The sequence below is a fragment of the Otolemur garnettii genome, unplaced genomic scaffold (genome assembly GCF_000181295.1).
Source record: "Otolemur garnettii isolate 467f Iridium unplaced genomic scaffold, OtoGar3 scaffold00026, whole genome shotgun sequence".
NCBI lineage: Eukaryota > Metazoa > Chordata > Mammalia > Primates > Galagidae > Otolemur > Otolemur garnettii.
Genome location: NW_003852421.1, coordinates 15658308 through 15730396, shown reverse-complemented (window position 1 = coordinate 15730396; position 72089 = coordinate 15658308). Strand labels below are relative to the sequence as shown.

The 72089-nt window shown below is 38.7% G+C and overlaps 1 pseudogene; it reads right to left on the bottom strand.

The window, feature by feature from the left end:
- Positions 1 to 66181: 66181 nt before the first annotated feature.
- LOC100941868 lies at positions 66182 to 67151 on the bottom strand (annotated as a pseudogene).
- Positions 67152 to 72089: the final 4938 nt, after the last annotated feature.

Sequence of the window (72089 nt, the reverse complement as noted above, 5' to 3'; positions counted from 1 at the left end):
TCTCTCCCAATTCCCTTTTCTTTTTCTTCTCTTGCCTGGCTTTTCACTTTGGAAACTATTGATTTCAAAAATGCATCTGTAGTTGTTTATTTTATGTGAGTCTGATTTTATGGGTTTGTGGAGCTCCTGAAATTAAATTAATTTCAAATGAGTTTTAATTACTAATGCTTTGGGCCATTGCCCTTAACAATGTCAACATAGCAATCAGAGTTAGCTTCGTTTGTGTCTTTTGGGCTCATAGTAAACAGAACAGCTTTATAACTAGAAAAACAAACAACTAATATAAAACTACTGCTATATTTGAATGCCTGAATTTACGTCTCTTTCAAAAATAGTTACTTTTGATCCAAGAAACAGAATTTTAAGTGTACCATAAAAAGATTTTGTTTGTCAATAATATCCTGTTATTTTTCAAAGGTGGAGAGAATCCTATTCTTAATATTGTGCTGTGTAAATGCAAAAGCAAAGGTTGCCTTGTGACCTGAAGGTTTGAATTCTGTTCTTAGCATGTCACAGAGAGCTTTGTATGTGATGTTAGAGAAATCAGCCTACTTCTCAATACAGTGTCCTCTTGTAAATTAAGGGTAATCAACTCCTAGTTCAAAAGTGAAGGGATAATGAGATAATGTTCAAAATGGCTTTTAAGTTTCTACCTATAGAGGTTGAAGGTGAAAAAAGAACATTGCAACATCTGTGGCTATCCCCCTCCCAGGAGGGAAGGCTACTTATGTTGTTCCCAGTGGAATGTTCTGTTCAATCAGGGGCCATCACTTGAGTGGTTGATAATAATAAGCCTAGATTGACTGCAGATAAAAATGGGAAAGGTTGATTAAGTCATTCGGTCCCTTGACAATTTTGCAAACCATACGATTCTTTAGAAGCATCCGTCTTTAACTATGCTATTCATACAAGGACTAGCCACATAACCAAGGCTCTGGATTCCATACCTTGCAGATCTCTGATTATTTCCATTCTCCCAAAATTAATATAAAATTTCCTTTATCTAAATTTATTATTAATGATTCCCAAATGGTCTCTAACACCTCCTGTATCCCTCTCAGTTGAAACAAGCTAAAGTACCAGAGTAGTAGAAATGTCCACCCATGGTTGCCAGTTGGTTAATTTGTTGATCAGTTAAATGTGTTGTATGGTGTGAAAGAAACATGCATCTTTCTAAACAAAATATTGAATCTATACTATAGTCTCCACCTTGTTCCCAGACATATTAGTGTAGAAGATAATTAGTATAGAAAGGAAACAGTGATCTAAAACAAAAACCTCCAAATAGAAACTCCCTGGGACAAATTCAGAAAGAACAAAGTAAGTTTTTGCTTCTAGATTCTCTCTAAAATTTACTCACTACTTGTATTTAAAGCACTTCCCAGTAATCCTATTTCAAGCACACGATGTACCTAAATGTGCAGTGCCACGTAAAGATTCAAGGCATTATTTGTTTAAAATCTTTCTGTTTATGTTTGCTTCCTTTTTTAGTTTTTTCTTTTTTCAAGCAATTATTAAGAACAGTATTTTCTATTTAGTGCTATGGTTTCCAAAGTGCTTATGCTTACTCTCTATAATATCTGCTTATTTTTCTGAAAAGATTTTAAAAATATGTAATTGCCTCAACTTTACATCGGATGTCTTCTACCATTTATTACTTGTTGGATTTATGCCTATCTGAAAATTTAAAAAGCAGGCGATGTTGAAGAACACCCCCGAATCTCAGATTCTGGGATAAGGCATAAACGCTGCCATAAGCAGCCATGTACATGTGTGCACACACACACATATGAATGCTCAGCTTCATCTGTGCCTTGGCTGGTGTTCTCAGCCACGAATTCTTTTTCCTTCAAATCCCCCTGGATAACTTACATTATATGTGATTTGTCTCAATGGTTGCTCACCATCGAGGACTTTGCTATAAAGGCAAAGAGCCTGGATAAAAGAAGATTGAAGCAGAGGAAGAAAAAATACTTTGAAGAAGAAAACACAGTTGGATAAAAGAGGGAGAGGCTAATGACACCTTTTCCAAGTTATACGGCCACTTCTAAACCATGTGCTTTCCTCTTTTATATGTAATTTAAGTTCCAGTGGATTCATAATACTTCAGAGTACAACTTTATCCTGTTCTGAATGATGCTATATATAGACTACTATTGCAAAAAATAAAAATGGATAATTTGTTTTGTCAAGTAAATAGGAACAACAGAATGGACCACAGGGAACCTTAGAAAGGAAGCCAGGGAGAGGGGGACTTAGAAAGTGAAATGAAGCTGTTTGATTGGGACATGAACTGAGCAGTATTGAGCAGAATGCTTGTGATTCCTAAACCACAGAACTTTAGAGAGTAAGCAACCCAGGTTCACCTTTAATCTTCACTCATGTGCCTTAGACAATTGTATGCACATAAAGGAGCCTCCACTAAAAATTTGTTCACCATCATATCTTATCATTGTTGCATCCCTCATTCTTCATTCCAGCCACAGCCACCTCTTATCAGTTCCCCAAATGTTCAAGGCTTCCTCTTGCCTCAAGGCCTTTGTGAATGTTAAACATTCACCAGGAACAGCGCTAACCTCGACCATGTTTGGTCTACCACAATAGCTGGTTCTACAGATGTGAGGGTGCCACGCCCTAATCCTGTGCTATCAGGGCCACTCAAGTAGGACGTTGGCACAGGCTGTCAAGAGAGCACAGAGCGGCTCAGCGCCTGTAGCTCAGGGGCTAAGGTGCCAGACACATACACCAGAGCTGGTGGGTTCGAACCCACCCTGGGCCTGCCAAACAACAATGACCACCACAACCAAAAGAATAGCTGGGCATTGTGGCGGGCGCCTGTAGTCTCAGCTACTTGGGAGGCTGAGGCAAGAGAATCGCTTAAGCCCAAGAGTTGGATGTTGCCATGAACTGTGATGCACAGCACTCTACTGAGAGCAACATAGTAAAACTGTCTCAAAAGAAAAAAAGAGTACAGAGCAATGGGATGGCATGCCTTCAAGGAAAGAATCTTGGAAGTAGCTAAAAAGGACGCAGAGGAAGAGAAGGCGTCAGAGACAGAAGGGAACATGGAAGGGAGTATTAGCTTAGGGCAGTGTCTTAGGAGACAAGGAAAGAAGAGTTAAGAAAGCAGATCCTACCAGTACTGCATGAGTATTGTGCCAAGCACAGTTCCTGCAGCTAGAGAGCTAGACTTTTCCCATCCGTTTGTTCATTTATTTGCTCATCACTTCTTTCTAGCATTCTACAAATACACATGTGCAGCTACTGAGTACCAGGTACTAGGAACGCAGAAATCAACAACATGGTCTTTGTTCCTACAGTATCATAAAGCTTACATGCTAGAGGAAGAGGAAGGAGGTGAGGAGAGATAAGAAACAAATTAACAGCAAATACAGAAGATAATGTTGGGTGGTAATAAATGTTATGGAAAAGACGCAAGTTAAAAGAATAGAAGGATAAGATGGTATTGCTTTGGGTGGGGCAGGCAGGAAAACCCCCTCTGATGGGGGAGCATTTCAGGAAGGATATAGTGTGACGTGTGGTGTTAGCAATTGGATTGACGATGATGGTGGTGGTAAAGACTTGAAGGGGAGTGTGTCAGGCTGCCAAGAGAGGAGAGCAGTATAAGAAGGAGAAAAAGATCAACAGCTCAAATGCAGCAGAGATGTCAAAATAAGATTAGGACAGGAAAGTGTTTATTGGAGTGTTAGATTCGACAATTAAGGAGGTTGGTGACCCTAAAAAGAGCAGTTGCAGTGTGACTTGCTTGGAAGGAAAATCAACTGCAAAAGATTAAAGCATAAGAGAGAAGTGCGATGTGGCTACAGGATGATGTCTTGACAACGGGCAATGAACTAAAAGGTGTGCAGAAAGTAGTCAGATGCAGAAAAATATAAAACCAGAATTTTGTTTCTTCCTTTTTTTCCATCAAACCTGGGAACGATCAACATTTGGGGCCAAATAATTCTTGGTTGTGGGGGCAGGCAAGGGGGCTGCTCTGTGCATTGTGGGACAAAAGCAGTACCCCTGGACTCTACCCCCTAGATGCCAGGGTCACCCCTCCACCCAGCATGACCTTCCAAAATGACATTGACAGTGCTAAGTGTCCCCTGAAGGCAAAATCACCCCCAGTTGGGAATGACTGCTTTAGGATGAGCTGACCTGGATATGTTTGAAATGATGGAGAAAGGGCCAGTGGAGAGAGAAAGAGAAAAGAGATTAAAAACAGAGGGTCTCAATGAGCCTGGAAGTTCATCCTGCAAGTGAGAAAAAGCAGACTTATGGGGACTGCTAATAAATGCTGTATTTTGTGAGTTGAGGAAGAAATTTTATTATTCTAAATTAAGAAGGGGCATTCAAGCTGAAAATTAAAAGAAAAAATATATTTGTTGTAACAATTTGGAAACCAGCATGCAAACTCTCAAGGAAACGCAATATTATTAAAAAAGAGAAACCATTAGTTATCTTCTTACATATTAGTACAATTAAGCCAAATGAGCAAGGAGTTCAGAGTTGGAGAGCAGATCACGTGATCCCCAAACTGCCCCTTAGTCTGGGAAGTCCTTAATTTGGGAGCGAAGACAGATGTTTCTAATGTGACTCAAGTATTTTTACCACTTTCTCATAGGCATGTACTGAGATTATTCCTTTCTGTCTCCCGGTGATGTCAGTGTCTTGTTTACACAGGATGAGCCCGCCTAAGTCAAAGCGAGCCCTAAGTCATGTGGTGTACGATAAAAATACACAGGCAGCCTTCTCCTTAGATAGAATACAGTTGCAATCTCTGTGGGAATAGACTTGGTTTCTGGGTTGACTATGTAAAGTTTAGATGTGGGGGAATGTTCTAGAATAACAGCAAGTTGAGAAAAATCATGATGATTACCTTCACAAACACTTTATAATTTCTCACATTGTCATTTCAGGTATGGCACATGAAAAATAAATTGTGTCTCCTGTAAAAGGAGAATAAATGTGAACATGCTTCTTGGCAATTAAGTTCTTTTTTCCCTGCATTAAAATCAAGTGTTAATCCACACCTGAAAAGGCAACTAGTGTTTACTGCGAACCTATCTAGATGGTGCTTATATTTCATGCTTACGGTGTTTTTAAGGCTCATGACAACCCAGTGAGCCAAGTATTATTCCCATGCAAGGGAGGAAAACTAGTGATCACAAAATCATACTGCCAAACTCAACAACATAGAAAACAGCTGTTTTATGTCCACAGTTTATCTTTGGACGTTCCCTCTGTAGTGATTTATACCCATCTCTGATGAGATCGTGACTTCTTTTTAACAGTAAACACACAAACCTAACCACTTTTGGATAGGATAATCGAGTTTATTTTGTTCCGCCACTCCCTGTTCTGTAGAGTTGAGTTAACAGACCTGACTTGGGCTGCTCACTTCACGCCTGGCTGACCTTTCTACCGACACACTAAGGCAATCATCCACAGAGGGTACAGCCAGATGTCACAAAGCTGTAATTTTCTTTGAGATTTGAAATGAGGACTTGAGTCCGACCATTGGCCTCCATACTGATAGTTAAGATATTTTAACTTGCAAGCAAGTTTATTGTGTTCAAGATTTATTGGAATTTATTAAATCCCCCCCCAAAATAAACCTGCAGACAATCATTAATTTTTTGTAAGTGACGACACTACAAGGGCTCTTCTTTGGATGAGTAGTTCTGGTCTAATTTACACATTTTTAAAACTTTCATAATAACTGTTATTAGGTGCTATAGCTATATATTTACATTATTACATGGAGCAGCAGATATACATATCTTTGGATCTTCCCTGTTCCCTATCTCTGTGTATCTGTTACTCTAAGTATTCTGTTCGTTTGACTCTTAAGAACCCCAGCAACCCAAACAACTTGCTAAGTATATCTAGTCCCAGAAAAAAAGAATGATAAACTTCACTTCTTTCAAACAGTAAAAAGGGATACACCAAAGTGATTAAAAATATATAGATATCTGCGGATGTCTATATATCTGCAGGGCGTTTAGTGTAAAAGCATCCCATGTGTCTCTAACCAGCATCTCACTCAACCAAACAAGGGCTCTATCCCTAACGTGCCTGTAGGCGAAATGATTCCCAAAGCGTAGTTGGGTGGGCCAGTGGGGAAAGATGGACAGGTGGCCTCTGTGGCTAAGAGGTGGTCAGTGAGAGAGACAAATCCCTTCCCCCACTCCCATGGCCATGTGTGCCACTCTTCCTCTATACAAAGACAATTTGCTTTTCATGTAGTAATGAAGAACAATGTTTAACAGACAAAGGAGCTTCTAGTTTATTATTGTGCTGTCTTTGAGTAGAGCTAGATGCTGGGAAAAATGGTAATTCACAGTGTGAATGCTTCTTTTCCAGCCGTACGGGTTATGGCTGAGCATGTACATTGTATATTGCAGATGGTACAATAGTGAACACTGTGAGAACGAGGAAAGGATGAATGACGACCTTTTTTTTTCTTGCTAGCCAAGGAACCAGGAATTCCTTTACAATGATTTTTATTTGTGTGTGTGCGTATGTGTGCGCGCTTGCCCACATAGGCTATTCCCTAGCCATGAGCACGGCTGGATTCCGAGAAATAATTTTAGGTTTTAGGATTTTTAAATGAATGTATAAAATCTACCAGGACGCTTTTAGAACACCTGTGTACTTCTGCTTTTTTCCTCCAGTAAACTGATACAAGGCACAGGTGGTGCCTCATTAACTTATTTCATGCAAATAAACACATATTGCATGATTCCTTCTCCTTAACTATATAATCACTGAAATGTTGAAATGTGATGGTGCTGATTAAAGCAACAAACTTTGGGAGGGGAGAATTTAGCCTCTTTTGTCAGTTCTCTTATGCTGAAGGGATTTACAGTACATGTAAATCTGATTTAAATGGAAAAGTGATGGGAATGTGTCTTTCCTATTTTCTCTACTTAGTCTTTTCTCTATGTCATAGGACACTCAGTGATAAAGACTTGAAAAAAAAAAAGAAAAAGACTGAATTTCTCATGGAGATGGAGAAATTGGAAGCCCAGATGAGGGACCATCTCAGATAAGCAAGTTTATGTATTTTGATGTAGTTTTCAGATATTCTTATCAATGATTTCCAGAAAGTGACATTGATTTGCTTTGGAAACAATGATGGAAAAACAGTGAATGTGTATAGGAATGCTTTTAGAGTTCTAAAATCATACTGGAAAATGTCCGGGCATTCCAACACAACTGTAAACAGTACCAGGCTGTATTTATGGGGGTGGCAAGTCTGTTTTTAACAGGCTTTTGCGATATTATTTCTGTGTTTTTAATTTATTGAATTAAAGCCAGATTTATTCAATTAAGATAATACCCTTCAAGGTTAACTGCCATTCGCTGTTCATTTAGGCACGCTATTGTACAGTTATGTAAATTTCATGAACAGAGACACTACTTGAGTGTCTTAATTACAAGCAAAAAGTGTCATTTAAATATGAATTAAGTGAATAGTTGCTGGTATTTCCTGTTTTTGCATTTTCTGGCTTCTTAAAATCCAAGGGGTACCCAGTGATCCATATATACTGTGTCTGTCTTAAGATTTTTCTTTTTCCTATGAAAGAAAAACCACCCCCACTAATAACTATTGTAAAAAGAAGTAAGGAAATGCGTAAAAATGCCATGCCTGTGACATTGATCAGTATGCAGGGCCATTTCTGAATAACAAGGTGCCAATTTTTCCCATTTGGCCACTGATAGTCATTTTCATATTGTCACCGAAATTTAAAAATTTTTCCTGTTTATACCAGAAGAAATAATGTGTTACGTGTGCCTTTTCCTTAAATTCACTCTACATGTGAGTTCCTATTTTAAGAAATATCCTCTTTTAAAATTACCCGTTGATAACATATCTAAACATAAGATTTTCAGACTTCAACGCTGGAATATGCACCCCCCCCCCTTTTTTTAACCATTCCTTTATCTTCGTCCAAAGAAACATTTCTTCTCAATTCATTTAGAACTGTCACAACTCTCCTCGTGTTCAGCAAATGTGACCCCCTGACCCGCTACTGTGAAATAACTCCCGGTGCATCTCGGACTTACAGACCGATATTGTTTTTGTTTGTTTCTATATTTTTTGGACGGTTCTTGCGTGTCTATAAAAATGACCTAGAAAAAAAAAAGTGACCTAGAGACAAATATGGCATTAATCATGAAGGAAGGGAAGCGTCCACCCTTAGTTAATGAAAACCACACCTCAGTTCTGCGGAGTCAGTTCCCAGCGCCTATCTTCAGCCTGGGAAGATATTCCCAGCGCCCCCCCAGGTAGCTCCTGTCTGCTCCCCCAGGAGTGTGAGAAGTTCACTATTCGCTCAGTCTTTGCATCATCCTTTCCAACATGTTCCCACTGATACATTAAAGGAATTAATTGCTCATAATGATCTCACCATCTGTTAACAGAGGTTCATACCTACAGGCTGGTGGCATGCGGTGGTTCTATTCAGGGATCAATAGGCAATGCCGGGCGAACGCTTTCCCACATTGCCTGCCTTTGCGTGCTGAAAGGGGGAGGAGGGCTCCGTGCCGGCCATCTGCTCCTCGTCTTTCTGTGGGAGACCTTGATGCGGTCCAGCACAGCTCTGATCTGACTCCAGTCCGATTGGAATGTGGCTGATCTGAGAGCCTCTCAAAGCTGTGAAAGTGAGTCAAAAGGAGGTGCCCATTGTCCGGCATGGCTGAAAGAAAATGATCACTTTAAAATTCATAACTCCCAGGTGCCTGCCATCTATTCATGGGAAAAACCCTCTGAACTTCTCTTCATTAGAGAGAGGGGAGCCTCGCTAAAAAGAGAGAAAAGGAAGTCGTTTGTGGGAATGCGCAGGGGATTTTCAGGCTAAACAAATGAGGAATTTGGAATTTTTCACTTGTATTAAAAGGGCTGTGTAAGGAAGGAGGAGCCCTTATTATTATTATTATTTTAAAGAGAGCAGAGGCTTTCCTGGGGCACTGTAGCAACGAATAAGGAACATTTTCATTTGTCTGGGGAGGATTCAAAGATCTCTCTTGTCTGTTTTACTTTTATGACCTGAAGCTGAGAAAAATTTCCTATGTGATTCTACGACAGCATCCTTCCTCAATTGCCATTCCTCTGCCACGTGGGTACAGTGTGGATAGGAATTTAGGGAAGAATGAGAGTGTGGGAAATTCCTGACTATAGTGTAGGTATCCATGGGCACAGGGAACTCAAACCTGTTAGGTGTCTTTAGGAGAAGTTTATTGGGTGGGGTTACCTGCATCCACCGAAGTAATCTGTCTGGAGTAAAATTCCTTCTCTGCCTTGAACAACAAAAGAGCCATTAGGAACTAGTAACGACGCAAAAGGAAACTCTCTGTGCCTAGGCAGTTTAAGATTCAGCTGAGTCCCAGAGCTGTGGGAATCACTGGCCTGGTGGATCTTGTCTGGGGATTGTTGTAGGCAAATTGGTATTGCCCCGGCATCACACAGGATTCAGAGGATTTATGGATTAATGGATGGAGAGCCAAACAAAAGTGCAAATAGAGAGACCCATGTTCTGTCTCTTGAAAATCTTTTATCTCACAGAGGATGACACTTAAGATCCAAAAAGGTTCAGTGACCTGCTTGAAACCACACCGAGTTTGTTATGGAATCTGGGTCATACCCTCCACTTAAGAGCAGTTTTCTCTCCAACACTTCATACTTCTGCTCTTAATGGCATGGGACTTAAAATTATTTTGACTCAGCTTTCCATAATTACAATATAAATTAGTATTGCCAACCTAAAGAATGTAGTTGTTTCTTTTAAAATACATTCTGAATGGTAAAGAAGATTATAAATACTAATATTCACTGCAAACACGTACAAAATAGAATATCGATCAAGTAAGGCACTAACATGTGGCAGAAATTATCGTAATGGATGCTAGAACCCACTGGTGAAATGTGATGGTAAAGTTTAGCTCTCTTGGGTATCAATAACCCAGTAAAGGAGGAAGGAAGAAAGATAAAAATTGGTGGTGATGAACACAGTCGGAAGTCCTCCCTTTGACAAGTAAGGGATCAAATGGAGTGGATGGTAGAAAGGAGACAGAAGAATCTAGAAATAATCCAAACTTCTTGAAATGAGAGAAGTTACACGTCACAAAATCAGTGTTACTAGTTTTTCTTAACAGAGCAGATGTCACCACCTTAACCTTTTATATTTTCCAGAAATTTTGATTTAGTCTATTGAGAACCTTAGTTTTATGTGACTTACTTTCTGTGTGAGCCTATCTTTAATTTTCAGTTCAGTGGATGGGTGCATGAAATTCTTTAGATTGAATTATGACACTTGTAGTTATAGTAGATTTAAGTGGGGAAAAAATCAAGGTCAATTGTAGATTTATGCATGAATTCAATTTGATTCTGAAATTATAAAATGGTTTGAGCATAGTTTATGTAGTTAGAAATGGTGAAATATGGATAGGAAAAAAAACAAAACAAACAATTTTGAACAGTAGAAATGGATTGAGAACTGGGATGAAGATGGACAGCAGCTAAAAGGAAACGGCTAACACTTTCTTAAGTATTTCAGACTCAGCCTAGAGCTCAAGGGGAAACCCAGGGATTTGTTCAGGGAAAAAGTAGAAAGTATAGGTAAGTCCAAAGAGGAAATTAACTAAAAGTTACCCATAATCCCTCTCCCAGGGATAACTATTGCTAACTTTTTAGAGTATATATTAAATAACAACAAAACCAGGTCGTCCTATCCATATAATCTTGTATAGCATTTAAGTTGCTTTTTATTCAATGATAGATTGTGAACTTCCTTCTTTTCAATAAATATGCATAGAAAACTGTTTATTTTTTTCGTTGTTGCAGTTTTTGGCAGGGGCTGGGTTTGAACCCACCACCTTCAGGATATGGGGCCAGTGCTCTTCTCCTTTGAGCCACAAGTACCACCCATAGAAAACTACTTTTTGTGGATTCAGACATGGTTTAGAAACTATCTGAATACTTGTTGAAGGTTCTGGGTGTCTCAACTCTTTTCAAGAGTTAGAACTACATACAGATTTCATAGTAAAACTAACACAATTTATGCTGAGAAAATATCATTAGTTAGAAAATTAGCTAAAACTTTAGTTATTTTTTTTCTCTTTCACTGACATGTTGGCCTCTTCCTCCTAATTAATACTCCTCCCTCATAGTTGAAAGCTTACAATAGGCTATAATCTCAATTATTAGACTAGGAGGAATATAGTTGATGAGAGCTTACCTTTTACTTTTTTTTTTTTTATTGTTGGGGATTCATTGAGGGTACAAAGAACCAGGTTACACTGATAGCATTTGTAAGGTAAAGTCCCTATTATAATTGTGTCCCATGAGAGGGATTCGAGGGTTCACTTCTGTGGTTCATCTTGCAAGGGTACAAGTGAATCTTTCTATGAGTAGAATATGAATGTTTTGACATAATAACTAAGAAAGTTACATGAAGGCTATGTTAACCAGTTTGATGGAAGTGTCTTGGATTGTGTATGAAAACACCACACTGTACCCCCAAAGTGCATCAATGTACACAGTTACCATTCAATAAAAAAAAAAAAAAAAAAAAAAATTGTGTCCCACCCTAAAAAGGTGTGTCACACACCATGACCCCCACCCCCTCCCTGCTTCCCTCTCTCTGCTCTTCCTTTCCCCTATCCCCTGTGTACTAGGTCATTAATTGTCCTCATATCAGAATTAAGTATATGAGATTCTAGCTTCTCCATTCTTGTGATGCTTTACTAAGAATAATGTGTTCTACTTCCATCAAGGTTAATACAAAAGATGTAAAGTCTCTTTTTCAGTGGCTGAATAGTATTCTATGGTATACATACACCACAGCTTGTTGATCCATTCCTGGGTTGGTGGGCATTTAGGCTGTTTCCATATTTTGGCAATTGTAATTTTTTTTTTTTTGAGATAGAACCTCACTTTTGCCCTCAGTAGAGTGCTGTGATATAATAGCTCACAGCAACCTCATACTCTTGGGCTCAAGCAGTTCTCTTGCCACAGCCTCCCAAGTAGCTGGTTGGGACTACAGGTACCTGCCACAATGCCCAGCTATTTTTAGAGATGGGGTCTCACTCTTGCTCAGACTGGTCTTGAACCTGTGAGCTCAGGCAATCCACCTACCTCAGCCTCCCAAAGTGCTAGGATTATAGACATGAGCCATTGCGCCCAGCCTGAAGAGAGCGAGAGACACAAGCCTAGCTTGGTGGCATGCAGGTATAGTTCCAGCTACTTGGGAGGCTCACTTGAGCCCAGGAGTTTGAGTCCAGCCTAAACAATATAGGAAGATTCCCTGTCTTTAAAGAAAAGAGAGAAAGACATACAAAAGTACTTAAGTCAAACAATAACAATGACACCAGCCATACACTTAAAAATAACACCAATAACAAAACTCTAAACCAACAAACCAACAACAGCAACAAAAAATGGCAGTGAAGTACAGCCCATAATTCCAAAGCAGTTTGTTTCTTTAAGAGATGTAGGTGAAGGAAATGCAGTTGGTGGGCCCACAGGGACAGTCTGATAACTGTCTGTGTTAAGGATGGTAAGTCCCCAAATTTTGACTTCAAAAAAGACTCAAACTTTCAGGGTGTTCTAACTCCTAGAGCAATGTATATATGAATGTGTTTACATCAATTTTAGTTTTAATTTCTATTTTTCTGTCGAATGCCATATAAAACCTGATCACCAGATCACCCAATCCTGTCTTTGTTTTTTAGGGTTTCCTCCCTCCACACACTGTTATTAGGACCCCAAATGCCCATGTTTTCTATATGTGAATGCATTTTTTTTTTCCTTTCATGGGTCCTGTAGGGAAATTTCCTCCTAATTATTCAGTTTTTCAAAATAGAACTTTCTTTTCAACTTGCCATTGCTGTTGTAATCACTTTGCATTTGTTCAATCATCTGATTCAAGTTTGCTCCCAATTCTGTGTTCAAAATTAATCAATAGGGACGACGTTAAAAGCACACAGCAAAAGCAAATAAACTAATTCTCCTCCCATCCTTCAAGTCTCACAAGCACAGAGCTCATAGGGTTCACAGGTCTCTGGGTTTTATTCTTTTCCCCTTCTCTTTTCTTTCTTTTTTGAAAAACTGGTGCATGGAAAGTAAAACTTTATTGGGGGCGAGAGTTCAATGACTATTTTTCCCTTGAACAAATTAATCTTGTATAACCTGCATTATAAAGGCTATTTTTAAAAAGAGGAGGAAATAATCATTGGGGTCTTATTTGGAACTCTTGTAGGTTTGAGTTCACATTTGCACCAGCCAGAGATTTTCAATTAGCAGTGCCTTAGAAAACAGGGACCCCTGCCTTTGTCAGTGTCCTGTGGAAGAAGAAGAGCAAATAGATTGGAAATGGTCTTATGGCTCAGGCTCCTGGGAAAATGTAACAGGTGTTACAGCCCAGCTGGGTGTGAGATTTATGAAAAAAGCCCACTCAGACTTTACCCATAGAATTCTGTTTTCTAGCCAGGGCTTCAAGTAGGAAGAAACTAATGACTTCATTACCATCTCAATTCTGGGAAATGCCTGGTCCAGACCTGACTCATTAAAGGAAAGGTATAGCACTCTGGGTGACCTTACAAGATCAAAATGTTATTTAGAGCAATTCCATTAGTCAGGGCCATAAACCTGAAAGAACACACCCTTTCGGAATAACACTTTGGCCATAACATGAGAAAACAAAAACAAAAACAAAATAAGCCCGTACCAAAAAAAGGAGAAAGAAAGGGCAAAGCCCCCATATTTTATAATCATCGTGCTTCACTGTTTCCTTCCTTCTCTCTAAAAAGCTTCCACTTCCAACACTTCTTCAGCTCGCTCTGTGTTGTGACACATTGCATGTTCTTGTCACTGTCCCATTTCCAATGGATATAATTGAGGTGGGGGTGGGGGTGCGAGGTGAAGCCAGGCATGATGTCAAATTTCCAAGCAGCAGAAGGTGAAATAAATCTCTTCTGTACTGATAGAACTTAATAGTACTAAGAGTAGTAGTACTTAACTGGTATCAATTAACAGTATATATTTAAATAGATAATTGCTTCTTTTATTCATCTGCAATGGGAAAAACGTGGTTCATGGGCGTCTGTCTCCTGTCCTATTTATCCCCGCAAACAATCCTCGCAGCCATTGCATTGCTTTGCGGTGCTACTCCCCTAAAAGGGAACTTGGCTAGTCAAATGTAATTTTAGGAACCTGCTTAACGTCTTATTTATCCCTAAATGCCAGGCCCCTCGTGTGTGTGTGTGTGGGGGGGGGGTCCCCCACTCCCATATGACTCATGTTTGTTAAGCTTCCACATGCTCTGCTTTCCAGAACACCTTTGAGAAACAAACAAATAAAAACACAATCGAAAGATAGATTGTTTATAAAGCCAGAGCCTTGAGCCTTGTGAACTTGCTTAAGAGAACCTAGCTGTCCCCTACCACACCCCATTCCTGAGAAAATGATCTTCACATGGAAGTCCCTAGTTACAATTTCTCATATTCCTCATGAAGAATATGAGGGTGCCTTCCTGGTAGACCTGAGACCTTGTATGTCCTGGGGGACTTACTGCCCCTTGGACTATAGCTAGTCACCAAGATCACATTAGGCTGGATTGGTCTGATCCCATATAGGCTTTAAAGCCAGGTAGGGTGATGGCATTTGAGCAGATAATAAAAACTGTTGAGCACGGCAAATTTAGCAATTAAGGGTATGTCATTACAAATGAAGCCACATTGATAATATCTACCCATCAACACAAATATTAATTAGGATCGTACAATTATTTTTGTTTTATTGTAGGGAGCACAAAATAACTTATTCAATGGTCAGAACAAATTGGTTATGATGTTTAAGACATTATTTCGGGATAAGGGCTTTAGGTTAGAGATTAGAAATTTCTTCAAGAAAATTTTTGTTCGACAGTAGACTATATTGCTACAGAACTACATCAGAGAGCTGTGGAGATGTATTACATATATTTCTAAACATATAACATTTCTCTTCTTCCCTTTTATTTCACTTCTACTCACTTCTTTCTCTTTTACAATATAAATGTGTGTGGATAAGGTTAAAAAAAGCCTACATGAGTAAGTTTTGTCATTTAGGTATGCCGAAATTAATTTCACCTGCATCATCTCATCCAGCCCTTCCTAACAGTCCCTAGAGGTAGACAGATGAGGGAGCTAGGCTCACAGCAATGTTTTTCAACCTTTTTTTTAATCTCACGGCACACTTGTACCTATAGTTAAGCTTCCATGGCACACTTAAATTATGTTAATCAAAAAAAAGTAAGAAAAAGATTATAATTACTGCGCTTTTAACTACTCTCAAAAATAATTTAATTAATGGCTGGGCCCGGTGGCTAACACCTAGCTCTTTGGAAGGCCAAGGAGGGTAGACAGCCTGAGCAACAGTAAGACCCTGCCTCTAAAAAATTACCTGGGCATTGTGGTGGGTGACTGTAGTCTCAGCTACTTGGGAGGCTGAGGCAAGAGGATTGCTTGAGCCCGGGAGTGTGAAGTTGCTGTGAGCTATGACACTACAGGACTCTACCCAGGTCAACATAGTGAGACTCTGTCTCAAAAACAAAAACCAAAAAATTTAATTAATGATTTTAAAAATTTTCGAGGTGCACATAAGATCCTCTCGTGGCACACCAGTGTGTCATGGCACACCAGTTGAAAATCAATGGCTTAGAGAATGTGTTGCTTAGGTTAAAACTCAGATCTGACAATGTACCCACTGCTCTTGCATTGTCCTGAACTTCTGAGGACAACTGGGTCTTAGGTCATGTTGGCCATACGTGATTATGATATAATCTTAAAAATACCTCTTAGCCAAGTTCTACATGGCAATTTTTGATAAATTCTTGAGGATGGCAGTAGAGAAATACATTTAAAAATAGTTTTACTTATGCTTTTACCTTGGGCTCTGCAGTAGGAGTTTGAGGTGGAAAATGGAGTTTTTTTAAAGGGCATCTGAGGGTTAGTGATTCATAAAATATTTAAATGTTCAGTGCAAGATATGAAGCGTGGTATCCCCGGCTTCAAAGAATAAGAAAGCAAGGGACAGAGCCCCTAGGTGGAAGAAAATGCTTTGATTATAATAGGAAAATCCTGAAGATGTCCAGCTGGGACATTGTAACTCAATTTTCTCTACTTCTGGCTGTATCATGGTGATCAAGGAATGATCAGGAGGACTGGAAATATGATCTAAAGTCTTTTTTGTTGTTGTTGAGATGGAGTCTCACTCTGTCACCCTCAGTAGAGTGCTGCGGTGTTACAGCTCACAGCAACCTCCAACTCTTGGGCTTGGGTGATTCTCTTGCCTCAGCCACCCAAGTAGCTAGGACTACAGGCACCCGCCACAATGCCTGGCTATTGTTTGGTTGCAGTTGTCATTGTTGTTTAGCAGGCCCAGGCAGGACTCAATCCCACCAGCTTCAGTGTATGTGGCTGGCACTTTACTGAGCTGCAGGCGCTGAGCCATGATCTAAAGTCTTTGCTGAGTAAGCAGAACACAGTCACAGGGCTTAGCACCCTTGCTTAGGTTGCTACCTGTCTGGTGGAGAAGACAACTACAGGGCTTTGGACGACTTTTGAAGCTGGTAAGATAATGATGGAACTATGGCTAAGCTATAGATGAGGGGGGAAAGACAAAGAACAAAATGATTTAGACTGAGCTAGAAAAGTTGTTTTTATTCAAACCTGAGGTAAACCTGGTTTACTAATAAATTAAGGACCTAATTAGGGGCCTATTGTTATTAATCAAATGACAAATAATGCACTTAATTGCTATTTTTGCACTGTTTGCACCGGGACAGAGAAAATGGAGATAAGATACTCCCTTGACTTGAAGGAACTAAATGAAAGAGTTTGTAAAGCATTAAAAATGGCACAGCACTGCACCAGCACAAGGGATTAGTTTACTGTTGTGTATTGGAATGAGCTTCAGATCGGATTTTGCAGATTAGTTTACAAAAGCTCAGATACTTAGCCTTGGGCTGAGGGACTTACGGCTTGTTCAAAATAAATGTGCAAGAAATGAAATATTAACCAGAGGGTTGTGATCTGTGGGCACCATTGTTCTGCCCAATGTTTGCGCCAGTCATGGAACCTTTCTGGTTGTTTGTAAAAAGTGTGTGTCTGAATCACAGTGTGAGCTATGCTTGCATAAAAATCACAATGCCAGGAGGGGCTGCTTGACATTTTACTCTTGCTAACGATGTGCCATTAAGTGGCTAAAAATGATGCCAGTGGCCACATATCAGAATTGTAGTATGACTTTTAAAAGTAGGTTAGAGAACATTTTAAAAAAAGGTATCCTTGTATTTTCAGCTGACGGGCTGATTCTGAGTTGGTTTTTCTTTTAGAAGTTGGCAGAACCAGAAACTGCTATGTTATTCTTAGATATTATTTCTACTCTGGAATTTTAGTGACATGTAATTGGAGGGTTTGCCATTTATTTTTCCGTCATGCTTACTTTATCCTCACTTGCCAATATAAATGGTAAAACAACAATTTCCACCTGCAGTTTTATTCTAATGTCCATTTCATGTTATTTGATGCAATTTTTCTATAGTTAGTATCAGCTCAGATAATGAATGAGGTGTGAGATAACTTGGTATTTACATAAGGCCTTTTTCTCTGAAAATTACAAAGCAGAGGTCAAAAAGGTTTATTCAATTGATATTCCTCCATAAGTGGAGGGCTTTTAATTCCATTTTATAGATGCGTAAACTGAGGTACAGAAGTTAGTTGTGTCCGGTATTTTGGTTCTTCTTGAATGTTTACTTTTAGTTGGTTTCTTAAAGCAACCATAACAAAAATGCTTAAACAGGTATTTTCCATGAAGTAAAGCAAAAAATAAGCCGTTTTTACATATCTGGTTTTAGATTTTTCCATTTGTTTCATGATAACAAGGTGGGGAAAGAGAATGAGTCACAAACCCTTAGAGTAAATGGTTCAGATTATGAATTAATAAAAGCCGTGAAATGTTGGAGGGGGTTGAAGACCCATCACATTCACACCCAGGTGCTAGATGTCTCCGCAGAGGTCATCCTCATGGGAGGCGCTAATGAACTGTGTCCGGCAGTGGGAATTGGGTCTATACCCCATTTCCCATGAAATATCATTACTCAGATATGTCCCTTCACAAATCGAGTTTTGTTATTTGCCACAAGCAAAGCTGTGCATAGGTTTAGAAGGTGACTAATCTGCTACTCAGGTCTCTCTTTACTTCATTCTAACGTTCTCTCCATGGTTGATCTTCTAAGACTCAGGATTAGATTGCTGGGAGCGGGATTCTAGTTCTTACTCAAAGAGTCCTAGCTATGGGAAGAGGGGCTGACACGCCTAGTTTTCTTTGAGTTAGCCCTCCCCAATTTTGACCTCTTCTTTTTGCAGCTTTGCATAAACTTGGTCATTTAACGGTCTGTCTAGACTATCTCTAGAGAGTTTACAAAAGCTCAGATACTTAGCCTTGGGTTAAGAGCTTTCGTTTACAAAAGCTCAGCTAGTCTAGAGGCTGATAAAGTCAAGACTTGGTAGCGCATTATGAAACTCACTCAACACATACATCAGGAGATGTGAAGCTACAGATGCTCGTTATCCTGAGAAATAAATGTTTACCTAAAGCGTAGCAGTGCAGGAGTGGGGTGGGATGGGAAGGACCATTCATAAAGTTTCCATGTTCACAGTAACAACATGTTCTCATGGAAAAATGTCTGTTTTAATGAGTATTAAACTTTCATAATGATTATTCACCATATAATGTTTAGGTTCATGAAATGCGGTCAGTGGTTTTGCTGTATGTGAGTTCTGCTGATAAAAAAATAAGAAATTTAAAAAGTGGTCATATAAAGGAAATGTTTTAAAACTACAAGATTTTCTGTATCCACGTGTCATTATTTCCAGATGCAAACATATACATGTTCTTTGCGTGTCAATTTGCTTCTCTCGAGAACTGTGGGGATGCTGATATTCCAAACGCTGGTTTAGAAAACATACTATTTAATTTGTGTTTTGCCCAAATGAACTAAGCTTTGCATACATAATTTTTTGGATTAACTTTCTAAGCTTTATTACTGAAATTATAACCCATTCCTCTGTCTGGATAGGAATCCAATTCTTCCATTCACTCGTGTCATTTCCTATGTGAGGTTATCAAGGGTAGACAGAGGGAAAAGGCTGAAAGTTAAAGTCAAGGTGCTAGAAAATAACAGGAAGCTATGACAGTGGAATTTCAGTGATGGAGATAAAATCTTGCGTAAAGGACAGGGCTTTTCTGCTGAGGTGTATGTGACATAATGTGATGTTTGCTAGGGGAATGTTGGAAAGTAATCATCTTCTTAAAGTGAAGAAGAATAAAAGAATAAAAGTGAATTTCACACCTGTGTACCAAGAGAGTGCATCATGTCCTCTGGCAACTGATGATCTGGATGCAGTTGCACTTACCAACTCTGTAATCCTGGGATGTTCTATACTTTCCTCGAACTCTGGGAAACGTGCTTTCTCTGAGCCGTTTCTCTCATCTCTGAGATGAGTTCCTATTTATCTCAGAAGAACTGTGAGGAAGAAATGTACTGTATGGGACTGGGATGTTCTCTAGAAAATGCATCTTCACTATTGTATTATTTCGGGCTGAAACATTGAACTGAGTATGAAAAGATGTAAAGTAATTGAAGCTTGCTATTGGATGTGGAAAACATGATTTTATTTCAGTAAATATTTTTTTCACTGTTTCTTTTTGGGGGCAGGGGGGACAGAGTTTCATTATGTTGCCCTGGGTAGAGTGCTGTGGTGTCACAGCTCACAGCAACCTCAAACTCTTGGGTTTAAGTGATTCTCTTGCCTCAGCCTCCCAAGTGGCTGGGGGGCCCCTGCCACAGTACCTGGCTATTTTTTTTTGTTGTTGCAGGTGTTTAGTTGGCCCAGGCAGGGTTTGAACCTGCCACCCTCGGTGCACGTGGCTAGTGCCATAACCACTGTGCTATGTACGGGCACTGAGACAGGAGCAGCAGATAAGTCAGTACCTAGTTGTCAATAATTGTTTCAACTGGGTTGGCAAATGCATATCTATACTTCAAATGTGTAAATGATCTGTTTTCCAGAAGGGGCAAACAGGATTGGCACCTATACCAGAAAACTGTCTGGGAGTGAAGAGGGCCCCTAGATTCCATAAGCCCCAGCTGGTCTTCTGACAGCATATTTTGAAGACTGATTCGTCAATATGTGACTGCATCTATGCATAGAAACGTGAACAATCTTCTTCCCAACTTTTAGCCTAAGTAAATCATGACTATAATCCAATGTATGTGTAAGATACTTCTGCTCCATGCCAATGATTTCTTTTCTCTGGGATCAGATTCTTATTTCTTGTCTTTGAAATCTCATAACATTTTATTTTTTTCTCCTCTTGTTATGCTTACTGCATTATTTCCTTAAATTCTACTTATCTAAATACCTGTCTTTCATCCGCATTAAGCTCAGTAGTCTGAAGCATAGAGTAAGACAGTCTGCCTTTACTACCTACAGCTATAGGATCTTGTTTGAGCAAACTAGTTAAGTTCTTCAACCCTACATTTCTTTATCAGTCAAACAAGAATAATATTTGCAGCCTCAAAGTGCTATTGTGAGTACAAATTAGAATAATGTGTGTAAAATATAGTATGTACGGGTCATTCATAAATGAGTTTTTCCCCTAAGAGACAGACTCTGCTATATTTATGTTTCCTAGTGATTCAGTCACAGTAGATGCTCAGTAAAGGTTCAGTGAATGAAACAATAATGGTGGCTTCTGGTGCCCTTTGTCCATGCAGTGATAGTCTTCCTTTCTTAGTTGTGAGTAGGTGGTTGTTTGGGGTAGTCTTTTTGACAGTACCATGGCTTCTACCCTTTGGACCTTAGTTTCCGCTGAAGATTAGACACACCTAAGGCCAGTGAAGCCAGGTGTGGAGGAAAAGCACTGTGTCCCTTGGGACTGGGAAACTCAGCGGCGGCTGTTAGAACTTTCTGAAAGGGTTAAGTAAACGTAGGTAAGAAGGCAAACCTAACACACTCAGTAGTGCTGGCTGGAACATTGTCCAGAAGAGATATGCTAGGATCAAATTCATAAATCCACCACTGGACTCAGTACCTACCGTTAAATATCCTTTAGATTCTGTCTTCTAACACCATTTAAGAAAATTGATGAGTATTTGGAGACTTCATACATTTGCCCAGACTGGGACAGTCTCACAGCTGGTCTCAAAATACAGAAAACCCTGACTTGGGGTTTAGGGAGGTTCATTCTCCAAACTCACGGGAGTTAATGAAACATAAATCTGCTAAAGCCTTCTGCAGCGTAATCAGCATGTCTCCCCAAATGTTCATGTGAAGCATAGAGTCAGGAATGGAGTCATAACCATAGAACTTCCTTTGTAAGCGGAGAGTGTAGGAGAGGGAATGAGGTGGTGAAAGTTACGTGATTAGCATGCATACTTTGCTATTTCCCATCAGTCCACCAACTTTGCAAAGCCTCCTCTGATTTTTGGTTTCCGTTTTTCTTCTCCAAACTGAAGAACCATAAAATCCTGGGAATCTCATCTATAGAGGGCCACAGTTGTTTTTAATTTAAAAAAAGAAAAAAAATAGTAGAAGGATCATGGCAAAGTGTAGCATCTGCTGTGATCTGACACTGTGATCCTGAGTTCGATTTTTAAATATATCGTTAAGATAGAATGATGAAACAAGGACGTCACTCAGCTGCTGGCAGCAAAGCCTGCTGGCCTTCCTCTTCAGGTGAGGAAAGAAGAATCTGTTTGACATCCACAGAGAACTTGATGCCTCAGCATTATGACTTAGAAATCCACTCTCACAATCTTTACATAGAACAAAAGCATTTTCACTCACTGGTTGGGAATCTTTTAAGAATGACTGAAGACATACAATTAAAATTTTTTTATAGACAATTGCTTCTATGCTCATGTGTGGAAGAATAGAACATCCTATAGGTGAATCAGAGTACCTATAGGCCAGGTGCCCCAAATTTGGGGTTAAGACCCAACTGTCCCTATTCAGTCACTTTTTAAAAGTAGCTTAACTGGGTGATAAACATTCCAATCTGTCTAACTTTTCCCCAGAGCCTGTCTCAACTGCAGAGTCCATTCAACTGAAGTGTCTAACCTCTCCTGCATTATCCTTTTTCCCTCTGCTCCACGTTCCGTATAAGATGTCTCTGCCTCTTTTCTCCTACTATGGTCTCACCTCTGGAGGACAGGTCCTGCTGAGAGCCTGTAACTGGAGGACACTTCCCCCATATGTTCAATATTCTGATCCTTACACCAGCATGTCCTCTCCTGGGGGAAGCCTACCCATAGTCCTCTGCAGTGCATGGTCTTCTTGCTATACTTGGGTTCATCTGTCTTTGGAAGTAGAGAAACATGCTTCTCAGGTTTACAAAGCAAAGAACTAGTATTTTCTCTGCCCCAGAAGCCTGTGCTTATTTTAACCAGTGATTGAAGATCCTGGGGGACAAGGGGAACCTTGGGTCTAGACATGACATAAGTCTATTGACAAGATGTTTACAATGGAGCAGATGCAAGAAAAAAGATGGGAAATCATTACAACTGTACGTGGCTGTATGAAGTCATTTGGCATCCAGAAGCTTATGTCTAGAAGTTATTGATCTTTTTGTTTCCTTAGAATGAGTATAAAAATATATCCCTTGTGTTAGCTGAAATGACACAGATGCGAATTCTCAGGAATTCGAAGTCAGCCTGAGCAAGAGCAAGACCCTGTCTCTACTAAAAATACAAAAAATTAGCTGGGCACCAGGGCAGGTGCTTGAAGTCCCAGCTACTTGAGAGGTTGAAGCAGGAGGATAGTCTAAACCCAGCAGTTTGAGGTTGCTGTGAGCTAGGCTGAGGCCATGACACTCTAGGCAATAGAATGAGACTCTGTCCCCCCAGTAAATAAATAAATGAATCAACATTTGCTACTTAAAGGCTTGCACTGCACCAAGCACTCCACACATATTATCCTATTAAATGCTCATAATAAGCTCATAGGGCTATTATTACTACTATCTCTCTTTTCTAGATGAGGAAATTAATGTGGAGAGTTTAAATGACACATCAAGGTCTTCCTCCTTTAAAATGCATCAGACAGGAGCATTATGATCGCAGAGCCTGTATTCTGAATCTTTAGACTGTTGATAACAAGGCAGAGCATTTTCAATGAGTGATTTCTGTACTTAAGGTATTAATACTGTATGAAAGACAGAAAGACAGAAAAAAATGAAGTTCACGTTTTTATGACTCGTCCACCTTCAACTTTAATTAAATTTTACTTACACAGGACTTATAAAATTCTGAAGTTGAGATATAAAAAGCCAGTATTATTAAAGGGGTGATGATTCTTCACAAATCTCAAGTTTTCATCAAATCTGGATATTGAAGCATAGTATAAGTCCAGTGAGTTGCGATGTGGGTCTTCCCCTTGGCATTGACTGCGTGGCCTCCCCCATACTGGGGTCTTTTGCCCAGGTCTGTGTGGGCTGCAGTGCTCTGAGAAAGTCTCATCAATTGTGTTGGGAATGGAAGGAAGTCCAAATCCAAAATGCATTGAAATGACTGAAGCAATGGTAACTAGTGGCCAAGGAGAAGAACCAGAGTCAGGACACTGCTGGAGACTCTGGAAGTGTTTATGGAACCTTGATTACTCCTCTCCTTCTAGGATAAAGGGATCATTCTGAAGAACAGAAAACTGGTTTTGTATTTTGATTCTGCATCTACAAAGACACCTCCTGTGGTGTGTATTTACTCCCTTAACTTTGTCCTCAGAGTACAGACCAAGATTTTTTTTCTAGAAAGGCAAGTTTGAATTAATCTCTGCCCCCATCTTTTATCACCACCTGTCCCACTTTTAAATTGGCTCCCATTTCTTCCTAATATTCTCTAAACACCCCACCAGTCTCTATCCTGTCATGTAGAATAACATAGCAAAACTGTTTTGAACTGCATAATGTGTAAAATTATAAATTGTTGTGTTGGGTTTTATGGTTGCCAAAACCCAAGCTCATTTTGTGCTATGCTGGATGTTGGCACTAAGCCATCCATGGAAGGGCAGCTGAGGGCAGGAACATGTGGCTGCAGCCCCCTGCCCACCCCAATCAGGTGCTGACACTGAAAAGTAGTAATACCCTGGTAGAAAACAAAACAGCAGAGAAAACATTGATCAAAATGACATAATAGACAAAAAGTCCAGTGGTCAAAAAGAGTATTTCAGGTGTACGTTAAGCACATTTCCCTGAGTTACAACTATGAATATTTCCATGGGCTTTTTTTTTTTTTTGAGACAGAGACTCCCTCTGTTGCCCTGGGTAGGGTGCCCTGGTGTCATCATAGCTCACAGCACCCTCAAACTCTTGGGGCTTGAGCAATCCTCTTCCTTCAGCCTCCTGAGTAGCTGAGACTACAGGTGCTCACCACTATCCCCGGCTGTTTTTTCTATTTTTAGTAGAGGTCTCACTCTTGCTCAGGCTGGTCTCATACTCCTGAGCTTTATCAATCCACCTGTCTCAGCCTCAGTGCTAGAAATATAGGTGTGAGCCAGCAGGTCCAGCCTCAAATGTTGCATAGATTTTGCATATTTGTTCATTCTTTGGGATGGAAATCCAGGTAAATTTGGATGGAATTTGAGCACTGGCCGTTTGACATGCTATATATTTTCCTGCTTATTAGATTTTGCACATGGTTTTACAAAAATAATAAGCGTGTTTCTGTTGAGTTTCATTATAATAAAATAGATTTTTCCCCTCTTTTACCTACTGAGACACTAGCAGTTTGAGACTCCTGAATTATATTAGGTTTGATAACTTCCTATTGCATTAGTGAGTTTCCATTTGGTTATACAAATTTCCTGATAAAGCACCATTATTTCCATGGCTATGAGGAAAGTATAATCTGATTATGTAGCTACTTTTATTATAACTGTAGCTAATGTGATAATATACACCATATTATTATAGAAAAGCTTTGTGGTGTTTTCACTTTTGAAAAAAGGGCTGACGTGCTCAGGGAAAGAACAGGAGAGACAAGGAAGATCAGAGCAGATCAACAAAGTATGCCCTTGAAGAAGTATGTCAAACCCACAGGGGTAGAATGCAATTTATTCTCCCGGAAAGAATGAAGAGAAAAGGGTGCTGTTCCCTTTGTCACAAATCAAGGAGACACACTGAGTGTCTGAAATTAGAAATCACCTGTCTCTTCTCTCTATGAGAAAATCTGTCAACAGGCATAGACCATGACATTTAACTTATTAGACAAAATTGTTTTTTCTCCTTTAGACTAGTATACCATAAGTCATTCAAGTTCAATACATTTATTGAGCACCTAGTAAGTATTATGTTAGATGATATGAATAAAACAGTGGGAAAAACATGCTCCCTATGCTTAAGCAGCTTGTGTCATTTAATCATTACAACATAATGTAGTGAGAGATGTGTCAATTAATAATTGTCATGAACACCATAAAACAGAAGTGGCCTGGGTAGAGTGGAGTTCCAGGTGGTGGAGGCAGCCAGGGGTATGTGAACAAGGGGAGTGGGTGTTGTGGTAGGAGCAAGTGCCAGAGGCAGTGGGGACAGCAGGTTAAGGCCATACGCAGAGGACATGATGTGCTCTAACAGACATTCTAGAGTTTATCCCATGGTGAGGTGGGGGAAGTGGTCCACACAGGTTCTTAGAAAGAACAATAATAGTTGGAATTAGTGTTTTGGAGTTTTGAAAAGATGACCCTGGAAGCAGTGCACAGGGTGGGTAGGGGTGGTTGGTTACCCATCAAACAGCTGGAAAGACGACAGCCTGAGGGAAGGGTGACAGTCTAAATGAAGGTTGCATGCCAGGTTTGAAGAAAGGTGTATTTCTAGAAGTACATAGATATAATATAAATCTTCAGATTTGCTCTAAGTACATAAGCTAAAATCAATTAATTGCAGGCATTGAGGAGGAAGCATGTTCAAGGGAACTACGAGATTTCTGGCTTGGGTGACGAGGTAACTGGTTGGCCCTAATAATTGCTAAGGAAACAGCTTGGTTAGTGAGTTTGGTTTTGGGTATGTTAACTTCAAGGACATCCAGGTAGAAATGCCCCAAAGTTCCTGAATATATGCACTAGGAACTCAGGAAATTTCTGAGTTTCCAGTGTATTGGTGGCAGTTGGAGTTTGGGAAATGGATGAAATAACCCTGGGAGGCGTGGGACGAGGAGAGGCCTGAGGATGGAACTCTGGGAAGATGGCTCTGCAACTGCCATGAGGCCAAGAACTGATGAGGGAGACCAAGGAGAAATGGGCAGAGGGGATGTCACAAGAGGGGGGAAGAGGTAAAGTAGTAGTTTAGAAAAGAGAGTTTTCAGATGGAAGGAACTACATGTGTCAGAGACCCCTGGGAAATGAAGAAAAATGAAGAGTGGGAAGGAGGTTTCTAAATGGAAAATTAGGAGGAATAAAAACAGTGGATGCAAAGTACTTTTCCTCCAACAGTGTGGTAGCCAAAGGAAGGAATGAGGGTAAGGAAGGGGCAAGGAAACTTGTAACAGGGGAGAACTGATCTGGTCTGTGCTCTGGCAGAACCAAGATCTGCAGAGCGAGTGTCATCCAAGGCTCAGCCTTGGTGTGGACGGGGAGTGTCATCCAAGGCTCAGCGAGTGTCATCCAAGGCTCAGGCTTGGTGTGGACGGGGAGTGTCATCCAAGGCTCAGGCTTGGTGTGGACGGGGAGTGTCATCCAAGGCTCAGCAAGTGTAATCCCAGGCTCAGCCTTGGTGTGGATGAGGAGTATAATCCCAGGCTCAGCCTTGGTGTGTTCTAGTGTGGGCCGACAGAGGAAAGGAGGTATGTGATTATGCTCACGTGTGACATTTATCTTTTTTTCTGTGAGACCAGGTTATTCATCTTGCCCCATTTATATATGAAAGCTTGCCTCTTTGTGGCACAGAATGACTGAACCCAGACTAGTCATCTCCTGAACATGTATTATTATTCCTAACAGGTTCTAAGAGAAGGACGTGGTAAAAATCACCACAAACGCATCAGCAATATTACAGTAACAACCACAAAGCCATCGACCCAACCCCTTGACATATATTGTGTTTTTAATGCGTTAATAGCATTTTATTATCTTAGTGTGCAAGATATAAAACCAGTATGCTAAGACTTGAATGAACAGCTAACCTCTTACCTGAAATTTTATTCGATGTAACCTTTTAGTGCAAAGAGACAAATCAACTATTTAAGTTACTACGAGGCTTTTGAAAATAAGGAAATGTACAATTTCCCTCCCTGTATTCACTCTATCCGCACCTAAAGTTCTAGATAGATATTGTGAAATATTATTGAACCTGATGCTTAGAGGCATGAAAAAATATAAAACCCTTTAAAAAATCAAATTACGTTCTGTTTTCCATATAGCAAGGAAAGAAAAAAAGCTTTTCAATGGAGGTGGGAAAAAAGCAGATAGGCCAATGAATAGCTAAAACCGTCACAATCTCAGTTTCCTAATTTGTAAAACTGGCATATAAAAATGATCTACATTGTGAGATTATTATGTATGGATTAGTATTAATATGGATAAAACACCTGGTACATAGCAGGCATTCAAGAAATGTTAGCCATTATTTTTACTGTTAGTGCTTAATGGGCCCCTAGCAATATCCTGCTTTATGGGGCAAAAAATACTTTGGGTCAAATATATTAAAATTTGAAATGAACTCAAGCAAGTGTTCATTCATAGATGGTGTTTCTGGTTCTGCTTTCAGCTCCGCTGTGTGACACCGACCGGTCATTCATCTGTTTGGACTTCACAGTTCTTACTTGGAATTCAAAGAGTTTGTCTAAGATGATCTTCAAGGGCCCAGTCAGATTTCAAATACTGTGTTTCTGTGTTCTTTGTATTCAGCCCCAACTTTCCAATTCAGAGTTCTCTCTCTCGGATCCTTTCCTTCAGCTATCAAACATTCTTTAAAATATCTCCCATGACAGAATTTTTTTTCTATTTACCTTCAGCGATCACCTCTTCTCTCACGGCAAAAACCTCTTGAGGAGTGTTGTCTGTGTTGGTGGTCTCTACTGCCTCACTTTCCCTGCTGACTTCGAACCCTCTCCAATGGACAGCTGTCCACACTATTTCATTGAAACCACTCCTGTCAAGACTGACAGTGATCTCTATTTTGCCAGCCCCCTCAGTCAATCTTTCATCTTCGTTTTACTGATACGATCCAGTTAACTGTTCCTCCTACCTGAACCAATTATTTCTCTGATCTTCCATGCCTCACATTTTCTCCTATCTCTCTGGACAGAATCCCTGGCCTTTCTTCTCATTCACTTCAACAGTGTGTCCAGCAGAAATATCACAGGAGGGGCATATTTTCTCAGGACCTCTTAAGGCCACGTACTCTGGGCTGGTCGACATACAGTTGGCTTAGAATAAGCCCAAGAAATGGATGAAATTAAGTTTAATTTATGTTAATTAACCTGATATATCCAAAATAGTATAATTTCAATAAGTCATCAGTGTAACTATTAATGAGATATTTTATATTCTTTTTTAAAAAAAATCTTCAAAATTCTGTGGCTATTTTACATTTACCAATACACTTCAATTTGGATGAGCATCTTTCAAGAGCTCTAAAATAGCTACATGCGGCTACCATATTGGACAATGTAACTCTAAACTATGGAGGGGTCCTCAGCCCAAACCTAGAGCCTTTTCTGTTTTCTGTTTGTAGTCTTTCTCTCTGGGGAAACCAGTGGAGCATCTGTTATCTATATACTCATCTGGTCATTCACTAAGTATTCATTGAGTGTCTAGTATGTGTCAGGCTACTAGGGGTATAATAGCGAACAAAATTCTCATGAATCCCTGCCTCGGTGGATCCTTTTTCCTAGTAAGACAGAGACAGACGATAAACAGGACAACTGAGTTAATTGTATAATAGAAGGTGCCGGGTCAGGACAGAGAGGGAGTGGCAGAAAAGCAGGAAGGGAAGTCAGAGAGGCAAAGAGGGGTTAGATGATAGAGGGCTTTGTGTGGACTGTTGGGGGGACTTTGGCTTTACTATGTGGAGATGGGAACCTACCAGAGGGCTTTAAAGCAAACCAAAGATATTACATGATGTTCATGACACATGAGCATCAAATTGTTGAGATCAATTTGGCTGCTATTTTGAGAATACACAATAAATTGTTAGGGTTTGTTGGGAACTGGGGGGTGGGCATGGTAACCAGATAGGAGGCTGTTGCCATAATCTGGGCTGGTGTTGGTAGCGGCTCTGAACCTGTTACTAGGGGAAGTGGTGAGAAGCTATCAGATTCTGAAAGATGAAGTTCAGGCCAGATAAATAAATATGGGAACTATTATCATGTATCTAATTTGTCAGATAGTAGAGCCACCTACCAGGTATGGCTATTTAATTTTAAACTAATTAAAATAAAATAAAATGAAATAAAATAAAAATTAAATTCCTCTACCACACTATGCTAGCCTTAGTTCAAGTGCTCAATATCCACATGTGGCTGGGGGCTACTGCACTATACAGAACAGAGAGCATTTCCATCGTCACATAATGTTCTATTTGGCAGTGCTGATATACATGACTTTTAGACTTCTGGTGTCTAGTATCTCAAATCAACTGCCTGTTTAATGTGTCCACTTAATAATTTGATTTATAATGTTAATATATGTTCAATATACATCTTATACATAACATGGTAAGTATTCTCTCTCTTTTTTTGTTTTTTTGTGGAGACAAAACTTCACTCTGCTGTCCAGGCAAAGTGCCATGGTATATCAGCCTAGCTCACAGCAACCTCAGACTCCTGAGTTCAAGCAATCCTCCTGCCTCAGCCTCCCAAGTAGCTGAGACTACAGGTCTCTGCCATGATGACTGGCTAATTTTTTCTGTTCTTAGTGGAGATAGGTTCTGGCTCGTATGCAGGCTGGTCTTGAACCAGTGATCCTCCTGCCTTGGCCTCCCAGAGGGCTAGGATGACAGGTGTGAGCCACCATGGCTCATGGTCAGTATTCTTGATCGCACTCTTCAGCTCTGTGGTTCCTATTCTGCAGCCTGCTTTGTCTTCATTTTCTCCACCCTGGTACATGGAATTACCATCTGTACTGCTGTCCCAAACGAGGGGTGCTTCCTGATTTCCTCTGTTTCCCAAATGCTCTCTTTCTGTACCCACCCACCCCTGTCACTTGCAATCCATTAGCAGAGTTTTTTGCTCTACCTCTAAGACATAGCCTGATTATGACGATCTCTAAGCATCTCCACTTGTTTCCTGATAAAAGCTACCAACCAGTATCTCTCATTTGTACAATTGGGATAGTTTCTGAATTAGCACTCTTTAGTCCTAACTGTATGTTAGAATCACCTGGGAGTTTAAGAAAACACCCCCTCAAACTCCCCCACCCCTCCACACACAGCTGCAAAAAACAATGCCTGGGCACTGCTCCATGCATGTGGTTAAGGCCTGGCTTTGTAAATCTTCCCAGGTGATTCAAAAGTGCAACCACATCAAGGACCCCCTGTGACCTGTCCTTCTTCCCCCACCTCTCCATTGTCTACTCTCCACACAGGAGCCAGAGTGACTTTTCTGAGTCGTAAATCAGATCATGTGTCATTCCCTTGCTTGACGTTTTCTCATGATCACTCACAGCTTTGAGAATCTGAAGCTCCTGACTTGGCCAGATCTGGCCCTGCTAGTTTCTCCAGCCTGCGCCCTGTCAAACACAGCCCTTTTCTCCTCCTCCAGGTGGGTGCCTCCTGGGCTGGGGCACCCACCCAGCCACTCTCCTCTTCCAATTCCCTAGTTTGTTGTCTTGAGGGAATGCATTGCTCTGTGTAGTGATTGTGTCTCAAACTTTTCTGATTTGTTGTTTATCTCCGTGACTAGAACATAGCTTCCATGAAAACAAAGAACTGTGCTGTCTGTTTTACTGTTTATCTCAGTAACTAGAACAAAATCTGGCAAGAAATCAATACTTTTGGATGCCTTCTTCATTTTATATTTATCTTTAAAAGATGGTTTAAAGTCCAGAGAAAAGAAAAGGCAAAAATGATGATGGACTGGGCACAGTGGCTCATGCCTGTAATCCTAGCACTCTAGGAGGTTGAGGCCGGTGGGTTGCCTGAGCTCAGGAGTTGGAGACCAGCCTTAGCAAGAGCCAGACCCTGTCTCTACTAAAAACAGAAAAACTAGTCAGGTGTCGTGCTGCATGCCTCTACTCCTAGCTACTCAGGAGGCTGGGGCAGGAGGATCATTTGAGCCCGGGAGTTTGAAGTTGCTTTGAGCTATGACACCACCACACTCTACCCAGGGTGATAGAGTAAATAAAACTGTCTCCAAAAAAAAAAAAAAAAAAAAAAAGGTTATGACGATAATAATATATATAGCAGTATCTGTGTTTTATGAGTGCTTACTAAGTGCCAGGTACTGTGCTTATTCAGTCTTGTGCCCTCTGAGGTGGGCATAACATACCTATTTTACAGATAAGAACATTGGGATTTAGAAAGGCTAAGTAACTTGTTGTGAGCCACCAATGTAAATGTAAAAAAGAACTGGAGCCCAGGTCTGTCTGAGGCCAAGTTCTTAAGCTTAAAAAAACAAACAAACAAACAAACTTGTAACCCTTTGATAAACATTTCTGAAGTAAATAGACTAAGTGGCAACTGGTACATTTTAGAGACTTGCCAAATACTGATATTTAGATTTTCGGCTAAGAAAAACAAAAATGCTCATCTCTTATCCCCAAGTATTCTGTGAGGTCACTCTTGCATCCTTTTTGCCCCCACGGAGGGCTCAAATACTGGCCTCCGCATTCCTCTTTTTGCCAGTTATTTGTGCAACATGCAGTTTTAGGCTAAAGAATTCCATCTCCTAGCAGCTACCAGGGTTACTTGCAGCCTCAATGATCTTCCTTTGAGGAGAGGAAAAATCCCCTAACTTTGTAATACAGTCCAGCGATGCATGAGAACCCTTTGTCAAATAAGGGGGGTTGGGGAAAGGAAAATAAAAATACCGTTCTCCTCTGGAATGTCTCCTAGGACTGGTGAAAAATGCTAATTCTGACAACAAGAAAATCATTTTAAAATCAAAGCACCTTTGAATTATATTGGAAACGAGATTAAAATAAGAAGTGATGAAAGAAAATAATTACATTCTTCCAATCTAGCAGCATCTCATCCCCTCCGGCTCTGTTCTGGTGTATGATGCCCCAGATACCCTCCCAGGAATGACTTCCCTGCGGTCCCTGTAGACTTGCTTTGTGTTCAGGTTGCTGGAAAAGGTAGAAGGATGCGTGGTTTTCTTGATTCTCCCCAGAATGGGCTGATGAGTGATTGGAGCCTTTATATTATTAGTTTTGACTACACAGGCTGTTATCTGAGTGCTCGACAAGATCAAGTTAAAAGTGGGCCAGAGGGCTTATAAAAGATGGGTTTCTCCTTTAGGGCTCGCGCGCGCACACACACATACCCCCCCACTTGGGAGCCCCTCACCCTGCAGCAGAAGCGCCCCTCTCCATCGCGATGGGGCTCTCAGAGCTTGCAAAGGAGTCGGCCTTTGGAATGCACTCTGGGAAGCCTGAGAGCCCCGGGGACGCGCTGTCACCAGGGACACCTCACTCCCGGCGCGCCGCTCCCACGTCCCCGGCCTCCCCCGCCCAGGGCGAGGAAGTGGCGCTCATTCAGGCTCCGGGGGCATTTCTGCATTCTTCTCCAGCAAGACGACGGCCCCGCGCGGAGCCCCTTCCTCCGAGCCTCTGCCAGGGAGAGGGGGGCGGGAGCCGCGCGCCCAGCCCGCGGCCCAGATGGCGGAGCAGCCCAGAGCAGGGACATTTTCTCAGGCTTTCAAAAAGAGCACTTTCTTTCCTGCCTAATATTTAGCTCCTTCAAATGCAAATGTAGAGGTTGCGCTCCAAGGTTAGCATAACAATTATGGGAAAGCTTTAAATCTGATGCGTTTGTTTACATGATGAAAGGCGGGCAGGATCCGAAAGCTCTGAGGCCCCGGCTTTTCAGCAACTATTTTCTAACTAGTGAACTGCGAGTCAATTTTAGATCACAAAGAAAACCAATTTATGGGACGGCGTAGGCTAATTTTGGAGGGAGTTGCACATTATTATCATTTTTTTTTTTTAATGATCGCCGGTGAAAGAGTGATTCTTCTTTTTCCTTTTCGTTCCGAAGTTTAGTGCGAGCTAATTGGTGTTAGTGATAGCCAGGAAGGTCTTCGTTACGGAGGACAGTGGGAACCGGGCGATGGGACTAGAGCAGGTAGAGAATTTTCCAGAGATATGGTGGAGTTTTGACATAGAATGCATAAAATTATCCTAGTTTGCCTGTTAAAGAAATTGATTTTATTTTTTACTCGGCTTAGTTGTTTTTTGTATTTCAAAAAGGGGTGAGTGGTTTTAAGTATTACTGGTGAGTTTCAGACTGAGACTTAAGGGGGAATGGAATTCTTTTTCTGTAAAACCATTAATTTCTAGGTATACACAATGGGGACTGGGCTTGGTGGACTAGGTGTCCCATCTGTCCAGAAAAACACTGCCATCAAGGCCTGGTCAAGTGCAAGAAAGAAATCTCGGGGCTTTCCCTTCCTCTTCTCCTTCCTCCCTCTTAGATGCCCAGATTTCTTCCAGACCTTCCTCCCAGTGCCATCCTCCCACCTGGCAAACACAGAAAAGCAAGCGCTCTTCTGAGAACGTGTGACAACTCAGTCTACTACAGTCCTTCTCACTGTGAGACCCGGAAGGGACTAAAAACCCTTGGGAGCTTATTAAATCTTTGGCTTCATGGACAATAAGTTCGAAAATATATTGTAAAACACTACAATCTACAATGCCTACAATTCTGAAAGTTCACAAGTGCATAGTATTTAATAATATTGTCCCATTTGGGGGAGTATTTACCAACCAGCACAAATATGCCATTTTCAGTATTAAGATTCAGCTACAAAACCATGTTTTCCCCTTGCAGTATCTGTGCTGCTGAAATGCCTGTTCCCACAGTGCTCCGTTATCTGACAGGCACAAAGCCCTGGTTCTCAACGTGAGTGTGCACCAGAATTACCTGAGGGTCTTGTTAAAGCACTGATTGTGATACCGGAGGAAGCGGGTCCAGTGGCCTGTCACTGTCAACCACTATGTAGCAACAGGGATCAGTCCACCAAACTTTGTCAGAGGGCAAGGATTCTGGAGAACAGGGAGAGTAGCCTCTTTAAGACTGTTTTAGTCTTTCATTTCTGAAATTAAAGTTTTATGTATTTAAGTTTAAAGTGAAGATCATTTTAATTCTCCCCTTCAACAATAATTGGCAGAACACATTACTTGTAAACAGTAAACAACATTTTAATTTAAAAGTTAATTTCCTAAATCAATCCCCCTAAGCCACTCAAAATGGGCATCTTTAGGGTGGGAGCTAAATTTACAAAACAGTAAGAAGGGAGACAGGGGTGAAGGTCAGGCAGGACCTAAACCCACCAGACCAGCTGTGTCATGTCCGCCCCAGCCTGACTGACTCCGTCTTATTCTCACTACATATGTTTTCAAGTGTTGGGCCTCATTCTCTACATATCTGATTGGGTCTAGAGAGAAGTCTGAGAATTTCCATTTTTTGCAAGTGACCAGCTAATGCTGATGGCCTCTTCCTCAACCATACCAGAGAGAACCAGAGAACCGAATAATTGTGAAAGAACCAAGAGTTTCCTTTTTGCAGAAATAGCATAGAGAAAAAACAATAGCTACTGACTGAACCATCCACACTAGGAATTAAGACTGAAGCATTAGTCTTAAACGCAGATTTTTTTTTTCTACTACAGGTTTTTAGAGATTGCTGGTTTGACCTATTTAGAAACTCGAAGCAGGTAAAGTCTACCTGAATAATAGTTGAGTATTAGAAAACAGTCTTTGATCCTGCAGGCCAAATGAATGAGCTTACAAAGGATGATGGTATTGAGAGCGGTCACGTAGTGAGAATAAGAGGCTAGGGCTGGGGCGGCACAGCTGGTCTGGCCCTTTTAGGTCTATGTGACCTTCATCTCATGTCTTCCATGCTTGTTTTGTAAATTTGGCTGTAACCTCAAAGTGTATCTCTTGAGTGGTTTAAGGTAATTGATTTAGGAGAATAACTTTTGAATTGGAATGTTGTTATATGGATCATGGGTTATGTCAATTATTGTTCATTATGGGTCGTAGGTTATGGTAATTATTGTGGTTTAAGATAAGAATTAATTACTGTTTAAGGTAAGAGTTAGTATAGTTCTTGCTTTTAACTTTTATATTTAAAAATACTGTGATTTTGGAAATGGAAGAACAGAATAGTCTTGAGACGTTGCCACTGTTCTCCAGAATTGCTGGCCTTCTGACAAAGTTTGGTGGACCTATCCATATTGGCTGGCTGACCGTGACAGGTGGCCAGACCTTCTTCATCCAGTAACAGGATATAAACAAAATCTATTTGTTTAATTGATCTTTAGATACAGGAAGTCTCTGAGGTACAAACATCCACCTTACGTACAACTAGCACTTACGAATGGAGGCTATTCCAGCTTACCTATTCCAGCTTACATACAAATTCAGTTTAAGAACAAACATTCAGAACCTATCTTGTTTCTAACCCCAGGAGCTGCCCGTATTTTGAAATTCACTGCACTGAATTTCCCCGTGGCTGTCCTAGTCATGATGCCCGTGTATTACCCTGTGCTTTGGTCCCTGCCGGAGCATTCCTCTTCTCTGAAATCTTTGACGGGTTCCTTCTGATCCATTATTAAGACACTTCTTCTAACTCAACTCCTCAAATATGCTTTTAAGACAGAAAGATAGAGATTTCCATCTGAGACCCTAACCATCCTAAAGTGAAATCTTGTAACTCCTCCTCATTCGTCTACACATTTAATATAATCACACATACTTATCTGCTTCTGTTTAGTGTCTGTATTTGATCTCAGTGTCTTCAATATGTTCATTTTCCCCTGTTTTGTTTTAAATTGTATATCCTAAAAGGGAGAGATATTTTCATGCTGGCTTTTCATAATGCCTATATAGAGTCACACAGAAATAGACGCATAAAAACAAATGATTTTGATGATGATGATGCCTCATTAAGTGGATTGGCATTAAGTTAGTTTCTGTTTATATACTACTAAGCTATATGGATGAAAATACAACTTCTGTATAAAGCCTATCTTATGCTAGGCACTTGACCATGGACCCTTGTCAGGCTAATTAAGAGGCAAATAGTAAATAAATTGTGGGAGGAATTTTACTCAAATAATATTTTTACGTGCAATCAGAAAATATACAGCTCAAGAAATCATATGTAAATCGTTTTGTAAAATAAACAAATACCTGCCATTTATCTCTTGTTTAACAAGTATCGTAACATGCTGGAGAACACTGGCCTAGAAGACAGGAACACCTCACCATTAACTGTGACTTTGGATGTTGAGAAGGGAGGGCAATGATGTTGAAATATACATTGTTGAGTAAGTCACTTTTTTTACCCTTTTCTCATTGACACCAAGAAGGGTGGATGATCCTTCCGGTTCTTTCTGAATGACATGTATTACATCTGCTTTGCTTTACTCAAATTGCATTATACAAACACGTGAGGTAGGGACAGCATTGATTTAAACAGATGACTCTATCATGATAATATTGTCAACACCCATTAAAATTACTGTGATCTTTTCTATATGTGTTAAGAGTTTTGGGATTCGTGGGAAACACTGTGTTGTTTTTCATTGTAAAAGAATCGTTTTCTTTGAGGAACTGCTATTTCTACCTGCACATTCGAGTCACCGAGGAGACATTTAATTTAGGGACGGAGCAGATCTTCTTTACCCTTGCCTTTATCCTATGTCACAGCTGACTGCTTTAGTGCCAATAAAATGCTAAGGGCTCTGGTTTTACTGGGCGAAGCACTGAGTGGCAAAGTCATTTCTATTAAATATTAACATCATTTACTAAGAATATAATTAGAAACAAAATAAACTAGCATATAAAATTTGTGTCTTAATCATCCTCTGCTCTTGCTCAGGTGTTGAAAAATTGCTTTCTTGGATTTAAATGTAGAGTTAGGAGTTAGGGTTTAAGGTCATCACAGGGAGATAGTGGGCATTTCCATGGGTATTTTGAGAGGTCTGAGTTTTGTAGAGGTCAAGTGAAATGTATGTCAAGAAATGTGAGTGTGTGTGTGTGTGTGTGTGTGTGTTCTGAGGTGGGGGAAATGGAGGTGGAAAATCAGATGGGAGAAAGTGGGAAGTGATAGAATAAATTGGGATCTCAGATATTTTCTTTTCTTTTCTTTTCTTTTTTTTTTTTTGAGACAGAGCCTCCAGCTATCCCCCTAGGTAGAGGGCTGTGGCATCACAGCTCACAGCAACCTCCAACTCCTGGGCTCAAGTGAGTCTCCTGTCTCAGCCTCCCAAGTAGCTGGGACCACAGGCGCCCACCACAACACCTGGCTACTTTTTGGTTGCAGCCATCATTGTTGTTTGGTGGGCCTAGGCTGGATTCGAACCCGCCACCTTAGGTGTATGTTGCTGGCGCCTTAGCCACTTGAGCCACAGGCACCGCCAGATCTCAGGTATTTTCTAATTCTGAAATAAAACCACTGTTTGAATCCATACAATGTAGAAGTGAGATATCCAGAAATAACACATTGTGTGTGTGGGCTTTTTTTTTTTTTCCTAGAGGGAAAAGGGGAATTAACCAAAGCAGAAAGTTCTGGAACAGAGTACTCCATTAGATTATAACAGTAAGACTTAAATTTATTTATTTTATATACCTATTTCATTTACCAGTTCTTCCGCTGGACAGTTGGGCTGTTTTCATTGTATTGTGCCAGTATAAATAATGCTGCTACCATCATTGTTATACTAGTTTCTTGGTGCACAGGTGCCCGGTAGTCTCTAGGGCGTCTTCCCTTTGTGGCACATTATTCATTTCCATTCCGTCTAGTCTATAATTGGTATTAACAAAATAGTAACCCCTAAACTGATTTCATGTGTTTGCTCAGTAGAATTAAGTTGGCGTGCACTTCATCAATTTTGTAAGATAATGCCTAAATTCTTTTCTAAAAAGTAAACACTCTTCCGCAGTGGGCAAGGCTCCTATTGCTCTCTGTCCTTCCTAAAATGCTGTATCGTTAACACTTTAAATTTTGTCAACCCGAGTGTGGTAAAATTTTACCTCATTTTGGTTTCAATTTTCTTCTTTTTGATTATTAATAAAGTTGATCGTTTTTCATATTTATTGGCTATTCGCGGTTTGTCCATTTCCCTACAATTTGCTGTCCTCCTATTGAGTTGTCTTGTTGGTATGTGTGATGGTTACATATGCATTGCAAATAACTTTTGTTGCTGTGTGGCTGGGATTTTTCTTCTCTTTTAGATATATTTTGATAAACCTAAGTTCTTAGCTTGAAACGGCAACAATCATTTCCTTCATGGTTTCACTTTTTCTGTATTGTTTAAGAAATCCTACTTTATGTCAAAAAGACCTCACATTCTTCTTCTAAAAGTGTTGACCCTTCCATCAATCTGAAATTGGGTTTTGTAAATGACAGGAAGCAGAGATCCAATCACACTTTTTCTTTTTCTGTAGGAGTAACTGGTCGTCCCAGGATTATTTATTAAGTGGCTGCAGTTTCTCTACTGGTGTGAGATGCCACTTCTATCATATTTCGCTTTGCATATATGCTGGGTCTGTTTCATAGTCCTTGAATTTATTTGACTATATGTGCCTTAATTCTACACCATCATAATTAAAAATGACTTCTTTGTTTTCATATGTGTCCTAAGGATGAATTCTGTTATAGTTTGATTGTTTGTTCCCTCCAATGTCACGTTGAAATTTGATCCTCAGTGTTGGAGGTGAGACCTAGAGGTGTTGGGGTTATGGGGGTGGATCCTTCGTTAATGGATTAATGCCTTCTCTGGATAGAGAGTTGAGTGAGTTCTCACTTTATTAGTTCCCAGCAAGCAGTGATTATAAAAAAGAGCCTGACACTTTCCTCCCGCTCTCTCTTGCTTCCTCTCTCATCCAGTAATCCTGACACTACGTGATCACTGCACACACCTGTTCCCCTTTACCCTCTCCATGAGTGGAAGCTCCCTGTGGTCCTCACCAGAAACGGACGCTGGTGCCATGCTTCTTGTACAGCCTGTAGAACCAAGAGCCGAATGAATCTTTTTTCTTTATAAATTACCTGGCCTCAGATATTCTTTTACAACAGCACAAATGGACCAACAGGCATGTCCAAACTTTTTTTGTTCTCCACTGCACACTGGAAAAATTAAAGTTGTCTTGGGCCATTTGTTAAATACACAAACATTAACAATGACAGGCTGATGAACAAAAAAAAGGTCTGTGCATACTTTTGTGATATCTCACACCATGGGTAAGCAAAAAAGTTCTTACAAAATCAGCAAGTGGCTTGCAGAGCAGGATGGACATCCCAAGACTAAGACAAACTCTCACTTGACTCATCTTTGGGAGCGTCTTGACTATTCTTGGTCTTCTGCTCTTTCATGTACGTTTTAGCATCAGATTGATAAGTTCTTTTATAAAGTCCTTTCTGAATTTTGGTTGTAATTGCCTCAAATCTATAGTTCAATTTAAGAAGAGTTGATATGCACTTTAATATTATAATATTGAATTTTTAAGCTCCTGAACGCTAGAAATATCTCCTTTTATTTACAACTTCTGTCTTAGTCTTTTTGTGTTGCTATAAATGAATACCCGGTTGATACATAAAAGTCAGTTGTACTTTGTAGAATAGTAACAAATAGTCATGTACAGATTTAAAACACAGCATTTATAATACCGTCAAAATATTAAGCGTCCAGAACAAACGCCATGTGAGACCTTTATGGAGAAAATTATCAACTTCTGTTTAAAAATACTAAAGGTGATTTCGTTTGGTCATTTGTCCTTCCAAACTCCATGTTGAAATTTGATCCCCAGTGGGGCCTAGTGGGAATTAAACTTTGCTGAACCGTCTTACTAATTTGATATTTTATCTGTAGATTGACTTGGTTTATTTTGTGAAGAGCATGTCATCATGTAAGAAAAATAATAGTTTCATATCCCTTTGCATCTTTTTTTCTTTTCCTTTTCCTTCCCTTCCTTTCTTGCTTTCTCCCCCTTCTTCCTCCCCTTTACCACTCGTTTCTTGCCTTCCCCCACCTGACCATTCTCATACCACTTACGGCCTTTGTAGTAATGATACTGTAGACGTGGAGATAACAGGTATAGATGTCTTGACCACAATTTTAAAATGAGTTCTTTTAATGTTTCACCAACATGTAAGATGTTTATTGTAAGGAGTGTTTGTACGTGTAGATAACATTTAATTTGATAAAGAGGCTTGTTGGGCCTTTGTAAAATCAAGAACGAATGTTGATTTTTATCAATTCTTTTCCCTCCATCTCTGTAGATAATTCTATTTTTTCCTGTAATCTGTTAATGTGGTAAACAAATCTTCTAAAGTTGAAGCAACTTTACATTTCTGAGATAAATTAAAATTGGTATTCTAAAATTTTTCACTGTAGTAATGAACATGTAACAAGATTTATCATCTTAACCATTTCTGAGAATACAGTTCAGTAGTGTTAAAGATACTTTGTAGGGCAATCTCTAGAACTTTTTCATTTGCAAAGCTGAAATTCTATTCCTGTTAAACAACAACTCGCCATTTCCCCATTCCCCGAGTCCCTGGAAACCATCATTATACATCCTGTTTCTGTGAATTTGGTTACTCTGGATAGCCCATCTAAGTGGAACCACAGAATATATGTCTTTTGCAACTGGCTTAAATCGCTCAGCATAATGTCATTAAGGTTGATCCATGTTGTAGCATATGTCAAAATTCTCTTCCTTTTGAAAGCTGAATAACATTCCATTGTATGTATATACATTTTGTTTATCTTTCATTCTTCAGTGAATACTTGGGTTGTTACCCCTTCTTGGCTATTGTGAATATTACTGCTGTGGACATGGGTGTGTAAATAATTACCTCTTTGAAACCCTGCCTTCATGTCTTTTGGCTGTTTATTCACAAGTGGAATTGCTGGATCATATGGTCAATCTAATTTTACTTTTTTGATAAACCTATATACTATTTCGTTTCACATTTCTTCCAGTAGTGCACAAAGGTTCTATCTTACCACATCCTCACTAACAGTTTTTATGGTTTGGATAGGTTTTTTGTTTGTTTGTTTGTTTTTTAATAGTAGCTGTTGTAATGAGTATGAGGTAATAGCTCATTATAGTTTTGGTTTTTGTTTCACTAATGATTAGTGATGTTGAGCATTTTTTCATATGCTTGTTTGCCATTTGTATATCCTCTTTGGAGAAATGTTTATTTAAATCCTTTGTTCATTTTTAAAATTGAGTTATTTGTCTTGTTAAGTTATAGATGTTCTTTATATAGTCTAGTTATTAACCCATGTTAGATATGTGATTTGCAAATATATGATTTCTAAGTTTCCTCTTCACTCTGTTTATTGTATTCTTTGATGCACAGTAGTTTTAAATTATGATGTAGCTCAATTTGTCTATGTTTACAATTTATTGCCTGGTTTTTTTGGTACACAATCAGTATTTTTTAATTGCTGGATTTGTTTTGTTAATATTTGTTAGGAAATATTGTACTGTATTCATGAGTGAGATTGGCCTGTAATTTTCCTTTCTTATTCTTCCCTTTTTCTGGTTTTATATCAAAATTATACTGTACTTGTTGAGAATGTTATTCCTTTTATATTTCCTGAAATTATTATGTGTAGGATTCTGTCTTTGAATAAGGAAAAGAAATTACCTGGAGCTGATGTTATATTTGTGGAAATTTCTTGAACTATTGATTAAATTTATTATTTTATTTATTATTAAATTTATTTATCACTAATCATCAGAGAAATTAAAATCACAATTAGATATTACCTCACACCTATAAAATGTCTACTTTCAAAAAGACAAAAAATAACAAGTCTTGGAAATGATGTGGGCAAAAGAGAACCCTTGCACAATGTTGGCAGACATGTAAATGAGTAGAGTCATCATGGAAAAATATACAGATGTTCTCCCCAAAATTAAAAATGGAACTATTGTATAACCCAGCAATCCCACTATGGGATAGCTATCCAGGAAAAATGGAACAAATATGCTAAAGAGATACTTGCATTCCTGTGTTTATTCCAGTATTGTCTTCAAGAGCAAAGATATGGAATCAACTTAAGTGTCCAGAAATAGAATAATGGATAAAGAAAATGTGGTCCATATACACCATAGAATACTATTCAACCCTTAAAAAGGAGGAAATCGTCTTTTGTGACAACAGAGATAAACCTCAAGGTTGTTATGTTAAGTGAAATAAACCAAGGCCCAGAAAGATAAATACCACATGACCTCATTTATATGTGGAATCTAAAAAAGTAAAACTCCAGGGTGGCACTTGTGGCTCAAAGGAGTAGGGCACCAGCCCCATATATGGGAGGTGGCAGGTTCAAACCCAGCCAGGGACAAAAACTGCAAAAAAAAAAAAAAAAAAAAAAAAAAAATTAAAACTCCATAATAGAGTTTAGAAGGGTGGTTGGGAGAATAGGGGTTGGGGAAGAGTGAGATATTGGTCAAAGGGTGCAGAGTTTCAGTTACACAGGATGAGTAAGTTCTGGAAATCTGATGCACAGCATGGTGACTATTGTTAATGACTATAATTAGGTGTTCTTACCACAGAAAATAAGTATAGGAGGTAATACATCTGTTAATTAGCTTGATTTCACCATTCTACAATGTATGCATATCTCAAAATATCATGTTATACATGATAAATTATACAATTTTTATTTATATATTAAATAAAGAGAAAAATAAAAAGAAAAAGATACAATTATAATACCCTACCCATCCCATTTACTGATGTCTGACAAGAGCAAAGGCTACCAAAAATAGCAGTGGTTCCCAGGTCTCTCAGATGCCTAATTCATCCCTAAACTCTCAGATATATAAATGTTGCCTCCAATTTTAGTTGTGTCTGAATGTGTGGATGGTATGTGATGGAAAAGTCATATTTATTATTTAATACAACCCAATATACAGGTCATGTTACTACTAATGCCCAGCTGACTACTAGTAACAGCTTAAAAAGTACTTTCCCCTTAAGTTATCTATATTTGAGCTTAAATGTACTTATGAGCTATTTAATATTATCTTCATTCATATATAAAAGTTTATCATTAAAGCATTTCACATAGCTTCTTAATGAAATTGGGTTTCAGACTTTAAGTTTTTTTTCTTTAATGACTTAAAACTATTCAAATTGTCTATTCTTATTTTTTAATTTTTTAAAATATTAATTTCCTTTTTTTGAGACAGAGTCTATCTCTGTTGTCCAGGCTAGAGTGCCATGGTGTCAGCCTTGCTCTCAGCAACCTCAAACTTTTAGGTCCAAGCGAGCCTCTTGCTTGGAACTACAGGCACCTGCCACAACACTCAGCTAATTTTTTGTATTTTTGGCCCAGGCTGGGTTCGGACCTGCCAGCCTCAGTGTATGTGGCCAGCACCCTACCCACCAAGCTACAGGCACTGCTCTGAAATAGCTTTCATATTTAGTTCTACCTCACCTTCCCACAAACTTTTTTTTTTTTTGTAAATAGTTACAAGTAAAAAACCAATAGTTAGGCTTATATTTGATTATGTTATGAGTTCAGAAAAATTTACTAGTTCTCATCTATTGGTTTATAGAACTGTCTTTGTAAAAATGAAAAAAAGTTTATAATACTATGAAGACTCTATTTTCTCAGCACATTATTATTGTTTCCATTTAGGAGGATAAAATAGTATGAGAAGTACTATATTACAGAGACAGCCCTTAAGAATCTCAAACATAGCCAACAAAATTCAAACTTTTTCCAATTTGCTAACCGCAGAGTGGACAATCCATTTAGCATTCTTACTTGGTCAGAGAAAATCAAGTCCATGATCTAATTCTAAGAATCAAATTTTTATCTCGTGTATTTTTTGACTTCACTTCACTGGTAATCGCTGAGGGTTGGTATATTTAATGTGTTGTATGATTTTACCTCGTAAATTTGAAAGTCTTATTTCTTTAAATCTGGCATAATCGACTAGGAAAACTGGATAACATTGTACTTGTTTTGTGAGCATTTTCGTGTGTTTGCGTTTATTTACCCATCGAGGGTAAAAAACATTTCTTATAAACAAAGAAAATGCTTTGGCAGTAAGGGGAAAGAAATCAGCTTTTATCCTAGAGAATGGTGTGTCTCTGATTTCCTTTTAAGCAATTTGGATCACTGGATATATTTATAATGGGTGGTGATTTTTAATCATTGAAGATAATAACCTCATGTTTTTTATTAGTTATTTGGCTTTAATAGGCCATTCAAGTAATGTTTTAGCTAATAGTTTTTTGTCTTTAGTGGGAAGGAAACAACATTTTGTTATTATTCAAGAAAAGCACATTGCCTCTTAATGATCTGTTATCAATGAGTTTCTTGCGTTCTCTTGTTTTGTATAGTGTCTGCCACTTAGCATTCAGAAGATTAATTATTATTTTTATAGAAATGATCATAAAGTTCTAGTTTGGTTATAAGCAATCATTTGATGTTTTGTTTCTTATAGTCTTTTAGAATGACTGTATTTTTAGTTTGTGCTAGTTTAATAGAAACCAGGCCATTTTGTCTAGAAGACAAAATATTTATTATTTGAAAAGATAAAATGCAAAATTGTAGTGAATTGTAACTTGAATTAGTGGGTTGCTTTTTTTATTATTACTTTTTTTTTTTTATTGTTACATCTTTAGTGTTGGGAATGTCTTTGTTCTTCTTCAAGAGGGGCGGCTGGGATTGGGATGAGCAGGGTTGGGACGTGACCAGTATGTGTTTGGGGAGTCCCTAAGTCTCAGTTGTTTTGAATAAAGTGTAACTTGGATTCTGGTTTTCCTTCATTTGGTAACAGTACATATTGTCCCAGCAAAATTTTGGTAAATTGCAAGGCTGCTAAAAAACACAGGTTTTTATCTACATGTTTGTTTCTTTTGTGAAATTGTTCCATTTTTTAATAGAACACAAGGTAACATTTCTCTTCAAGGAAAGAAGTTCATTAAAATTATTGTGGCAGATGGTATCTGTGGCTCAAAGGAGTAGGGTGCCTGCCCCATATACCGGAGGTGGTGGGTTCAAACCCAGCCCGGCCAAAAATTGCAAAAAAAAAAAAAATTTCCTTCAAATCAATATGATAATTGTTAAACATTGGTCCCTCTCCTATTAATACCATCTAAAATCTTTTCCTTGTGTTTGTAAATGAGTTCATACTAGAAGGACAAACAATTCAAGATATTTTGTCTCCAGGTTAACTGATTGATGATCTACCTTATGCATTGTAGAATTTTGCCAAAGAGTTGAAATACTCAAGACTAAATAATTTTTGCTTGCTTCTGATTTCTAAATAGGCATAGGTAAGGAAAGAGATAGTCCTGATTTTGGAAGACTGAGAATCATATACTTATCCAAGATTGCAGAGGTATCCATTGACTATATCAAGTTTCTGTGCCTTGACATGAAAATGTATTGCTCCTGTCCATTTTCTAATTAGAAAACAAGGAGATTCTTTAGTTAATATAATCGTGATCTTCATGTAGATCTTTGTAGAGCAAGCTCCTTGTGAAGAAAATGCTCATTTGGAGGATAGTTCTACATATATGGAACTCAGGAGACAAATGTATTCTTAGAAAAATATTAACTCTTATTCAGATAATTTTCAATTTTTTTTAGTAGATTATGTGAGAACTTGCTAGCATTTGAAGGGTAATTCACTTACTAATTAGTGTTGGGAGTGATGAGTGAACATGTGTGTGTGTGTGTGTGTGTGTGTGTATAGAAGGACACAGAAATTAAGGGAGAATAGACTTTTACTTTCTTTAATTCCCACATTGATTTTCCCAGATTTGTTTTTCTTTGTGACTAACTTTCTCAGATACAGTAATAAGATCTGAGTATTTCCTGTGATCTGATGTTTATTTATTTGATTTACACGCAACATAGAATGGCTTTGTTCTTCTCTCATCTTAATGATAGGTCTATTGGACCTTTGATAAATGTCTCTTTTCTCTAATCTTTTCTCCAGATTTTACAAATTGTAATAGCTCCTTTGGAACTTACATGGTTTATCCCTTCAATAGGCACAGGAAGTCTTTATGGCCTTTGGAATGGTTCAGGGATTGCCATTTTTAAGAGTTTCAGAAAACTCAGTGGGGACTTCTTAAGTTACTCTGTTTGAAAGGAAAGGAACACTAGTCAGAAAAGAAAAACTAATTCCAGAAAATCACAACAAAACAAACATAACTTCCCCTAAGTGTTGCTGTGAAGGTGAAGCAGAAAGAACCCTCACTATATCTTGTGAAAGGGAACATTTTTTCCAATGTCTACTAAAACTAGACATACCTATACCGTCTGATCTAGCAATTCCGCTCTTCTGTAGATGTCCACTGTAAATTCCCACTGATGTATATCAAAACATAGTTGAGACTTTTTGAAGCAGCACTGCAATGGACCAAAATATGTATACATGTTTATACAGGTGTGTGTGTACATGTATATATTTAAAATGAGTCCAAAGGCCCATTGACAATCAATTGAATACTCATGTGCTGGAATACTATGCCACAATCAAAATGAACGAACTACAAATACACAAAACAATGTGAATTAATCTTGAAGACATACTATTGAGCAAAGAAGCCAGACATGGTGGAATATATTCTATGTGAATTGAATTACATCAATAAAAAACTCTGACATAACTCTACTGTGCTTTAGGTGTATATCCGAAAATATCAAGGTCAGGGAAGGAAGTAAACACACACTTGGTCACAACTTCAGGAAGGGAGGCATTTGCATTCAAGAAGTAGTGAGCCTGGGAATTCTTGTATAGTATCTGGCCACGTGTGTCAGCTATGTTGCTGTTCATGTCAGTGGTTTAGCAAGTTGTACATTTATTTTATTCACTTTTCGCTGTGTGTTATATTTGATAATTTCAAGTGCCTAAACTATTCTAAGAAAAGGAAATTGAGATGAAATCACAGGTGTTGGTTTAAAGAAAGTTTTACGGTTTGACTTACATTTACCAAACCAAGGACAGTCTCCGCTAATTGCATTTTGCTCTTCACCCCTTCCGTTGCACCTGGTCCTTAGGGCACACGTGGTGAGCTGAGCATGCCGAGGAGCCCCCCTGCACTAGTTTCAGAGGGATGAAATAAGTTTGGAGAGGAAGGTTGATGTTTGAATCCCATTACTTGGGTGAGGTTAAGTCAGATGCTTCATATCACTATGGCATAGTTGCGTGTGTGTGTGTGTGTGTGTGTGTGTGTGTGTGTGTGCATGAATGTTCCTTATGTTAATTCTATTCTAGTGGAATGAGGGAAGTGCTGGAATTCAGCACCAGCCAAGTACCTAACGTGCCCTTTGACCCTTGACCATAATGAATATAAAATGCCGGTAGTAATAGATAGATTGAAATGAAGACCCCCTTCATCTTGGCATGTGAGAGAGATTTGCAGTCACATTTGGATTCTCAAAGTGCTGTTTGATTGGAGATTAACACGTGGGTGGACTGACCTTCCTTGCAAAAGTGGTTGTTTTTGCACTAAATGTGTGAAAAACAAATTTCAAATAGCTGCCCTCTTGTACTTCTCTTGTGATTCATATTGTCACCCTTTTAAATTTCTCAGCAATAATGGTGCTTATTAAACTCACTAGGGCTTTTTTCCCTACCCCTCCACTAATCCACTTTGTTTTCCTTCTCTGGGGGTGGACTCTTCTACCACCAGAAAGGTTAGTTTCTTCACTTTCTCCACTGGCAATGTACAATTTTTTTGACTGACTTGTGTTTGAGTCCCAAGAATGTCTGTTTTGGATCATAAAGGGAGCTTTTGGGATGCATTGTATAAAGGTTTTGCAGCAATTTCTACCATATTTTATTTTTATTAGCTTTAAAATTTAATACATACATTTTCTAAATATAGATTTGTCTCCAGTCTTTTTCCTTAATAAATGTTTCCTACATGTCACCTTGTTCATCAGTATGACAATTTTTCTTGTTACAACTGTCAAATTTCAGCAGATTTAGGCTTTTGTCAAATTCTAAAATTGTTTTAATTAAAACAAGAAAACAGATGATTGAAATTGACCTATACTTTTAGAATCTCTGAGAGGATAAAGGATCTGAAACTGTTTTCAGTTTTGGTACGGCTCACTTTATTTTAAGCTGTTTTGAGTTGGGATCGAGGGGGTTTGAGATGACTCCCAAGTTGGGGTGGAGTAATTCTACCACTCTTAATGTGCAGTCTATCTGATGTTCCTCTATATTTTATGTAGAGTAGGATGGAAGTAATTTTATTTTTATCACGTATGCTGAGTTTGATCATATATGCAATCTTTATATTTTTGGCTGGTTTGAGCTTATTTTAAACATTTGGAAGATAATCAGAGAGTCTTAAATAGTTCCTGCTCAGTAGTAATTAATGCCAACAGAAAAATCAAGTGTACTTAGGAAATCTTTTACCCAATATAATCATCTAATAAACAGTAGTATAGTCCTTATAGTAAGTTTAGACATTTTGATGTTAAATGGTAACTTTTTCCATCCATAGCAACATCTTTTTTTTTGACAGGAATGAGGCAGAAGGGAAAGTAAAAAGGCATTAGAATATTTAAACATTAATTCTAGCGTCCATGGTTCTGAAAGGAAGGCTCCCTGTTACTATGTTTTATCTGTCTGAGTCCTTTCATTTTAAGAGCACACCACAAGGTATTTCAATAGCAACTCACTGAGTTCATTAGAGGAAAAATCTTTCTTTGAAAATCAATTTGTTTTGTCCTATTTCTCTTAAGGCTGAGTTATTAAAGTAATATTCCTACAGTTGGTTTCCTTTCTTTTCTTTCTTTTTTTTTTTTCATTTTATTGTTTTGAGACAAGGTCTCACTCTCTCACCCAAGTTGGAATGCAGTGGTATCATCATAGTTCACTGCAACCTCAAACTCCTGGACTCAAGTCATCCTTCCTCTTCAGCCTCCCAAATAGCTGGGACTACACATGTGCCTTACCACACTTGGCTAATTTTTCTGTTTGTTTGTTTGTTTGTTTTTTTTTTTTGTAGAGATGGGTCTTGAATTCCTGGCCTCAAACAATTCTCTCAGCTCCATTGCCCAAAGCGCTAGGATTACGGGCATGAGTAATGCCTGGTCTTCCCTTTTCTTTCATATGGTACTTGGGAAGAGATATTGTGAGTAACCTTGCATTAAAAAATGGCCCCTCATTCCTGAAGAATCATATGGCCTACAGCACCTACTGATTTTAAGTAGTCATATGAGCAGATAAATGGTGCATTTGTATCATTAAAAAAGTATTTCTACTGGGATTTTAGAGACCCTTATTTAGAAAGTAGACAGAAGTGTGCACATTTTTCAGGGTCATTGGGGACTTTAAGTAAAATCCCATCCAACCAGACACTGGCTATGAAGAGCAATCCACGCTTTTGCCATATGGTAGAAACAACTTCTTGTAGCTCCCAAGATCTTGGAAATGATGCAAGGTACACTAGGGACTTAGAGAAACACGTAGGGAAAGGACTTTCTTTAATTTTCAAAAGTGAGAAAAGAAGTACTTGCTGTGTTTCTATTATATCCACTTATGTTTGTTCCTATCTGCTTTTGGTGACTATTAGCATGTCTTTAATCACTGGGTTAGGTGGAAGTGAGTAATTTCCTTTTGAGCACAGCTCTTGTGTTCTTTCTTCATTCAGGTTCCATAGACGTTGGAGTAGGAGAGGACATTTTTGAGCATTATCTTCTGGGGTATGTGCATTCGAGGGAAAGGAAAGGGCTGTGGGTTCTGCATGGTCAAGTGCGCATCCAAGCCCTTAGGCCAGCCACATTATTGAACACATGCTATATGTGCTATGGTAAGCACTTTACATACATGAACTAGTGTAGGAAGTGGGCACCGTCAACTCTGTATTATTAAGGTACCTGTGCTCTACAAACTCTTCCTGTCTTTTAGTTACTCATTTTGTTTTTTCCCAAGTTCTCGGTAATAGTTTTTTTCCATCATTTTAAACTCATGCTTGAAATTTAAGGGCAAGGACTTATTCAGACCTTGGATGGAATTGAGAAAGTCACCCCGTATGTAGTCTACTATGGTGGGGCGGTGTTCTTGTGAAGGGCAGATTGAATTGTAGCATTAAAGGAATTAGCCATTAAAAATGAGGTTTTATTTAAAATAGTATTTCTAGTCTAGTATTTCTAGTATTTCTGAAGATGTCACACTTATCCTATGTGGTGGCATGCCTGGACTCCCAGCTACTCTGGATGATAAAGTGGAAAGATCGCTTGAGCCCAGGAGTTTGAGTCTGGTCTGGGCTACGTAGTGAAACCCCATCTCTAAAGGGAAGGGAAAAAATTTCATTGGCAAAAACTGAAGATTGAATTTATCTATGTATTTAGACAGCTCCAGAGAAATTAGGAAGCATCTGTAAATCCCTATGGTAAAGTGTTTTCTGTGGCCAGGGATGGATGGTAGGTTACAGATAAACAAATAGCTCTACCTTTGACTGAAGTTTATTCTGGCCCTTTTCAAAGCAAAGGATCTTTCTTTAGGCATATACATTTTTTTTTCTTCAGATATATTCCTTTTTGAGGAAGCAAAACATTTTCTGTAGATGGCCTGAAATTGCAACAAGCTCTTCTTTTTGAGAAATAGTATGTCTGAAAATACAAAACAGAGATTCAAAGCACCTTTACAATATAGGGATTTTTTTTTCACACGATAGAAACATGATTCACTTGGCCTCTGCTGGGGAGATGTTTTGATGTTCTCCTCTTCACTTCTTTTAAAAATAACCCTTTATATTCTAGGGCTTGTGAAAAATACCTTTGATTCTCACTTGGCCTCTTCCACTGAATTGGAAAATTTGGTTCCATTCTCTTAGCAGGTAAATAGCCTTAAAACCATTCATGGTTTTGTCAGGGTAGAGGAGAGCAGAAAAGCATTACATATGTTCCAAGTTAAGAGAGGCCAATCTTTTGCTGTTTTCAAGTGGTTCCTTCCCCTCCCTTCTTCTATTAAGGGCTCAACCACAATGCAGCTTTAATCAGCTTCATTGATTTAAAGCTAATTTGCACTTGGCTTCAAGGTTAAGGTCCACAGCACAAGCTGAAGACCTTTACATCAGAAGTCAGAATGAAAAGCCTTAGGTATATCATATTGTCTGCTGTGCATAAGAATGACAGCTCTTGATGGCTGCGAATTAGCTATTGGGGAAAAAGGCACAAAGCCAGTTTCTCTTCCGTGTTAATATAACCTCTGCTAGTCGAGTTAAACAGCATCGCTATCAACATTTCTGCTTCATCATGTAAATTGATGGAATTGGCTGAAAATACTTTGGTACTGTGATGTTTGTAGCCATCAATTTCTGGTTGGTTTCAGTTGGATTTCACCCTAATTGCCAAACTGATTCCATCTGTAATAACTTTTAACATTTATTTTTCCCAAAGGGAAAAAAATGTCTTGTCTGTATTCTGCAATTAAGAAGGTGATGAAATATTCAGTGTCTGTCTCCACTCTGACTAAATTCTTTTGTTAACTTTATCAGATAAACTATAAAATATTAACCGTGCTCACTGTTTGAGCATGTGCAGATGGCACAATATTTACCAGGCATATTTTTAATATACACTTAAGTTTATAAATTGAATTAACTATTACATGGCTAATTTTTTTTCCCCTCTTTTTTCCAAATCGATGCAACAAGCATCCGTGTTGTTGGCTGTGTGCTACGGTAGGACAGTTGTGGATAATTACATAAGCTTAGCTGTGTATATAATAAATAACATTTCCCCCAAACGTAACCGCATGAAATCAAATCAAGCAGAAATAATGCTATTTTCTAAGCAAAATTATGCTGAGTAGCAATGTGTGGGCTCTTTGCTTTTTCTCTGACAGCTCAGTTTTTCAATTTTTCTGGAACATTTCAATAGGTAAGTTAACTTTCCCTACCTCGCTTATCCTCCTTACAACTCACCTTACATATCCATAGCCTACCTTCTCTACATTCCCGAATGTACTAACTTAATAGCCACACAGCACTTCACTTCAAGCAGATTTTCTCAGAACGTGGTAGGGACTGAATCAAGGTCAAGTTCTAAATCATGGTAAAAAGACCCATAACAAAAGCGTTTTTTAAACTAATGGACAAAAGCCTTACTTATTGGTGAGCTGCTAAAATATCCAAATTGGTCTTCCCAGGAAAGTACAGATTCCTAAAAGTCTCCTCTTCGTGTAGCACCCCAAAGAGCTCAAGACTGATCTAGAAGGGAAAGGAAACATTACAATTCCGTGTGATGCAGGTTATTTTGGATGTGCACTGTAGGGCCAGAAAAAAGCAGGGTGGATAGCACATTTTGGGAGTCAGGGATAATGCCATGGCGAGGGGGCATAACAATTTAGCTGAGATTTAAATGGTTGCCCATGTGGACAAGGGTGAGCAGGGCAGAAAGGATATTCCAGGCAGAGGGAACAGCCTATGTGCAGTGGTGAACGCCACTAGAGACGTGTACCAATGCATGGGGATGAAGTAGGGAGTGGCGGAGAAGAGATGAGGGTGGTAGTTGCAGCCTGGACCCCCAGAGGTGGAATTAACAAGATGTGCTGATGTCCCGGTTTAATGGGCCATATAGCTGCTATCATATAATAATGGGAACTATGTGATGGTAGACAAAAGGCAAGCACTGGAGGGCCCGAGTCAGGAATGGCCACTGAATTCTTTGAGGTCCCCCTTATTACTTAGCAAGCTGCGTTTCAGAAAAGGCTGGAATTTAGCTATGAGTCTGGTAGGGTGAGCATCAGTATTCAAAATACCTCATTTTGGATATGAAACCTTATTTTGTACACTACACTGGCGAGCAGGGACCACAAAGCTCCATACATGAATCACATTCAAGTTTACACAGATGTCAAAGTTATGGAATCTGATTTAAACATGTTTCCGTGTGCACTCACAAGTGGTTTTGAGAGTCCCTAATATCCGTCGTGGTAATTGATTATAAACTTAATTAAAGTATCATACAGTGTAAATTTATCAATCCTTAAACAGAGCAAACATTCGCATCCCTAACAAGTAGTATGTAGTTAAGCCAGGAAAACTCAAGTCTTTTTCCTAAGAGCATCGGTGCTGCTGAGCAATAGAGGTGAATAAAGCCTCTAAGAGCTCTCATTGGAGTTGAGGACACAAAGCCTGAATACATCACATTTTAAATAACAAAAGCGTTAAATTATTCAAAAGAACACAATTTAGCATGAGAGGGGATAGCTGCAGATGCAGAGGGCGCTGACGACGCTGAAGCAATATCATTTCATCTACTTATTGCAGAATGTATCAGTCCATAGTAATGTCGATAACCCACTTCAATCTGTGCATGTAAGTTAAACATAAAACGTGTCTCAGAGATAAGCTGAGACAATAATGATGGGTTCTCTCCAGTGGAGGAAGGCAGAGGAAGCTGAAGTGACATTGGTGTAATAGACGTGGGATGCAAAACTGCATGGAAGCTAAAATCTGTTCACACAAAGGGGCAAAGGCGCACTCACTCCGTAACTGAATTCCCCCCAAAGCCAAAGGGTGAGTCTGGGGAAACATTGTTTAAACACCGTTGTTTATTTACAGCATTTGAAGGTTGAAGCATTCTTTTTTAATTTCCGGGGTGAGTAATAGAATCTCCCTGTACCTCATTTAATTATTCACAGCTTTGTTGCTGTGGTCATTATTATTCTCCGGGGCAGCCTCAGGCCAAATTGTGAGGCAGACCAATGTTCCGCACCCCCAGCCACCCCCTTTAATGTCCTTCTCTGCTTTAGTGGAGCTTGAGCCCACCTTGGGAGCAGAGCTCTTACCACCTCCCTGACAATCCCCTATGGACACTGGCTCCAGGAAAAACCAACAGGCAGATGTATATTCCCGCTGAGGTGCTAAAATGTGAGAAGTTTAATTTTAACTCTCTCGGTGGGGCATTCACATTATCACTATGGACAAAGCCTTTAGCTATGGGAAAGGGGATCACGGTTTGAGGATTCAGCTAGTTCAGGGAAGAAACAGGCTGAGCAGGTGTAGATCTTTCTTTCACCCCTCTGCTCACATCATGGCCGCAGTCCCCTACTGTCCCTGCCCCCTTCACCACCTCTTGTCAGTGTTATGACAGCAGCCTTCTAGTTGGTCTCTCCATTTTTCAAGACTTCTTGTAATAGGACCTAATAAGAAAAAAAATGTGGTAAGCCTGTAGCGGGGTTCGGGACACACTATCTCTGAATATTTTAAACTGAAGGAATTTGAGAAAATTGCAAAAATCAGGAAGTTTTCTCTCAACCTCTCCTGACCTTCTCCCCTGAAGCAGGTCAGAAAACCTAGGAAGGGCTTCCTGACCTTTCTCTGAAGCAGTTCAGAAGACTTCCTGTGACAGGTGCCCTTCCTCTACCCAGAGGAAAGGGACATCCTTATTTCTGAAGACAAAGGGTCACAGAGAAGAATCTGAACAAACAAGCCCTGCTGTTTCCCCAGTTTATTGCAAGTAGATCACACCCTTCTGTCCCGTCATATTTCTCCATGACGGTCCAGTCTTCATTAAACTTAGCATACAAACACAGGTTTACCTGTTTTCTCAGACCTCTGTTTCCTCATGAAGGCCCCTGTGTCACGCAGGACTCATATTAAATACAAGAGTCCATTTTTTCCCTTGTTCCTCTGTCTTTTGGTACAGGGACCTCAGCCATGAAGCTAAGCGGGATGAAGAAAAGATAGTTTTCCTCCCCTACATACACGTGTGCCAGGAGAGTCGTCCAACTTCCACCTTACCCTGATGCTCCAGAATCCTCCGGAGCTTCTATTTGCCCATCAGGACAAACCCGAACGTTAGGATTTAGTAATAGTTGAAGATGCTTCCTCATCTACTTTAAACAGAGTCCTCCTGCTGCTGCCTCCTTTCTCTATACCTGTAGTCTCCAATCCCTGGGCCCCTTAGGAACTGGGCTGCATAGCAGGGGCTGAGCCCCATCTGTGTTTACAGCCGCTCTTCAAGGCCCGCCCCAGGGAGGCCTGAGCTCCGGCTCCTCCCTGTCCCCCGCAGCATTTGATTCTCACTGAACCGTGAGCCCTACGTACACTGTGCATGGGCGGGATCTAGGTTGCTCATCCAGTGCCTGATGATCTGAGGTGGAGCTGAGGCAGTGAATGTAATGCTGAGGAGCAGTCACAAATGCAGATAATTATTAGCAGAGAGGTTTGACCGCACAGAGACCGTAATAAATCAATTGCTCGCAGCATCTCAAAACCCCATCAGTGAGAGGCAAGTGATGATTGAGCTGCATCTCGGGGCGGGCAGGCTTCATAGCAGCAACACACTTTGATGTCACTGCACCCATTGCCCCCAGATAAGACCGACTAGTGGCAGGAAAATATGCTCGGAGCTCCCACTGATTCTGCCTTATGATGAGATGTATAATTGTTTCATTACACTATATTACAATGTAATAATAAAGAAATACAGTGCACAATAAAGGCATCCCCAAACCATCCCCCAACCCCTGTCCTGTGGGAAAGTCGTCTTCCATGAGGCCAGTTCCTGGTACCAAAACTGCTGGGGCCACTGCTGTACACTGTCAAGTCAACACTTCCCCACGAAATCCCCGTGTTCCGCTATGGCCTCGCCTTTTTTGTTGTCTTTCCTCCAACCTCTTGTCTGAATCCGTTTTTGCCATTTAAACAAATGTATCGTTGCAGAATTCACTCTCCCATTACCCAGCCCTCTTTTCTTCCTGACCCTGCTCCTCCTGACCACTATTTCTGTGCAGTTTTATCACTTCCAAGTTGAATGGCTTATTACCAGCTATTTCCTGATGTGCTGCCTGGGCGGTATTATTTTAAATATTGCTACTGATCATAGTCCTCGGTGAACAAAGAATAACCAACATTGCCATGATAGCGTCCGTTTATCTACAAGCTAGGTATTTTTCATCTGTTATTAATAATCTCACAAGGCAGATGTCATCATCGCTACTTTGTGAGAAAACCAAAGCAAAGAGGCAAATTTAGCCAGTGAGTGGCAGAACCGGGATGTTAGCCCCACTGTCCCTGTTGAAACATTGCCTTTCCATCGCTTTCACGTTATTCAGACTTGCTTTTGTCGTCAAGCCTTTCTTTTATGAGTCCTGAAAGCCTAGTAAACATGACTTTCTTTGGACCTCCCCTTTAAAATTAAAAACAGAAGATTTAGATACTATTAATGTGACAGGCATTTGCAAGCACGGCTTAATTCACCTCACTCCAGTCTCTGGTCATATGACAGAGGTATAATTTCGCCCGATTACAGCCACACAAGAAACTGACAACCTAGTGCCCTGGGAATGGAGTCCTACAGTTAAATTCCCCAACCCCCGTTTTGTTGATTTATGCCATGATATCATGAAAATGTACCCCCTGAACCAAAAATAAAGGAATTGTTTGTGGCAGTGACTATACACTTCTACTTATTGATCATCTATGGGTGTACATTTAAACTTGTCTGAGTTAAGACAGGATAGACTAGGAGATAAAATTAAAAGGAATAAAATATAACACTTTAATTGCATTTGTGGCCAAGGGACCTGCATTATACAGCAACCAGCGTGTAACAGTGTACTTCACGTTCCATGATTTACCTTGCTGATAATTGCTTTGCACTCCTAATAAATTAACCCACAGAAAATCCATTCATCTGCATCTTCTTTTTATGCAGAGCTAGAGGAAAAAGGACCAGTATAGCAATTTGAGTGGCAATCATGCACTGATTGTAGCAAAGAAAGTAGCATGGTGAGAGTCTTAAGCATTCTGAAAGCATTTCTTTGTAAGAAAAGAGGAAGGAAAAAAGAGGAGAGGGCTTTGGCTAATTAAGTTCTGCTTTTTGTCTTATTTGCTATGGAGACTCTACAATGTTCTAGGTCAGAAATTCTTGTTTACTACAGTATATTTCTGGCTGGATATTTTATTTTCTTATCATTCATTTAGTTTCTTTAAATATTCATAGAAAATTTTCATTATTATATTTAAGATTCCTGGGAGGAAAGAATTCTTATGAGGTTCCTTCCATAAATATTATCCCCTCGTAAACCTCACATTCCAAACTGCTCAATGCTTTTGCTGGATTCTATTGTCAAGATTATTTTAAACATTTTATCTACTTTCATTCTAATGCTTTATGTATTTTCAGTGTTCTGCCACTTCCATTAATGTTGCTTAGCTCGTGTGAGCCTTGTGGTCAACATGGTGGAGTGGAAAGGATGCTGAATGAGTGAGGAGATAGGATTTCTGGTTTCCACCCTGCCACCACATTGAGTATAATATGGGCCTTATTGTTTTACTTATCTGAGTCTCAGTTTTCTGGTATTTTAGCCTTCAGACATTATAAGGCATGATTTCTAAGGTCCTTTCCAAATTCCAGGATGTGCAGTAAAAACATGATGGGTGAATAAGTTTCACAGAGGCAAGTGATTTCCTTGGTTTCACGAGGTGAGTGGGCATGTGATAGAAGAAAGATAAGATTGAGTTCTACTTCCAGCCATGCACAGACTTGACTGAGTCTTGTAGAAAACATCTAAAAATGCTATTTAACCTAGTTTTGAAAAGGCTTTTTAGACGCATCAATGAACTGGCAAGCAAATAAAAATTTCTTTAGCGCCATGTCGCCAGAAAAAAAAAATTACAGGAAGTCCAGTCAAATTTGAATTTCAGATAAGCAACAAATGTTTAAGATGACTTATGTCACCAATATTGCATGGGACATAATGTACGCTAAAAATTATTTGTCTGAAATTCAAATATAATTGGGCATTCTGCATTTTTATTTGCTAAATCTGACAACTTATTCAGAGGGTAAGGACACTGGAGAGGTAAACTAGCATTGAAGCTGCTTTCACTGTGAAGTTATTTACTGTATTCAGATGACCTCGAGCTTTAAGCTTTTCCATCCACACTGAGCAGGGGAGAGGAAAGAATCTAATAAGAGATCTGTTGATCTGGGACCCTACGCGGTTATGTCCTCACCATACAGGTAACTAGAATCAAACCCTGTTCCTGTTCTGGAGTGCTGTGTGGAAGCAGATAGCACAGACAGCAGTAACTTCCTATTCCAAACTGCAGTGTGTGCTGGGGGTAAAGGGAGAAGTTTACCGAGAATTCATGTCTGAATTTTATAGCTATGTACTCTCAATAATTGAATCTAAAGCAAAACTTAGTAGTATGACCAGGCATCGGGGAGAAGCGAAGACAAATTCCATGGGAAAATTCCACATTCAACCCAATATTCAAAAGAACTCCCACATATAAACATGTAAAAAAGATGAGCTCACATAAGGGAGAAAAGATTTCTTACTCATTACAAAGTTCATGGCTGAGATCCTGTAATAAAAGACATATTAGCAAGAGAAAAGCTACCCATTTATTTAATTTAAGTGTTATGTGACATGGGAACTTTCAGAAATGAAGTCCCAAATGAAGAAACAGGGAAAGCTGTGTATGTTTATGGATAATCATGCAGAAATATGATTGGAGAACAAAAGGGGAGGATGGAATGGTGAAAAACTAGGGGGAACTTCGCAAGACCTGTTTGGTTAGATTTTTCTTGGCAGTTCTGTGCTCTGTGTCTTTTTTCCTTTCTATAGGAAGTGGGGAAAACGTCTCTGAATGAGAGTCTTGCTGACCTACTTTAGAGAAAGAAAGTTCAGAGAAATCTTTTATGACCTGCTTCAGAGAAGAGTGTCGGGAGAAGGTCAGAGAAATCTTTCTGCATTTACTGTTTTTTCCAGTGTCAAAGAGACATAGGTTTAAATAGCCTGTCCTGGACCTTGTTACTTACATGAAAATATAACAAAATACATAGAGGGTGCTAAAAAATGTATACACATTTTAAAAAGGGAAAAAATACATTAAAATTGTAATACTCAACATATACCAATAACAAAAGATGAAAACAAGTCACTTGGACCTCTGCAATTAGAAGAGGCACTTGGAGTGGTTACCATCAGTGTCTAGACCAGAGGTCCTCAGCCTGTGGGGCGCGATCCCTTTGGACTGTATTAAAGGTTCGCGGCATTAGGAAAGTTGAGAACCACTGGTCTAGACACTTCTGATTACGATGAACTACTGCTTGAACAACAGTGCCCAAGCGTCCTCTTGTATCTGCGCATGCCATTGCACAGTATCACGTGTTCCAGACTTAGCATGAATGTGTGCAGTTGTTAGGAATGTTGGAGCTTCTGTTGCATACTCATTGCTATAGTTCCACAATGTTCCCAAATCTCAAATACCACAAAATGGTCTTGTGTTCCTTGGACAACTTCAATGCTTCTACAATTTTCTTTGACTGTCCTGCCTGTGGCATGGTGCTACTACCATTCATTTGATTAGTGCCATCTTTTGAGTGAATGTTATACTACACATCACTACCAGTTCAATTCAACAAAAGTATTACATAGATAATGTTTCTTAAAATGTGTATATACATATATTTTGGCACCCCTGATGTAATCAAATATGATACAGTGAATGAGACTTAGTGTCAGTGAAGATTAGTACAATCTCAAAGACTTCAGATCTTGGAATGATGAGATAGGTAATATGAATCAATGGATATTATCAGTACACTTAAAGAGATAAAATGGGATTGAAAATTAGTAAGAGAATTAAAGGTAATCAAGTAGAGTTTTAAAAATCAAGTATAGCATTTAGGAATGAAAAAATAGGCAATATTTGAAATTAAATAGTCAACAAAGGATACAAACAGATTATACCTATATACATCAGGATATATAGAGACATAACATATTTGAAGAGTATTTGTAATATAGAGTAATGAAAAACAGATACAAAATTAAAAGGAGAGATTAAAAGAAATTGGGGTTCTTAAAAATAGGAGATAGAAAACAAAGGAGAGGCAATAATTTAAGTAATGTTTGAGAATTTTTTTTTTTTTTCAGTTTTTGGCTGGGACCAGGTGGTATATGGGGCTGGTGCCCTACTCCTTGAGCCAAAGGCACGACCCATGGCTGAGAATTTTTGAGAAATGTTTAAGGTCCCTAATCCTCAGAACCAGAGATCATAACAAATCCCACTTAATAGCTAAAAAGAAATGTACACACAGGGGTATTAGAGTGCAAATTTAGGACACCACAGACAAACACAACATCTTAAAAACAGAGAGAAAATGATGTGTATATATACAGATATCATAAACATATTATATATATTTATATTTGGAAGTACCCAGGCAAATACTAAACAAAAGAAAATTGAGATGGTTATATTAATATCAGAGAAAATAGACATTAAGTCAAATGGTTAACTAGAGACAAAGAATGCTTATACGAGAATTCTAGTTAACAAGAAGTTGTGTGTCTATTGAGTTTATATGTGCTTAGCTACAAAGCTTCAAAAATATCTAGCAAAAATTGACTGGTGTGAAAAGAAAAATTGATAACTAAGTCTATCGTTATAGTCATTGTGTCTTAGTAATTGTTAGGTCAAGCAGATAAAAAAATCAATGAAAATGCAGATCTAAATGGTACTTTTAACAATAGCTAATTGTGAACTCCATATTTATCTCAACCATTTAAGATAGAAGAAAAATAAATACTGGGCCATGAAATAAGACTCAACAAATTTGAAACAATTGATCTCATTCACATCATATGAAATATTTTTTTCATTTAAAAAATTTTTATATTTGGATTGGCGTCCATAGCTCAGTGAGTAGGGCGCCGGCCACATACACCCAGGCTGGCTCATTCCAGCCTGGCCTGGGCCTGCTAAACAACAATGACAATTGCAACCAAAAAATAGCCAGGCATTGTGGTGGGTGCCTGTAGTCCCAGTTACTCGTGAGGCTGAGGCAAGAGAATTGCTTGAGCCCAAGTGTTTAGAGTTGCTGTGAGCTGTGATTTCACAGCACTCTATTGAGGGTGACAGACTGAGACTCTGTCTTGAAAAAAATAAAATAAAAAAGTTTTTTATATTTATTTATTTATTTATTTTGAGACAAAGTCTCACCCTGTTGCCCTAGCCTAGAGTGCCCTGGCCTCAGAACTCACAGCAACCTCAAACTCTTGGGTTCAAGTAATCTTCTTGCCTCACCCTCTAGAGAAGCTGGGACTATGGGCACCTGTCATGAGACCCAGCTATTTTTTTCTATTTTTAGTAGAGATAAGGTCTTGTTCTTGCTCCGGCTAGTCTGAAACTCCAGAGCTCAAGAAGTCCGCTGGCCTCAGCCTCTCAGAGTGCTAGGATTACAAGTGTGACCACCATGCCCAGCCTGAATTTTTATGAATTAATTATCTGTATGTAATATAGTATATCTTTAGATATACTAAAGTATCAGTAGGGTACATGCAGTATTTTGATACAGGCATACAATATTGATTAGTCAAATCTGGATAATCGGGATATCTATCACTGCAGGACTTTATCATTTCTTTGTGTTAGGAACATTCCAATTCCACACTTTTAGTTATTTTAAGGTATACTCTAACTTTTTTCTTTTTTTCTGAGACAGTCTCAAGCTGTCACCCTGGGTAGAGTGCCATGGTGTCATAGCTCACAGCAACTTCCAAACCTTGGGCTCAAGTGATCCTCTTGCCTCAATTTTTTTCTATTTTTAGTAGAGACAGGGTTTTGCTTTTGTTCAGGCTGGTCTCAAACTCGTGAGCTCAAGCAATCCATTCGCTTCAGCCTCCTGGAGTGCTGGGATTACAGGTGTGAGCTGCTGAGCCCCACCAAACTTATTGTTGATTAGAGTTACTTTTTTTGTGCTATCAAATATTGTTCATTTTATATAACTACATTGTTCAACCTGTAGCCATCCCCACTCTATCTCCCCTCTCTCTACTACTGTTCTCAGCCTCTGGGAACCATCTGTATCTGTCTACCTGAAATCAAATGTTCTTAATATTTAGCTCTACATGTGAGTGAGAATATGCAAGATTTGTATTTCTGTGCTTGGCTTATTTCACTTACCTTGGTCTTCAGTTTTATTTACATTGTTGCAAGTGGCAGCATTTCATTCTTTTTGTTGCTATCTAATATTCAAGACATATGTACCACAATTTCTTTATTCATGTATCTGTTGATGGACATGTAGATTGATTCCAAAACTTAGCTATTATGTATAGTGCTGCAACAGACATCAGAATGCAGGTATCTTTTCAATATACTGAATTCCTCTCCTTTAGATATATACCCAGCAGTGGGATTTCTTGGTCATTGGTCATATGGTAGTTCTATTCTCAGGTTTTTGAGGAGACTTCATACTGTTCTCCATGGCGATAGCACTATGCCCATCGACAGTTTATGATAGTTCCTCTTTTCTCCACATCCTTATGGTTATTGCCTGGCTTTTTGGCAAACACTGTTTTAACTGGGGTGAGATGACATTTCATTGTAGTTTTGATTTGCATTTCTCTGATTAATCATATACCTCTTGACTCTTTGTATCTCTTCTTTTGAGAAATGTCTACTCAGATCCTTTGCTCATTTTAAAAGTTCATTACTGGACTTTTTTTCCTATTGAGTTGTTGGAATGCCTTATATATTCTAGTTATTAATCCCTTGCCAGATGGGTAGATTATAAGATCAGCAGATTATATCAGGGGTGCCGATATTTTCTCCCCTTCTACGAGTTGTTTCTTCCCTTTGCTGATTGTTTCCTGTGCTGTGCAGAAGGTTTTTAGCTTGATGTGATCCCATTTGTCCAATTTTGCTTTGGTCACCTGTCCTTTTGGGGTATTACTTAATAAATCATTCTTCACACCAATGTCCTGAAGCATTTCCCCATTTTTTTTTTTTTAGTATTAATATTTTTACAGTTTCAGGTCTTAGATTTATGTCTTTGATTCAATTTGATTTGATTTTTGCACATGGCAAGAAATGAATCTAGTTCCATTCTTCTGCATATGGATATTCAGTTTTCCCAGCAACATTTATTGAACAAACTGTCTTTTCCCTACTATTTGTTCTTGCCACCTTTGTGGAAGGTAAGTTTACTCTAAATGTGTGGCTTTATCTCTGGGTTCTCTATTCTGTTCTATTGGTCTATGTGTCTGTTTTATGCTAATCGTATGCTGTTTGGTTGCTGTAGCTCTATGGTATATGTAATTTGAAGTCAGGTAATGTGACTTTTGCTACTCTGAGTCTTTTGTGGTTCTGTATAAATTTTAGGATTTTTTTTCTATTTCTGCAAAGAAGATCATTAGTATTTTGATGGGATTGCATTAAATCTATAGATTGCTTTGGATAGTATGGCCATTTTAACAATATTGATTCTTCTAGTCCATCAGCAGGGAATATCTTTCCATTTACTTGTGTCCTTTTCAATGTTTTTCATCCATGTTTTATAGTTTCATTATAGAGGTCTTTCACTTTTTATTTTATTTTGTTTTGTTTTATTTGTAGTTACTATAAATAGGATTAGTTTTTTGGTATCTTTAAAAAGTTATTTACTGCTATTGATTTTGTCCTCTCACTTTACGAAGTTTGTTTCTTAGTTTTAATACCTTTTGTGGAGTCTCTAGGTTTTTCTAGACAGAAGATCATGTCATCTGCAAATAAGGATAATCTGACTTCTTACTCTTTAATTTAGAAGCCCTTTATTTCTTTCTCCTGTCTGATCGCTCTAGATAGAACATCTAGAACTATGTTGAATAAGTATAAAGCACATTGAATTTACACTTTATTGTTTTATTTATTTTCAATATTGTATATATTTATCATGTACAACATGTTTTGACATACATATACTTAGTGGAATAGCTATATCAAAGTAATTAGCATTTCTAACTAATTAGTGTTAACATATCACTTTTTATTGTGAGAACACTTAAATCTATTCTTAGCAATTTTCAAGAATTTAATTCATTGTTCTTAACAGTCACTATGTTGAATAATAGATTTCTTGAACTTATTCCTCCTGTCTAACTAAACTTTTTTATCCTTTGACCACCTGTCCCCTCTCCAGGCCTTAGTAACCCCTATTCTACTCTCTAGTCCTATGATTCAGCTTTTTTAGATTCCATGTATGAGATCACGTGGTATTTGCTTTTTGTGCCTGGCTTATTTCACTTAACATAATGTCTCCCAGGTTCCTTCATATTGTAGCAAAAGACAGGATTTTCTTCTTTCTAAAGGCCAAATAATACTCCATTGTGTATATACACATTTCCTTATTCATTCATCTGTTGTTGGATACCAAGATTGATTCATACATGGAGTGTAGATATCTCTTCTACGTACTGGGTTCATTTCCTTTGGACATATACCCAGTAGTGGGACTGCCAGATCATATGGTAGTTCTATTTTAATTTTTGAAGGAAACTTCATGTTGTTTTCCAAGAAAAATGTATTAATTTATATTCCTACCAATAGTGTGCAAGGATTCCCTTGCTAACTGTGGTCTTGCTAATACCAAATGTTCTGCTGTCTTTCTTTGGCTATTGCTTCCCAGAAAATATAGAAGGTCAACATTTTCCTTCACTGTCAGTTCTTTGAGTTCTTTCCTTTGGGCCATCATTCCTTTATTGACTATAAAATTTTTCAGTACTTGAAAGAGATACCTATATTTCAGACAAGTTGTTCATGTTGAAAAAATCTTTTGCAGCACAAATAGGACGTTAGGCCTAATCCAACATGTGGCAATAATAAAACATGAATAAAGAACTTATACTAAGAAAAAATAATACAACTAAAGGACAAATCCTGCACCTTCTACCCCTTGGTATAGAGTGGACTCAACTAGTCAAGTTATGGAGGGTAACTTAATATTGTGTTTACAGTCCAAATGGTCAAGATACAACTTACAGAGGTGGCCAATACATAGATATCAGTCTTCCACTGAATACATGTGACACATTTCTGGTCTATGAAAATTAGGTCAACTTAAGGAAGCGGTCAATTTGGGGAGGTGGTCAACTGTGGAGGTTCTACTGTATTTACCCAAGCCTTCTGAATGCAGGCCTTTCATTGCTTGTTAGAGTTAGTTTCACTGTGTTCTCTGAGAATGAAAACATTAATTAAGGCTGGAGTTAGGAATAGACAACCTGTCATACAAATGGAAAGAAAAACTTCCCCTGAAAAATCTGAAATATCTGGTGGTTGAAACAGTACCATGCAGTGGTTGGAGGTGTGGGTGTAGAGGGTGGACATCATGGCAGTTTTAATCCTCCCTTTGCTATGTACTAAGTGATCTTGATCTTTGACTTCTGAGCCTCGGATCTTTTATAATGTTGTAAGACTTATGTGCACTGGTATAGGGAAAGCATTGGCTGCCCAGTAGAACTCAATATCGTGTAATTGATAGCTATTAACATTAATAAAGTTGTTACTGAAGAGTAAAAAAGGTGCACAATTAGCATATAGAGTTACAAGAAGAAAAGATATACCTTTAAATTAGCTTTTATTATAAGTATGAAAACATTCTGCTTTCATATGCTTAGAGAACATTTTGATATTTTCTAGGTAAGAAATCAAACAAAGAGAGCTTATTTTCCATTGTTGCCATGTGTTTATCATCTGACCTGACCTTTCATAATCTCATTTTTCTTACCAAAAATATAAGGTGTTGCTAATACTTCTCTATATTATCACTAGGTCTTTGTGAGTCTCCAATGGGGTAATATATAGAAATAACTTAGTATGTTGTCATTATTATTATTCAAAGAACTTACATAATAGAATGATAATTATTTTATAAATACTGATTTTATTTCACATGTAAGTTTTGTCTCCCCACCATTTCCATGTCTGACCACCTCTACTACTATGTCCTATTCTCACCTTCCATACGTACTTAAAACCAAGTGAAATGTGTTCCATCTTTAAAAACTGAACAGGCATTTTAGACAACACATTATTGGCAATGGAACCTGGACACCATTATCAAATACAGAAGGGAAAGTTCTCACTCTGCTTTCTAAAAAGGACAGCCAGATATCAACTGTTACAGAAATGAAATATGTTGGAAAATTTTAACAAACTGTTTAAACTATGTGTTTAAAGAGACGTCCTCCACTGCCAGAGATCTTAAATAGCCTCCTGGTCAGTCATCTGGAAGTGCTTCTTCACGTAGTTGATGAAATTGGGCTCCACTTTGGGAAGGGAACCACTCTTTTCTAAATCTTCCTGCATTTTTGCCTTAATGTCTTCTATAGAGCCAGGTCCTTTTGGTTTTTTGATAATTCTTTCCTGTTTTGTTTGTTTGTTTGTTTGATTAAAGATTCTTGGTGTTGATGGTCTTTTTTTTTTTTTTTGGCTGGGGCTGGGTTTGAACCCACTTCCACCTCCGGCATATGGGGCTGGCGCACTACCCTTTTGAGCCACAGGTGCCACCCGGTGTTGATGGTTTTGAATGTTTTCTACTCTGGTTTGATTTTTGTGCATGTTTGGCTGTAGTAGCTTGTACAGATTTCTTCACGGGAGCTTTTTCTTCAGTTTCCTCCTCCTCCTCTTCATCATCACCATCTGCATCATCATCATCATCTTCATCAGCAGCAAGTCTTACTTTTTTCTGTGGAGCTTTGTTACCACCTCCAGGGACAGATGGCTTTTCAGACATACTTCAGAGTTTCCCGTCCTCCTCTTCATCTTCTGACTCTGCATCTTCTTGCACAGCTACTAAGTGCTGCCCACTAGTACGCACAGGCCCTGAGCCACACACTTCAACTGTTAAGACCATGGGTGGTGTTATTTCAAAGCCCCCAAGAGAAACCATTGGCTGTACAGACATTTTCTGAGTTGCCAGTGTTACTTTAATTGGGCTGCCTTCATAATTCATGCTTCTGCTTCAACAACTATTATCCACCCTTTGCTCCAGCTCCTCAACTGACTGTTCCTAGAGATAACTGGTGCCCATTCTTGGCATGATCTACCTTAAAGTGATAATCTTTGTTGGCCATTAGCTCACAACCAAAAAGATAGTCTGAGGCCTCAAGTGGCTCATGTCCACGTCTATCGCATCTTCCATGGGGTGGTGGCATGCACTTAGAAGGGAGAGAAGGGGACAGAGATAAAAGACTACTACTCCTGCCATGCAGGACAGAATCACACCAGGGCGATAATAATAATTATTATTCTAAGAAATATTTTGGGCTACAGTCTTTGTGATTTTCAAGAAACAAAAAGACAGTGCTTCAGTATGTGCGTATGTTTCCCCGACCTCTGGTCCTTACTGTTGAAGCTGCATAGAAGTGGTCGAGTAAAATGTCACATAGCAACATGTCCCATCTGCTTAGCAACAGAAAGAGGGCAGGTAACAAAATATATCATAACAGAGAACCTGAAGAAAGCCAGAGTCAAAAAAGTCTCCAACCGATACCTACCCACATTTTTTTCTTAAAAAATACCCCCAAACAACCCTGAAATTGTCTGAATGAAATTATTCGAGTCAATTCATTTTGTTATGAACCTCATGGAGTATTTCATTTAAATGGCAAAACTTTCAGGCATCCCAGTGATCTAGATAGCTTCTGTTGCCTACATGATCTATGAGAGACAAGAGGCATAAAATACCCCATAGCAGAAAAAATTCTCCCGTGTAGCAAATTAACTTTCCAGAACATCAGGGTACAATTTAGTACTTCGTAACAAGCTATTTATTAAATGGTGTCTGGAAGAGTTAATTTACCTCATAGCAGCAAGTAGTTTGCTACAAGAGAATTGCTTACTTACCTTAAATGCTTCAGAGTAAATTCATTACAGGATTACTCATCTTGGGGCTAAAAGAACAACTTTGCCATAATGATGGATAATTACACTGTATCATTTCTGCATTATTTATTTTGTTTGCAAGCTGATGGACCACTGTTTTGGACAGGTTTTCTGTCTGTTTTGATAGGGATTAAAGACTTTTGAAAGCATTTAAAGGTATTCTTCAGTTAGTGCTTCATTTCATCAACTCTAAGACACCATTTATTATGCAATGTACCATTATATTGTGTACCTAGACATAAAAATGCCAATGAATACCTGATACAATGGATTCTTATTTAAAAATTTTTATTTCATACTTGCTGACAGAGTCCTTTTAGACTTATTCAGATATAGATGCTTTAATCACATATTACTCTTATATGTTCATGAAAAGGCAAATGGAAGTACAGAATATTAAGATAGTCCCCATAGGTCCACAAATTCTTCTATATTTTTCAACTCAGAGTCTTTTATGTTTTCTTACAAAATGCATTCTTATATCCTTGAGTTAGACCTAGTGAGTCAAGATATCTCCAGGACTATTTTATTATTGTCACTGGTGTTAAATTCTAAGCAAATGACAACTTCTGTCCAGTTTTAATGCCTACCAGTTCTTCCCAGAAAATGTTAGTGGAGGGATTTCAAGCAACAGTCTGAGCTCATACTCATTTCCAATGGCCCTAAGTATTTTGTTGACTAAAAACCAAAAAATTGCACTCCCCAGTTAAGCCACCAGGAAAAGCAACCCACTTTGTTTATGAGTAAGCAGACAGCTTAGTACAGAGTGCTCCCTGGTTATAGTGATTTTAAGGTGCCATTCACTCTAAGATGCACTTTTATTTTGTAGATATTAAAAATGAAAAAAGTTCATATTTGTATTGATGAAACATAGCATGGAGGTTTTTAAATACTTGGATCTATTACAGATAACTCTGCTTGCATGAATCTATTGATATATCACTCAAATTATCATTTGCAATGTCATTATAGATTGGGGAAAGGATCAGCATTTGGGGTACATTTTTCTGTTTTTCTTGTCTTATATTTTTGGTGTTAAAATTTGAATCTTAATTTTGAGCCTTCCTAGAGACACAATCTAGAATTACATGTGCCATTTACTGAATATTTTCTAGTTCTGACTGGAACTGATTCACTCTAGGCTGACTTTGACTTTCTTCATTCAGGCCACCGAGGCTCCTTCAGAACACCTCCCACCCCCATTCAGGTGATGTGTGTCTTACTCTTTTTGCTTTAATCAATCTTCTCTATATAAATATCTACTCGATTTCTTAAATCAAACCTTTATCATGTTTTCCATAAATAATGCAGATCTAAGTGGCGGTCATTCACCATTATTCTCCTTCACTCCAGATGTTGCTGCCTTTTAAAATTTTACATATGAGAAAATTGTGACCTAGTTACAAAGTTGTAAAGAGCCTGGTAGCATGTTTTTCTACAAAATGACTATTTCTAAAGTAGCCATAGGTCAGAATTTTAATCCCTTGATGTCATTTCCCTATTCATTAAATGGACACAGTGCATAGTGAACAGTTCTGTGGATAAAATTGTGTATTTAGAGCATCTCACTGAGGGCCTGGCACATAATAATTGCTTAATAAATCACAGAAGTTATTCCTATTATCACTAGGTATCACTAGAATAATCTTCTAATGGTCCACCATTCTGAATACAATGAGAAGACAAACAGGTCTACAGAGTATGTAGTATTTTCTATTAAACTCCAAGTATAGGATGATCAACAAACCCAGTTCACACCAGTAGGACTACAAATAAATTTTGAGGCTTTACTCTCGAAGTTGGTCCTCTTGGGGTGGAATAAACAAACATCCATGTGCTTATTTGCCTTGTGAATCTTTAAGTAAGTCGGGCGGAGAGGGTTGTAACTCCCTTAGGAATGGAGCAGAACTGACTCTTTTCTAAACATGGAGGGCTGTAGGTGATAACAATCAATTGCCTTGAGAAATACCCACCCTCTGCAAGATTCAGGGAGGATGATGACTTCATATACATCATCTATGACCTTCATGTAAATTATCCAAGGAGGGCAGCGTCTTTAATTGCTGGTGCAGCACTTAAAAGCCTGGAGAGGTGAAGTCACTTGTATTGGGCTCTCCCCTCAGCGGACAGCAGAACTGGGGTCTGTCTACCATGTGTTAATGTGAAGCTTGCCCTCTCTCTGTACTTTTCCAAGTCTTACCTGGGTTTCTCCTTCCTAACAGTTCACTTTGGGGCATCATTTATACTCTGGTTCATACTATTTGCTTGGTTATTTATTTGAAGTTGGTAGGTCATAACTTGAAGTATTTAATATTCCTACTCATGTGTGTTTTAAATTCAAATGAAATAAGGGCTGTCACATTGTCAAAACCTCTACTGTTTGGCATATTTTTAAGTCATAGGCATGGGGCTATTGATTTTACAGCAGAATTTTGAATCAAAACCAGAAATCTGCTGCTATCACATTGTTCTTATCTTAGAAATATCCTGGAAAATCAATAAAATGCAGATGCAAAATATAAAAATGGAACCTACCATTTCATTCAGAAACTTATTATAAACATAGTACGTGTCATCTGTTCATGGTAATTTTTCTGAACATGATTTTTAATGGTCACATATATCATTTCATTAAGATATTTAAGCAAACCTCCATTTTTATAATTATGAATACATTTCTTGAATATTGTTATGTATTTTCTATATATCTATAATTTTCTTAGGCTATATTTCTTAAGTAGAATCTGGATCAAAAGGAAACATACATGTTTAAATTTTTTAATACATCATATGAAATTGGCTTCAAGAGAAATCTCAAACTAGTTCCAGGAGAGACCAGTATTCTCAATACTTTTGCCAGTGGTAAATATTAATATTTTTATAAATTGTCTATTTAAAAGTGGAAATGACAACTTGTTATTTTAATTGAATTTCAATCATTATGAGTAAAGGTAATTTTTTCACATTTAACCTATTATATTTCTTCTGTACACTTTCTATTTATGACTTTTGCCCATTTTTAATTTGTATGTTTGACATTTCATTGTAGATTTGTGAAAGTGTTTCATAAATTAAAGATTTGCAATATATACTGTAGATATTTTCCTACTTTGTTATTTGCTTTTAAATTACATTTATGTTGTTCTTGAAGCTGCTTTTTTCTTTCTCCTTAAATTAAAAAATGGAGAGTTAAGCCAGGAGTTTAGATTTTTTTCTCCAGGAAAAAGAAGTCTTCGATGGGTTCCATTAAATAACATAGATTAACCGTGCTACTATAATTTTCAAAATCAGACTTGAGTCAAGGTCCCTAAATTAGAGCCTTCTAGCTGGAATACTGCATTTTGGGGGGTGGTGGTGGTGGTGGTGAGAAATGTCTTGTATATATGGTTACCAAAGTATTATGACAGCAGTTTTCTGAAATGACATTGTGATTCACCAAAGTAATTGTACTGAAGCATAAACATTATGTTTCTAGGTTGTGATGCAATTTTATCTATTGGCAACAGTCTTTTTCTACCACCCTTTTCATTTGATTTAAAGTAGCTCGATCTGGGATTATACTTAGGTAATAGTTTCTATTTCATCATAGTCTGCACAGCATCTAGTATTTTCATAAGGAACTTTCATTTTGTGAATGCCTAATTCAAGGATGACTAGGTGAACAAAGAAAATTCTTCGTTTTTAGTTTTGAATACAAGCAATCCGAACTAGGAAGACATGAACTGGCAATATGTCTGGAAGGTATTAAAGGATTAGAGCTCAAATACATTTCAAATTGGGATTATTATAGAGCTCAAGACGATGAAACATGAGGAAATTAAGTATAAGTGACTAGCTCCAACTGCATAGAATCAGTCTCATTTCCTGAACAAGAGTATGTACAGGCTGGAGAGCAGATTTAACCACTAGCAGGGCTCAGAATGTGTCTTACTGACATTCAAGTACAGCAAATAAAACTGACTGCCAGGCTCTAAAATCCATTGTGATGCTGTGGCCAAGCCCGCAATTCCAAGCAATTTCTCTAAAGCTAAGTACGTTAGAGATACCAATGCTGGCTTGTTGTTGTGAAACACACAACTTCAGTGATGACCAACTTTGGTGCGAGAACGCCTCTATAACCTTGTTCAAACCACGTGCTGGCCCAGGATGCTTCTCTCTCTTCTCTCAGGGTTAGATCTGTGTCCTGGTTTGATGG